The sequence below is a fragment of the Papilio xuthus genome, unplaced genomic scaffold (assembly GCF_000836235.2).
Source record: "Papilio xuthus unplaced genomic scaffold, Pxut_1.1 DF826159.1, whole genome shotgun sequence".
Lineage (NCBI taxonomy): Eukaryota > Metazoa > Arthropoda > Insecta > Lepidoptera > Papilionidae > Papilio > Papilio xuthus.
Genome location: NW_013532490.1, coordinates 2,666,089 through 2,738,177, shown reverse-complemented (window position 1 = coordinate 2,738,177; position 72,089 = coordinate 2,666,089). Strand labels below are relative to the sequence as shown.

Genomic DNA, 72,089 nt, shown 5'->3' with positions numbered 1-72,089 from the left:
TAGCATTAGTTTTAGCTTGTTTTAATGATAGAATTTGTTAGCAGGCGCACTCACACCACCAGAGGGCCTCACATGCGAGTCATGAAGGATGAACCGATACCAGAAGGATATCTGAGGTTCAGGTTCAATGAAGATTGTGCATATCAACACTGCGGATACAGGTGAGTTTGTCTCATAAAATATAAATAAACATGAAACATTCGATCTCTTGATTTATTTAGAGTGTTTTTTGCTATAATTAATTGGTAATTTATTTAATCTATTTTTACTTTCAGAGAACATCAAACCCATTTCCATTGTACTCGGAAAGACTGTGGCTATTCATTCTGCGATAAAACAAGATTCGTTCAACATACAGCCAGACATGAAAGGTACGTTAATAGCTTTATTTTTAATAAGTTAACTAACAAACAATCAAATAACAATTATTTATATTTTAAATTTAAAAGTGTTCAAAATATTCCAACAGCGCCATCTATTATTCTGGTGTTGAATACGCTGATTCAAGCTTCACCAAAAGCTCATTAAAGCCTGCTCTCTATATGAACATTTAGTTTCCCTTTTTGTCAATAGATGGCGTTAATTTGTAATCGCCGAAAACTTTGATCCAATTTAAAGTTGAAAACTAATTATAATAATCGTTTTATAATGTTATAAATAATTGTATTTATTTGCAGATTGGATACACTTATGGGCGGTGACTTCCAGCAATACAGAGCTAACGTTTACTGCCAGAGACCGGAGTGTCCACACGCCACCACATTCGGTAGGTTTTGTACAATGCGTGTACGATAACATGAGACTACTTTTTTACTAATGACGATACAAAAGTAGGCTATTCCAGCTCCATCTAGCGACTAACTGTCATCTGGTTGTTTCCAGGAACAGGGCAGAATAAGGCATCGCATTTCCATTGTTTGAAGTGCGATTTTGTGTGCACTGATACCAACAAGGTGGTAGCACATCGCCGGCAACATCAGAAACTCGACTCTATACAGGCGGCTGGTTTTGAGAAGTTCCCACCCAGCAAAGGTATCATGTCACCTTAAAATTCTCAAATTTATAACGTAATTTTACTAGCGACTGAACTAGGCTCTAGTAAACTCAGTTTACAATAGAAAAGTCCCTTGTCGACAAATTATAAACTGACTAATTAACTTCGTAAAAGTGTAAAATAATATCAGTTAGATTTTTTAAACCTAACGTTATAGGGTTCCGTATCTCAAAAGCAAAAAAAACGGAACCCTTATAGGATCACGCTTAAAGGTATCAAGCTAGAATTTATATCAAATACTCAATCTGCTGTCTCTTGCTGTTGTGCAAAAATAAAACATCAAACGCAATTAAATGATACACCCGTTTATTTCACAAATTTACGCAATTTTTTATTTCAGGTTGCGGTTACGAGCCTCAATGTATCCATAGTAAGAAACAGACCCATTATCATTGCCTGCAGTGCGGCTTCGCAGTACTGGGTCTATCTCAGATGACGTCACACAAGTACAAACACCAGGAGGCCAACCTAGGACCGTCCACTAGCGCCACCAACTGACCAACAAACTCATATAAATGCAGTGACAATTTAAAGAAACTATTATTTAATTGTGTGTGCTTCGAAGAATAGCGGCTTATAGACATAGTATACGAAATTTTAATCATTGATTCATAGGTTTTTGTTATAATTCGGATTATTTTAAAACAATTTCGAATATGAAAATGTCTTTGAAACGATTTCTTAGTGATTTATAAAATTCCGAATTTGACGAAAAAACCTAAAATTTAAATAAGTGTCCATCTTTATCGTGCCTTAGATGCAAATTAATTATTAATATTCACACGTAACGAGTCGTGTGCCAAATATCTTGTAGAAGAAACTATGACAATATAGAATTAACATTACAACCCGTTGACAATAACATGAGATGTAATCTAATGTACACGGCGTACAACATACAGAAAAATTACACAGATATATTAACTAAGGTAATACGAATGTAGTAATGTTGCTTGGTATGGTCTCATGTTATTGTGACCGGGTTATATCGTGTGTTCAAGTTGCTAAAATGCATTTTGCATATGTAATATTAAGATTTATGGTAGTGCATGTTAAAAGTGTGTATTTTCCTAAAATCCTGACCAATTTTTTAGGTGATAGTTAATATAAAAAAATATTTATATTTATTAATTCCCCCATGAGAAAAAGACATTTTTACGAATAGTATTATTAAATTTAGATTTCGTAAAATGAAGGCAATAATTGTGTTTTGAACGCCATTTTGTGCCTAGATTAACAATGGGACAATAAACATTTTTGTGATACTTCCTGATATAAATTTAAGTCATTTCATTAGGTGAATTCGTTATCAAACGAGAACTGACTATCAGAAATTATCGCAAAAATCATCATAGATTAAAAATTAAAAATATTTAACAAAAAAAAGAAAATGTCAATTTTATAAAACTTTGTAAATAAGAAATAGATTATATATTATCAAAAAAAATGCTTAATGTTAATTGTTACAAATATTGGAATTATAAAGATGTATGAAAGAAAACATTTAAATAATTATGTACAGAATAAAGAGTGCTAATTTGTGATTCATGAGGTAGCCATAAAATGCCATATAACTTCATACATATTTTTAGATATAATATAAATTTTTTCTCTAAATTCATACGATAAGATTGGTTGATATAATCAAATTTAAAATTGACAATATTCTTAATAAACTGATATAGAAACACGGCTAAACACTCACGTATATTCGTCCGGTGGCACCGACTAGTTTCATCCTGATGAAGGGCCTCCGATGGGCTCGAAACTAGTCGGTGCCGCCACCGGACGAATATACGTGAGTGTTTAGCCGTGTTTATATATCAGTTTAGTATAATGTCTCACGAAAGTTTGAATAATTTAAAATTCTTAATAAGTTTATTTTGTAAATCAACAAACCAAAAACATAAATCCATGAACCTTTGCATTCCCGTTTTTCGTTTCCCGGAAACATTAATCAGACCATTCCCGTGTGTAGATCTGGTCATTGACCTTTGACCAACAGTTTTGGTTCTACCTATTCCTAGCTTTTATCAGTATTTTTGTAGTTTAAGTCCTATCCTATTGTTCCTATAATGTGACATTTCATTTCTCTTACTGTAAGATTTACACTGCAAAAACACCTGAACAAAAAATTGCTATTTCTTTTTTTTAAACAATAAAAAGGACTGGCATTTTCTGTATTACTCGTAATAATTCAGTTAGACACTAGTTTAGTTTAATATGTGTTAACCCTTTGACTGCCAGTGATTATAATTTTATAACTAAATATAATATTATCAAAACTGCTTTCAATATTTTTTGTTATTTAATTGTCAAAATTGTGTTTCTGAAGCATATTTTAATAATCAATTTCTAGTATTGTTTAACATCAACTTGTAATAAATGGTTGAAATATGTTTAAACTAAAACATCATTGAAAGTTTGTCTAAGATTTTCTTGGTTAGGTCGTATGTTTTTTGTAGCGTCAGTGTTAAAAAATTTAAACTATCCTATTTTGTGTCTTTATAAACAATTTCCTTTATTAATGTAAAATTATATTATTAGGAAACTTTGTCCTGTTTATCTTTTTAAAATAGTCCGTGCCATAAAATGTTTAGTCATGGTTTTGAAGTTTAATATTTACGTAAACTAGGTCCTTTATTATCGCACTAATTTTATTCTCCGTGTACTAAGCAAAGTTCTTACAGAAATCCTTTACATTTCTCATTTGTAAGATTTTAAAGGTCTCTCAATCATTGGAATGTTTTCTGTCATTATTGGTTGTTACGAAAATATTTGTTTTGTTATGTAATTTTACGTTACATGTTTTTTTTTCTTGACTTCCCTTGTAATATTAATCAAGTATTTATCTTAGTGTATTTAGCGTAAATTTTAGTTATTTAAATATAATAATTTAAATCCTTAAATGCAGTATTTTGTCGGAGTAAATGCAGTGTGGAGTGTGTTATGATTACAAATATGAATTCGGACAAAATTAACCTTTGTTTATAATTTAATATTGTAATTATCAGAATATATACGAATTATAATTTAAGCAGTTTCATTATATGAGATTAAAAATGATTGGTATAAAATAGTTTAGTGTTGTTTACCTCATGATTTCTAGAGATTAAATGAGAATATATATATATAAAAAAAATTCTTTGATTCTACTTCAACAAACATACATAAATTTCAAAATACAAGCTATAAGACATGTAGTTTTATATCTATTTCATTTTCCTCTTTTGTTAGAAGTGTTGGAAACTCGAACTAAATGGAATAACAAACAAATAATAGATATCCTAGCACGAAAATTTGTGATTCGTTACCTTTTCGACAAAATTTGTCATGAGGTTTTTCGTACTTTACGCAGAATAGGGGCGCTGTACAAATCAAATATTAATTTGGTTCGATGAAGTAACGAACACTTTCTTGCAAATTTTCGTGCTAGGCCCTCTATCTTTCAAGCAAACTGTCCAACGGATATCAGTAAAGGTTTGTAATGCAAATGTATATCTAGATATATTACTACGAAGTAATTTTAAATACGCCTAAAAGAAGACGAATAACTTTAGTCAAAAGAATTCTTTTGTACATCTTATTAAGTAACTAAAACAAAATTAAAATTCTTACATAAACAATTTAATTTCGTTTTCAATCTTGAGTTCTCTTAAATAAATCCGTTAATGAAAAGTTCAGATTAATTTCGTGCCAAGGGAAGCTTGGAGCAGGCTGTCGGAGCAAGCTTTTGTTAAAATAAACGCCTTTTGTAGCTATGTCTTACAAATTACAATTTAAAAGCATAATCCGCTAACTTTACTTTAAGTATTGTTAGTTTCTGTACAGTTCTTCAAATTGTATGAAGAGTTAATGATTTTATTAGATAAAATATAATTCAAGAAAAATAGAGCAACCTGTATTTTACTTATTATTATTTTTTTATATCATAAGGTGGCAAACAGGCGAGCGGACACCTGAAATCGTTGAAATAGCGAAGTAACCGTTGCCCATACACATACGCAATTGCATATGCGTTGCCTACCTTTAATCGACGGAGGAGAGGATGTTCAGAAATAAAACATTTCCATGCATCCTCTCATCCGGAAAGTCCACTTCCACTTCCCATTCTTTCCTTATAAGAAAAAGCGTGGGAAGGGAAAGAGGACTAAATTAGGCCTCCGGGACGATACTTATAAGTTATACTGATCGTTAGTTTAGAAAAGAAAATAATTAAAATGGCTGATCTCAACACAAAGAAAAAAAAATGTTATCATAAAATTCAGAACCAAGAAAACTAATTTTACGCATATCATCTCTAGATTATATTATATTACCAAGATTATATATGTAAATACATATGAATATAATAGTTATCGAAAGCTATATAATATATATTTAGAATAGAGTACGGAGCATAGTATACATGTACATTTATATTTCACCGAAAACGTAACGTTCCGGCCTCTGGCGGTTTACCATTGCCTCTACGTGTCGGAAAATCGTCCGTAAATGATTGTAACGCCATAAACAAGAATGAGAATAAGGATAAATTTATTTCACAAAAACACGTTAGAATAATATACATTGAAGTATCTTGCAGACCCCGAACTAGGCTGAGTCTGTATCTCGGGGCCTAGGAGTGCACTAGCCATAAACAAAATAACAGTACGTACATATCATGTAAAAGTAAGCGTGATATTATGAGATACAATTTGGAAAATAAGAAAATACATGAAGACATTAAACTAAGTAATTTTGAACTGCAAATAATATCAAATGATAGCATGTGTGTGTATGATTATGCGTGTGAGTATGTGAGAAAGTGTGTGTGTGTGTGTGCTTGCGTGTGTGTGTACTTGCGTGTATGTGTGCTTGCGCGCGCGCGTGTGTGTGTGTGCTTGCGTGTGTGTGTTTTAAGTTAGGTGCGCAGGTGAATATTAACAAACACTATTATTTTTCTAAACAATAAAAATGTGATAGCTTCATTTTATATGTATGAAATATTCATATAGAATTAAAGGAGAATTGTACTAATAAACTAATTATACTTAACTACACGTAAGTTTAAAAAATCTTAGTAAAATCGTAATGACTACAGTATTTTTTTTATATCATAAGGTGGCAAACGAGCGAGCGGTCACCTGAAATCGCTGAAGTAGCGAAGTGTCTTCTGTCTCTGTGAAAGTCCACTTCCACTTCCCATCCTTTCCTTATACGAAAAAGGGTGGGAATGAAAGAGGACGAAATTAGGCCTCCGGGACGCACACTTATCAGACGAAACGCGGAATTGCTTCCACTTCACGCCTGTCTTCTGTGTGGTCGGGGTATTTCACCAGGCGAGTCGGGACAATTCATGCGAAGATGTTAAAGCGAGCTCTACCACTATAGTAAAAATATTAAAACTATTAAAAATTGTACCGTGCCCTAAGCTTTAAGCATCTTACAAATATAAATACAAAAGTTTGGATGGATGTTTTTTAGAAGATACCTTCAGACTGGATGCATGGATCCGAAAATGAGCCAGTGTATTGACTCAACACTAGCCTTACTAAAATGTCGTTTATGTCCCCTCACTATTCATTCTAACACTGGACTTTGTAACGAAAGCACGTCATTCGCGCCAAATGATTCTAACTTATAATGTCTAAAATTATTGACGTAGAACACTGTATGGATGAATGCACAAGCTACTATTTTTTTTTATTCCGAGCGTAGAGTGTCACAAGCGTCAGGTGGTATACAATATAAGAGTAAGTTCTTAGCACGTTCAATAGTAAAACAACTAGCTGTCGCCCGCGACACGTCCCGCGCTTAATAAAAACTCACTTAGTAGTCTATGTTTTCTTCCAAACTATGTCCTACATCTATGCCAAATTTCATCGATGCTCCTTTGCCGTTCTGGAGATACCGTCCATTCCTAAATCATTTGGATTTACTACTGCTTGCATTTATAATATTAGTGAGATTAAAAGTAAGGTTTTATCATAGTTTTTTTTAATAATAATAATAATATTGAATCGACTATTTAACGAGCAAATGGAAACTACAGCGGACTCCGCCTCCCGCGGGCATCGGATCGATGTAACGCATGCGCAGACCTGGCCGCAGTATTGAATGGACCCATTCATAGCGCCTTCAGAATGAACCGTCTACGTATACCCGCTCGCGTAGCTATACCCTACCCCGGCCGGGACCACTACACACCATATTGTCTTTGCACATTATAGTAAAATTACTTATATTAAAGCTAGCGAATTCAACTGCGTGGTTTTTAAAAAGTCAGTACTTAATTCCTTGCATAGTTGTTATAAAAAAAACAAATCTGTTAAAAGTATTTTCTGACTGTTTTTTTATTCCTGAGTTCATTTTTTCACAGCTTACTATCTTACTAATATTATAAATGCAAATATTTAGTTTGATGGATGGATGTTTGTTTGAAGATATCTCCGGAACAACTCAAGGAATCTCACTGAAATTTGGCATAGATGTAGAACATAGTCTAAAGGAAAAGGTAGGCTACTTAGCTAGCAATTTTTTTACCCGTACCGACTCAGTCAGCGACAGCTAGGTTACAATATTAGTAAAACTCAAAAGGATGATGTATGGATGTTAAGGATATGCAAATGAAGGTTAGGGCTTCAGGTAGTTTACAATAACTTATTTTATTAACTACAATTGCGTTTTTTCGGTAGCTCTTCACGTTGAATACACATTCAAACTAAAGCTACACTAAGCGTCCCTCTTAATGACCATTAAACTCCGGATGCGGCAGTCAGATGTTAACAAGATGTATTTAAATTTCTATTTTTCTTTCGAGTTCTCATTAGTTAATTTTTCTAGTAACAAAAGCGAAATAAAGTTGATTAAATTTAAACTATTTTTAGACTTCAACGCGAAGAGTGTTGGAAGGAAATTATATTTATATCTTTAATCTCTGTTCTTAGTAAATTTAGTTTGTTATATTCCAAGAAATTTCTATACATAAATAATAATTTAAAAATTTTTAGTCGAGAGAAAAAGAACCGAGTAAATTTATCTTAGTAACTACGAAATTAATCGAGCATAAACAATCTTAACATAATTAGGTACCATTCAAGCGAAAATGATATAATAATATTTGAGGTTATATCTTTGTGAGGTTTGTCCTATTTTTGTGCCCAATCGAGAATCATTGATCACACGGGAGTAGGGATACGATGGAGGAGGATAGATTTCGAGGGAGACCGTCCGATGACATTTAGGTCAGATACAAAGCCCTTTTGGTTATAGCTATACTTGTTATAAGGTGAATGGAAGGTATTTTAATATGATAAGGGTTACCCTTTTGTTAAAAATACCCTTGCTTACGATCATCCCATAAGTTACTCTGAAAAATATTATTTTATTCAGTACTTTACAATTTTGTTAATAATACCTTATTTAATTTTTTAAACACGATATCTTAGAATTGCTAACTATTCAATTGGTTATGTTCTTTGTGTTACAGTCAAATATATTTTGTATTAGTTTTTTTTTAATTTTTGATTTATTATAATAAAACTAGTATGAGATGTTGTGAATAAATTAAAATATACCTATTATGTATACTTTAACAGTGGTAGAGCTCGCTTTAACATCTTCGCACGAATCGGCCCGGCTCGCCCGGTGAAATACCACGACCACACAGAAGACAGGCGTCAAGTGGAAGCAATTCCGCGTTTCGTCTGATGAGTGTGCGTCCCGGAGGCCTAATTTAGTCCACTTTCCCTCTTCACCCTTTTCCTTATAAGGAAAGGATGGGAAGTGGAAGTGGACTTTCCGGATGAGAGGATGCATGGAAAGGGATATTTTCTTTCCGTGCATCCTCTCCTCCGTCGATTAATAAAATTTATGATATAAAAAAAAAATAATAAAATAACAATTAATTTTATTGATAGATGGATCAAAGCAATTTTAATTACAATACTAGCAAATTGTTTAAATAATAATTTGCTATTATTTTTTACAAGGATATGTTTTACTACATTATTTGAATGGGTTTTAAACATTATCAAACAAAATAGAACATTTTAAATACAAAATAAGTTAACAATCGATAGAAACGTAATAAAATTAAGTTCAATATTGGAGTTAAGCAAACAACACAGCAATTTATTCGGGGAATTGTCTGGACGTTGATGAATACAGTTTGCTTTTCATTTTGAATGTTAATTTGACGTCAACGCGAGACTGACATATTCCCGAATATATTAAACATAAATATTTTTAGCATGACAGTTTGATGTAAGATGTTAGTATGGGATAATTTAGTAAATAAATTCAGTCGGAATAATTTTACAGATAGAGGCTAAGTAATTTTATAGTAGAAAATCATTAAAGTTTTATAAATATATTAAGTAAAAACCCAAAAATATTATTTTGTTATTAAATTATTCAAACTTTCGGAAGACATTATAATAAACTGATATAAAATGGCTAAACAATCACGTATATTCGTCCGTCATCAGTGAGCGACGGTCCGCGTCCGCGAAATAATACCAGTCCCACTCACCCTGATGAAGGGCCCCCGATGAGCTCGAAACTAGTCGGTGCCGCCACCGCACGAATATACGTGAGTGTTTACTATGCGCTTTATACGCGTATTACTTGTTTGACAACCGGAACCGGAAAAACCAATAGACTACAACCAAAAAAAGCATAGACTACTTATTAAGCTTTATTTTTAATTCCTCGCGGACAGAGCCGCGGGCAACAGTTAGTACAATTATAAAAGTATTACAATACTTGTATTATATTATAATATATGAATACATCGTTTCTCGATAGATTACGTGGGTAGTTTTCGATTCCAAGCTCCATTACTTGAGCTAACCATTCGAGCTTGTAAGTAATAAATGTCGTATCCGTTGCAGACATATTGAGTGCCTACGTTCTGCCTCCACTTTGTTTTACTCGTACTGCGAATAAAATTAGTGTTCGTCCCTTCTGATAGAGTCATAAGCTTTTAACAAGCTTTTATTTAGTTTCACATATCCCGATGTTTGTCATCAGTTTTATCAAATTAAATTATACTTCTCGGTTATTAATTAAGCTTGATTTTGCATACGTAAATGGCACCTCAATACAATCTATTATGACATGGTGGAGAACATAGGAACATCGCAATGAAACGACACAATCTCATCGAGTTTAGCCATGAATCACCTAACGAATACTTTGTCTTTCTATGGTAACCACAAACTAAAGATGGAGCTGGAATGAAGCACAATCAAATAACAGGTCGTTTTTAAAAAGTTTTTTACTTTTAATTTTTTTAATTGCTTTCGATTACTTTATGCCGACAAAGTTTACTTTAAACGTTATTAATTTGTTTTTTTAAATAGGTTTTTTTATTTTCACATCATTGCATACAACTATTTCTCTTTTTATATAAACAAGTACTGTCTACTTAAATATAACTTAAACATAGAATAAAGAGGAACTAAGAAAATACATTTTTCATACAAAGTTATCAAAACAGAATATTGCGCAACTCAAACAGATATTAAGAAGCTTGTGATAGCTTCACGTCTACTTACGTTTGTGTCTTGTTTTTTATTTTAAAGAAAATTCTTTTTTATTTACGTCGAATAAATCCCAATAAGTATATTTTAAAAGATTGAATATGTCAGTTTTATTTTTTTATATCTAGTTGCTAAATTTAAGTTTTTTAACAAAACGCTTACACTGCGACCATACCCTTTGCTATGTCCTGTATATACTAGTATACTGGTAGCTTGCTGCAATTTATTACAGTTACTAGCAGTTGTGACTTCGTCCGCGTGGAGTTAAAAAATCTAGTATATAGCCTATGTTACCCGGAGTTAGTGTAGCTTACCAACAGTGGACGAAGTCTACGAGTCTATTCAATACAATTGAATAAACAAGCAAACAATAAAATCTTTCCTCTTCGTAATCTATATATATAAAAGAAAGTCGTGTTAGTTACACTATTTATAACTTAAGAACGGCTTTACCGATATGGCTGAAAATTGGTGAGGAGGTAGCTTAGAGCCAGGAGACGGACATAGGATACTATTTATAGTTTTTTTTTTTTTTTTCGAATTTATGCCTTGAAGAGCTGCTTTTTATTTAACTTACTTATATTATAAATGCTTAGATGGATGTTATGTGGATGGATGGATGGGTGGGCTACACTATAAATAGTTACAATTGAAGACTGACCGAAGAAACACAAAAAAAAAAATAGAAATACTAAAAAATTATCAGTTAATACTGTGCAGTTAAGAATGTGTGTTGCTGGCTTTATAGTTTAAAAGTATTTGGGGCTAATATTTTTTTGGCAACAAAATTCTAGGTTATACGAAATAGGATATATGGGATAGCTATCCTAAAACGACAATTCACTATCTCTAAGGAACGGAATAAGTTATCTGAGTAACGTTTAAGTTGTATGAAAGTGCGAGGCAAGTAACAAAGTTGTATTGCAGGAGCTTCGTAAAGCGTGGGAAGTTTCTAATCCTTTGCTACTTGTCGACAAATAATTCCCACTGAAAGAGCTTACTGAAGAAAAATATTTCTTGCTTAGTCTATTCATTGTTGTTTGCTATGAACTAAGAATTCTTGTATTTTTTATTTTAATATTAGCAGATTTTTTTAAGTTCTTGCACCCTTCAAACTATGCCGTATGCTTGTGGTAGAACATGGTTTACGACAGTACTCGAATGGCGGGATTCGAACCCCCGACCTCGTGACCGAAAGTACGCTTAACCATTAGGCTATTGATGCTTTTTTTGCTTGACGATAATTATATTTTTATCATCTTATAAATCAAATTCTCGTGTCATTATGTTACTGTACTCCTCCGAAGCAGTTTGACTGATTTTTATGATATTTTATATGCATATTCAGTAGATTTGAGAATTGGCTAAACTATCTATTTTTCATACCCCTAAGTAATAAGGGTTGTCCACCCCAAACATTTCGAAAGTCTCTCTTCTTCTTCAATCTTCAAGGCTAAATAGCTTGACTGATATATTTAATCTGTCATAAAATTTGAATAGAACATAAAAAATTAAACTTATAATTTTTAAGTACTACTTACTAAGAAAATCACAGTTAATGGAGGACAGAGATAACAGTTATCTGTTAATACGTATTTTTCTAGTTAATCAACTGGTGACTACATAAATAATATGATAACAATGTTTCGTGTTAAAAGATTCTACGGTAAAATTAAAAGATTCTCGTGAATAAAAGCTCACAACTCTAACGCTACAATGAAACAAAGCTTTCGTTTCGTTCCGTTCATTTTAATGCTGGCAATTCACAGTTGTCGCCGTTCATAAAATAAAACAAAGAACCAAGATAACATTGTGTTCACAATGGACTGGATCCCATTTAACCCGAGTTTCCCCCGCTTGCACCGCGACCATCCAGACCTCAGTTACGCGTGCATTTTTTATTCTATTTATTAGCCAGTCTTTTATAGATATGAAAGCTGAGTGGTAAATGTATAAAAGAGTTGTAGTAGTACTGTGAGGAACTAAAGGGAAAAAGGGAGGCGATAAAATGTATTCCCTAGTACTTTTTCTAAGTATGTTGTACTCACTTACTTTGTAACGTGTAAGTCAAAACACAATACTTAATTGCTATTAATAATTATTATCAGTCGCCTGCGACTCTATTCGTGTTGAATTAAAAAGAAAACTAAATAAATAGTACATGTGTTCTTCCAGACTATGCTCTAGATCGTCGCCAAAGTCCATCACGATCCATTGAGCCGTTCTCGAGATGCCTTCTTACAAACATCTATCCATTCATCTAAACTTTCGCATTTATAATATTTGTAAGACTAGAAGAAATATTTCGAAGATGTAATTTTAAACCAAATAACATATTCTATTACCTGCGTAAATTCAGATGTACTTTTTTCATTTTCCACTTTATATTTTAAAAATTATCATATAGGAGGTAAAAAACATCATCCTGTGTAAAGTAGAATCGCTACATTAATATAATAGTAATAGTAAACGCCTTCGAGAGTCGTTTATTTCAGTAAAGCTGAATAGATTTTGTATTCAAAGGTAAATTAATTTGAGAAATCTATTCGGGAATTAGTTTGGGGCTAACTCCGTCTACGTCCGCCATTGTGTTTCCACTGTGACCGAACATTTGAATTCGCACTCAATATAAACTAAAGCGACAAAGCTGTCGACACCGCACGACTAATGCTAGTTTCACACGAGGGCAGAACAGACTCTGTCGACAAAACAATTGGAATGAATACTTGACAAACAAGTGACGTTGCGAAAGTTTATCAGGGGCATAGTCAGAAAATGTTCAAAAAACTATTTGTAATGTAAGAAATTTGTCGTATTTTACGTTCAATAACGACACTGTACACATCTAATTCTAATTATGTCCAAGACGCTACGAAAACTTTCTTGCAAATTTTCATGCTAGGCCCCCAGTGAATACATTTTTGAGTATTCAATTAACAATATAATCGAGTAGTTGAGGCTGTTCAATTTTGATAGTTTGTTCAAAACAGTAGTATTGTTCTACTGATCTACGTGTGAAACTAGCATAATACCAGGAGCCACTAGAGACGCCCCCGTATTGATTTCAAGTCTCTATAAACACTATTTTCTCGTTTAGATTTCTCTTGTACTGTTTATAAAGAAGTAAAATACAAAGTAGTTTTACATTGTCTACAATATTTTATAACTCAAGTAAAATTGTGTACAGTTTTTATATTATGAAATATAAAAATCTATGTATGTATGATTGTCCTTGTATTCCTAAACCGTTGATCGGATTTTAATGATACTTTGGTAAACATTTCTGCTTTAAAAATAACAAGAAATTGCTTGCATTATATTTAAGTATTTTGTTACTTTTAACCCTTAATTCGATGGTGTCCAGTGTGACGAACAACTAATTTAAAAAAATCTACTGAACTAGTTTAGAGAAAATAAGTATGACTTTACTAAAAAAAAACAGTTTTTTTGCTACAAAAAATTTCTTCGAATTAAGGGATAATTTTTACACATGTATGTCATTGCAGGTTTGTTTGGTGTTTAATAGACTAGCAGTCGCCCGTGACTTCGTCCGAATTAAATTAATCTAGGAATAAACATAGCCTATGTCACCCATATTGCAGCTTCCCAACAGTGGAACAATCATATCGGTTCAATAGTTTCGAAACCTATCAATACAAAAAATAATCAAATCTTAATATAGAAAAGTATTTGTAAATAAATATTTTTTCTTTGACGATATCAAATGAGCACAAGTAAACAAAAGTAACTCATTTCAGGCTGAAAAACAATAGAAGTTCGTTCAGAAAGCTTCAAGAAATCAATTACATTTCTCGTTTCCTTTGTGAATTTTCCAATATTATTTTTGCGCAAATTATTCTCGACCATTGAATAGTTCTTACTTCCCTCATTTATTATTAATGAAAATTTGAATTCGAAATGTCGAAGTGGAATTAATGTCGAAGTGGAAATTATGTCGAAAATACATTTCTACGGAGATTTAATATAATATTTCGATAGCTAAAAGCGTAGATAACGTTTAAAAATAGAATCCTTTTGCTTGGATTGCATACTTAAGTGGGTTTAGAGTAGGATACTCGTTGAAATAACACGAATCAATACGTTTTTTGAAGAGAAAGGATTTTATTGTTTCTTTTGGTAAGGAAATAAGTATTGGATTTGACGAATTTTCTTGTTGAAATGTGGACATTTTTCATAGTTATTTATAAAGGCCTTAAATAATGTTATTTTAACATATGAAAGACTAGCTGTTACCCGTGACTTCGACCACGTGAAATTAAAATCTAAATTAGTAGCCTATGTGTTCTTCCAGGTTATGTTCTACATCTATGCCAAATTTCAGCGAGATTAATGCAGCTGTTCTGGTGATATCTTCAAACAAACATCCATCCATCCATCCATCTAAACATTCGCATTTATAATATTAGTAAGTAAGAAAAGATAACATATAGGTATAATGTTTGTCCAAATATTTCGTGTAATTAAATCTTGTTAACCATTTGATTGGAACTCAAATTATTAACAACGCGTTTAACGATGATTTGGGTATGATGGATGACCGCAATTCACCGAAATTGTATTAATTAGTAAATATTTTGTACACAGAGTATCGGATAGAGTAAGGTCAACGAATTCCTAGACCAAGAGATTGAAATAAAATTTTATTTCAATCTCTTTCTAAATAAACTTAGGTTACGTGTAACGTGTTATTAACCGCATGCAGCCCTTCAGATAAATCCTATTTAATTTGTAATTACAACCCTTATTGCTTAAAATCTTCATTTATACAAATATTCATATTATCAGACGTGTTTCGGAAAACCTCAACAGAGTTACTATTACGAACGCCTACTAGTTCTTTACCGCCGGAGAATACGTGAGCAGGGCTCTTAGAGCTTTATACTCGTACCTTGTTGCACACACAGGAATCCTATAAGGCCATCTCTTTCCACTCTACACCCACTCTCGGCCCACACCTACGTAGCCACAGCGAAGCTACAGGCCCTGTTTTTCAGCCCACATTTTCAGTCGCACCGCGGACGCAAATCAGACCGGACGTGTGCCGGGAGCGGATAATACAATTAGCCCTTATCCAACGATCGCCACGTCAGCGATGTCTTTTTGATAGAGCAAGCGAAGGGGCTCGAAAAATTGATATTAAAAAATCGATTTTATTTCAAAAAGATTGAAGAATCGATTCGATTATCGATATTTTAAATCAAGAATACTTGGGCGAGTGTATCGCAGGGGACTGTCCAACAGGTGAGTGCTTAATTTCACTTTACGAGTACTATTGTCTTTATTTGTTAAAGTAGTTTTTTAATTTTTTTAGCAGTTGCGTATTTTTTTATTAAGTTTATATACTTTAGTTTTAGTGCAATGTATGTAGCATATGTTTATAATGTTTGCATCTTTATGTAGACATTTTTAAATAGTTAAGTAAGATAATTATGAAATTTTATACACATTTATTATAATTTATAACTTGATCAATTAATTACAAGCTAAATTAATTAATTAATACCTAAAAATGTAAAAATTATATTACAAATATGTGGTTTTAATAACCATTTGAAATACGGAGTCAAATTGAAACATTTTATATTGGAAACTAATTTTATCAACGTATGGAATTCCCGCACTTGGCCAGCGTGGTTGACTATGGCCTAATCACCCTTAACTTAGGGTAAGCTCCGAGCCCCTCGGTGGGGACGTATTGTGAGCTGATGATGATGATGGAATTCAGGGGTTATATTATTTACAAATGATAAGGTAACACGGAAAAAATAATTAATCTCCCAGGGGATCGACTATACGCATCAAATTCACCCTTTTGAGGGTCAGCACTCATTTTTATAAGATTGAACTACAGCACTCGGAGACTTTTAACGATAACTTTAACATTCCCATAGTAAATTACTCACTAAACTTACACTAAGTGTCTTCTTAGTTACCAAACTTAATACTTTTCTTTTGAAGGTTTTTCTTTCACCAAAGAATTCAAAAAATAGGATTAAAAAATCAATATTTGTTTTTTTTGAAAATATTTTTGAAAAGTCGTTAGTACAGAACGAACGGTATCGGGTTTTCATTTCATTTAGTTAACGTGAAAATACTGTCAGTGTCGGGCTCATAAAAACCGTTGGATAAAAAAATATGTGACATTTTATTGTATTTGATAGTATCAAATCGCAGAAAGATCAGTTTTTTGTTTTCGTTTTTCGAATAAAACTTTTAATTCATTGTTAAAGTGTTGGATTTGTTTTTTTTTGGAATTTATAGCAGCGGAGGCGAAGCTGTGATATTGAGATTAACTCGGGCGTGATAATTAAATACATGGAATCTTGTCCTCAATCAAGTACAGTTTGACAGTGGTAGAGCCCGCATTAACATCTTCGCACGAATTGGCCTGGCTCGCCCGGTGAAATACCACGACCACACAGAAGAAAGGCGTGAAGTGGAAGCAATTCCGCGTTTCGTCTGATGAGTGTGCGTCCCGGAGGCATAATTTAGTCCTCTTTCCCTTCACACCCTTTTCCTTATAAGGAAAGGGAAGTGGAAGTGGACTTTCCGGACGAGAGGATACATGGGAAGGGAAGATCTTTTCTTTCTGTGCATCCTCTCCTCCGTCGATTAAAGGTAGGCAGGCAACGCATATGCAATTACGTATGTCTATAGGCAACGGTCACTTCGCTATTTCAGCGATTTCAGGTGGCCGCTCGCTCGTTTGCCCACCTTATGATATAAAAAAATACTCCTACTACATATAGAACCCTCTTTAAAGGACCGTGCGTTTAAGATACTAAGTAAAAAAAAATGCCCTAGCGTAAAAAAATCTATAATACAAAAGTCTGCATTACAATTATCTGAAAAAGAAGACACAAAGTTGGAATAAAAAATCTTATCTTGACATTATCGATCGCAATAAACTTAAAATATAGAATTTTCTTAATATAATTGACTCATCTCGTGTCAATCTAACGCGTTGTATTCCAACGGATTATGACAACGGATTTATTTACTTAATATTCTAACAGGATGCCCTGAAAGCGCAGCTCTACATGGATAGATCTAGATGGGGTAGGAGACCTTGATAAATAAATCCCAAAATCCCCACTTCACCTCCCTTAAGTGAAAAACTTTAAACTAATCGTTAAGTATCAATTAAATTAATTAGGAACAGCTTAACTGACGTATAATCGTCCGGTGACGGCACCGACGGGTTGAAGTATGACCCGCGACGGGGCCTAAAAGTCAGTGCCGTCACCGGATCATACGTGAGTTAACCCTTTCCTAATTAATGTTACTTATATTTAAAAAAGTTTAGATGGATGGATGGAGGCGGATGGACGGCTGTATGGATTTCGTTCAAATTTGGCATAGATATAGAACATAGTCTAGAAGAACTCATAGGTTACTTATTAAGTTTTTTTTAATTCGGCGCGAATGAAGTCGCAGGCCACAGCTATTTTATTATAATATCTCGCGAAAGTTTAAACAATTTAATCGTTATGTAATCGTATGTATTAATCGTCATGATATAAAAATAATTTATTATTATTATTTATTCCGTATAAAATATGAAACCCTCGTTTATTAAAAGTAAAGTTATTTATAGAACTCGATTCTACCGAAACCTAACAAAGAATATTAAGCGAAGGTCCATTTAAATATTTGTTACGTTTTTAATTAACGTCGAAGATTGTTGACTGAATTATGAAACCTTGTATTATTATCTTATTAAACTGACTTATGGCATTTTGTCGTATTTATTAATTTTGTAAACAACAATATTATGCAATATTTATAGAATAGTCGTCTCGAAACAAACACGTTGACTTTTTGTTAAATCATAAAAAAAGATTTAAAAATAATTGCCAGTCTAAATAATAAAAAATAAAGACGTCATATCGTAAACAATAAGTTTAATTTAAAAAGAAGAGCGTTTTGATTTTAACAGTCTCAAAACGTCATACCAAAATTTTATTACATTCTCTGCAGTGGTAGCAGTCGCTTCGCTTTTTTGGCGAATTCACGTGGCCGTTAACTCGCTTTTCAACCTTATCTTATATATAAAATTCTCGTGTAACAATGTTAGTTACCATACTCCTCCGAAACGGCTTGACCGATTCTCATGAAATTTTGTGTAGGTCTGAGAATCGGCCAACATCTATTTTTAATCCCGCGCGGACGGAGTCGCGTGCGACAGCTAGTCTTATATATAAAATTCTCATGTCACAATGCTAGCTACCATACTCCTTCGAAACGGCTTCACTGATTTTTAGGAAATTTTATGTACATATCCAGTAGGTCTGAGAATCGGCTACTATCTATCTTTAATTGCGCGGACGGAGTCGCGGCCGACAGTTAGTAATGTATAAAAAACCAACAAAGTTCTTTATCCCATTTAGATTATAATTTATATTATTAAGTTATTGCTTTACCTACTTACAGTTCCATCGTAAATAACTTTTTTTTTATTGAATAATATTTTCAGTTAATGTTCAAAGTTTCCGTTTTCCATATTTTAATGGCGCAGTTGGTAAATGAAACCGGTCGTTCGTATTAAATTAAAAGGGTTCGCGGTCGTGGACTCTCGGAACTAAATGTTTGCCGACAAATAATCAACTTTACATTTTATGATATAAGTATGGAAAGTTTTTATTTATTTTATCGTTCATTGTGGCTTAATATGAGTATTATCTCTTGCTGAACCCGGCATTATAAAGTCAAAATTGGAAACAATTTGAAAAGTCTTAATGATCAAAACATTTTTTTTTTATATCATAAGGTGGCAAACGAGCGAGCGGCCACTTGAAATCGCTGAAGTAGTGAAGTTAACGTTGCCCATAGACATACGTAACTGCATATGCGTTGCCTACCTTTAATCGACGGAGGATAGGATGCACAGAAAGAAAATATCTTCCCTTTCCATGCATACTCTCATCCGGAAAGTCCACTTCCACTTTCCATCCTTTCCTTATAAGAAAAAAGGTGGGATGGGAAAAAGGACTAAATTAGGCCTCCGGGCCGCACACTCATCAGACGAAACACGGAATTGCTTCCACTTCACGCCTGTCTTCTGTGTGGTCGTGGTATTACTGTTAAATTATAAACATCATAATAAATTAAATATCAATAAGTATTATTGAACTTGATATAATTTTTATTATATTATTAATAAACAATCCCTATTTTTTGTGTTAAGAATTAATTACTAATTTCATCAACGTCTGCAAATAATCCAAAATTAACACGAACATTTTTAATAAGACATCGGCAATCCATGATCTCCAGTTAAATATATAATCTAACAGTGGGCTTCTGAAACCAAAATCTACTTTCAAAACGTATAATTACTGTTTGGTCAAAGTTAATAACAGGAATGATACGTTTTATACAGAGAGGCTCAGAAACCAAACATAATGCATTTTTCAGTTACGTATGTGTTTTATTAACACAGTTTAAAAATACTCACTGAACTAATGTCTAACAATATAAGTATTAGTGATGGTCGTTTGCAGTTCCTCGTATAAATTGTAAATGTACTCACGCGCTCGGATTACGATGCCTTTAATGAAATTGAGTCGTAATGGGATTTCAAATAGGTCATATTACAAACTGCCTCTCTCCATACTTATGTAAATACTATGAATTTATAACTATACATATGTGACTTATAAATTAATTTAGTGACACTCTGTGTATGCTTTTCAAGATCTACATATAATAAAAGTATTAAATCATTTTAAAAGTTTCTACAATGGTTATCATTATAACTTTCTGATAACAATATTAGGAAAATCTCTTTCCGTGCATCCCCTCCTCCTTCCATTTACTCTCCGTCCGTCCACAAGGTAGGCAACACATCTGCAACGGATTCTATGGGCAACGGTCCCTTCGCTATTTCAGTGATTTCAGTTGACCGCTCGCTCGTTTGTCACATTATGATTAAAAAAAAAACCCGCAATACTGAGGATGAAATAGATGAAATAGCGCCATCTATTGACTGAGATTTAAAACAAAGATTTTATGATTTTAAATTTTATATTTAACATTATAAATATTGTTATATTTAACATTTTCTTATCATTAAATATACTGGATATCATAAAAAAAGATTTAGCAATGAAAAAAAAAAAGTTGTTGCTAGTGAGATTTGAACTCGTTCTTCTCAATAATTGCACTGTTTAATCTCACACGTCCACTAACTGTCCTTTGTACCGATGAAGGACTTATTATCCCTCGTCAAAATCAATCCAATCATTAGGCCTCAGACCGTCACTATTTAATTTACTTACATCCAAATTCTCATACGTAAAAACAAAGTTATATACGAGCGAAAAATATAGCTCCCTTTTTTATTCCTTCTTCGTAATAATTGAGAGTATTATATATTTTAGTATTTTTATTTAACAAAATAAACGACTATATAATTACTCTAACAACGCTAACGGTACATTAAGGCGGTAGAAGGTTTTAGCAGCCGGTTACCTAATGGAATATCCATTATCCCAAAGGCTTAATAAGCCTCATGGATCGATGATAGCAGAGGGTAATGTATTATATACTTTTATATACTTGTTTATATAATAAATATAGTGAATATAATAAATTATTTAAATTGACTTATTCGCATTTAACTTAAACGTTATTTTCTCAACAAAATAAATTGAATATGTATATACCTATATTCAATATAATCTTACTTCTTATTAATATTATAAATGCGAATGTTTGGACAGATGGATAAACGTTAGTTTGAAGGTATCACCGGAATGGCGGCATGGTTTTTTAACAGTGGTAGAGCCCGCTTTAACATCTTCGCACGAATCGGCTTGGCTCGCCCGGTGAAATATCACGACCACACAGAAGACAGGCGTCAAGTGGAAGCAATTCCACGTTTCGTCTGAGGAGTGTGCGTCCCGGGGGCCTAATTTAGTCCTCTTTCCCTTCCTACCCTTTTTTTTTGGAAAGGATGGGAAGTGGAAGTGGACTTTCCGGATGGGAGGATGCATGGAAATGTTTTCTTTTGTATGCATCCCCTCCGTCGATTAAAGGTAGGCAACGCATATGCAATTGCGTATGTCTATGGGCAACGGTCACTTCGCTATTTCAGCGATTTCAGGTGGCCGCTTGTTCGTTTGCCACCCTATAATATAAAAAAAATAGATTTCGCTGATATTTGGTATAGATGTAGAACATAGTCTGGAAGAACTAGGATACTAATTAAGTTGGTTTTAATTCCGGGCGACACCTAGTTAAATCATATGAATAAAAGTCTTAACTAAATATAATACCTTTAACGTGACAAAACTTTTTCAAAGCTATAAAGATACTACACTGAGCTCTTATAAGTAAAATATCAAGGTGATATGAAAAATGAGATGATTACAAGAAATACAAAATAAAAAGCAAAAATAATAAGTTTCTTACGTCTCTGGTTTATAGAGTTTATAGGTTTTTTTATTTATTTTATTCAAATACCTTTATTATCTTTCATCTATATTGAATGAAAAATGTAGTTATAAAAATAAATACACCTCAACTATACATTGTTGATCATAAAAAGCGTCAGGCGTCGACTTTTCTGAAATTGAATTTCGCCGAAGTTACGTAGGCATATTCGTCGGTAACATTTAACAATCAAATGCGAACTTATAGCAGCCATTTTCGTCGGCGATACGTCCCACGCGATTCCAGCTAACATTTCCATAACGCGTGGGTTGACACGAAAATATATTCAAATATAAGATCATATTTGTTTAACGTATTACATTTATGTGTTGTTTAATAAAAACGGAATTATTTACTCACTGATATTTTCAGTATAATGGTAACCCTTTCAGTTATTACTGATAATTTTAAGGACTTAAATACAGAATTTTATTACTGCACTAAAAAGGAAAACGGTAGTTTATATACGTTCAGTCGCAGATCCAGAAACAAGAGAAACACGAAAAGTGGAAGAAATTCCACACTAATGAGTGTGCCTACCTTTTGTTGTAAGCAAGATATAGAAGGGGATGTAAATTTGGCAGAAGAGAGATCAGATTATAAAGAGGCAATATCCTCTTTCTTTTCCCTTATCTGTCGTTTCAAGGTAGGCAACGCATCTTCATATAAAAATACTTTTGAGTTCCAGTCGCTATTTTGGCCAATAGGTCATCGTTTGCTCGTTTACAATCTTATACTACATACAAAAACGAAAGGAACTATGTCATGTCGTCACCTTACGTATTACAAAGCAGAAGAAGATAAAGTATTAGAAACATGATGTTTTTGTTGCTGGCTTCTACAACTGTTAAATGATGCCTCACAGAAAAAACATGAAAAAAGTATATCATCATTATAAATATTCGATACGCTACTCTCTCCCGAAGCTGGCAACTTTGTTAAGGCCAAATAAGTGCATTATTTCAGACTTTAACAACATTATATCGCGACGCTGAGAACAAATTGCCAATTAATATCCCTATCTACATCATAATGACTCTCCATACACATTATTTCTACGTGTGTTCAAATTATATGTCCATGAATACTTTGGCAAAAAACATTTGCTTATTGTTTTTGCTCGTAAGGGGGAATTTCGTTAGTATTTTTTTATAAAGTAGTGAATGAGGCAAACGAGAACATCGGGGTGTTAATCGACGTTCATGGACATCTGCAGTATCAGAGTAACCGCTGATGCGTTGCCGGCCTTTGAGATGGTGATATGCTTGCTTCGTGAAGGACCCTTAGTCGTAGCGGTTTGCAAATATTACCGAGGACAAACCACTCCGCAACGCGGCTGTGGGAGGCTCTAAGTTTCGCGAAAACCTTACGGTTGTCGATTACCAAGTATCGAGATGGTCGATGGATGGTGTGGCTGGAATCTGCCGGTCTGTAAAATGCATGTATGTGTATAAGTTTTATAGCAAGTCCGATTCACATGTTGGCATAACAGACACATCGATATTGAGGATTTTTTTATATTAAAATATTAGCAGATTTCTTTGTAAATTTACTTTTACCATTCTAACTAAGCTCTAGGCTTGTGTTAGGATATGGTTTACGACAATAGTCGAATGGCGGGATACAAATCCCGAATTCGAAGAAATTAGAATTGAATCAATAATCATTCTTAAGTATTCCTTAGGTTAAGTATTGAAAATTTACATATTATCCCTTTAAATAAACTTAGAATAATACGTTTCGTAACATTATCTCTTATTTTCATACTCAATTGGATTTGATATTATTAAATAATACAAATATATCTGTTACCCGTTCACAGTACACCCACGCCAAACGTACCGAATGAAAAATCAATACGAACCAAGAATGTTTGAGAAACAATGAGCCGTAATTCAATTTATTTATACTCTCTTCACAAATTTAATAACCGAAAACTCATAACTTAATATACCAAAATATAAAAAGCTATTATATTTTGTATGAGAATTTTTATTTATATTTTCATATTCTCTTTGTATATTAAAATTAAATAATAAAGTATATAAAAGTATTAATCTGGGATATGTGAGAGAATTATTCTTGCTTCTTAAAAATCTTACTAATATTATAAATGCGAAAGTTTAGATGGATGGATCGATGTGTTTGTTAGAAGGTATCTCCGAACGCTTCAACGGATCTTAATAAATTTTGGCATTGATCTAGAATATAGTCTAGAAGAACACATAGGCTATTTTTTAAATCTTTTTCTTTTTAATTCGCGCGGTCGGAGTTGCGTGCGACAGTTAGCAACAAAATGTAATATGTTGATAGACATTTTTGTACACTTTAACAACCACAAGAAAAAGCTTTTATTTCTCGAGTAAGTTAGGAACAGCTAAGTAGAGCTTTCAACAAGTACGCCACTGTCTGTAAACTGAAATTTTACTACGAATTTTACAGTTTCGACACACAAATGTTTTAAAGTCCAACGAAATATTATTTAATAATGAATTTTTTTTTTAATGTTGTTAGCTATCTAGCTAGTTGGGTTGGCTAGTTACCTAACTGGGTGGGTAATTGTTGGTAGGTAGGTAACGCTAACTAATTTTTGTAAGTCGCCTAATTTTCAGTAACTTCAATGAGTATCGAAGATTCTAGAACTTGAACTAGAACTGTATTAAATTATAATTATATACCTATTTAATTCTGAAGGGTAGATTGATGTACCCTTCCCTTGTTAAATGCTTATGCTAAAAGCTTTCAAGTGAAGGGTTCTGCCTAAAAGCCTCTATTAATGAAAATAATAACACTTCTCATATAAAGGGTATCCGGTCAAAGGTAGATCAAAGTATCAAAGCGGTCAAAGGACTATCTATTTTGTGCCTGAAACTAATTTATGAAAACAATGTTTTATGTATAATCTTATTCTACTTAATAAATACTAAAATGTATGAATTTTTGGTGTGTGTACTCATTAAATTAAAGGTATGTAATGCATCTGCAATTGTAGATGTCTATTGGCAGAGATTGCTTCGCTATTTCGGCGAATTCATCTGGCCAGATGCTAGTTTGCCAACTTATAAAAAAATAGTGACTACGAAAATATTTTTATATGACAAGAAAATTTTATTCAATCTCAAATCAACTCACACGATGTAATTAAACAGAAATTAAGCTAGCTAGTCTTCGTTGTAACCTATGCTACGAGATTCGTGCTAGGGTCTACGAAAATAGTTACGCTACATGACTGCTACGGAGATTGCTACAAGCTACGCTGATAAGTTAAAAAATGAATAAATGAATGAATTAATTATTTTATTGTTATTTTTGTTTTGCAAAGTTCCAACTTTAGATTTTTTTTATTCGGACTCCCAATCCATACTTTTGTCAATTTATAGAGTGGTACTTATTTTCATAATAAATTACTGACGTTCTAAAATAAACTTTGACAAAAGCTTTTTGCATATTAATGTCATCTTTTAGCCATTATTAAAATCCACGATGAATTTTACTAAGTAAAAAAAAAAAGTTTTCTGAAAACGTCACTCGTTATTGAAGTGTTGGAGGACATAAACCCCACCCTACCCCCTGAAGGCACTAGACACAAGGGTCTATTTTTAGAAAAGACTTCGTTACTTTGAGTACTCCCTTTTCAACAAATATCACAGTCGAATGAAGTTAAGCCAACGATATTTTATTGTAAGACTAGCTGTCGCCCGCGACACCGTCCGCGCGGAATTAAAAAAAATATTGGTAGCGTAATGTTATATAGCCTAAAGCCTTCCTCTATAAAGGGACTTCTTCTTTTTCTAGCTTTACAGCCCTTTGTGAGCCTTGACTTGGCCTATAAAGGGACTAGCCAACAAAAAAAATATTTTTGAAATCGGACCAGTAGTTTATGGCATTAACCCGTTTAAACAAACAAACTCTTCCGCTTTATAATATTAGTATAGATTGAATATTTGTTAGTTCCGAATAGTCCAAAAAACTATTTACTAAACAGATTATATTTCTTAGCATATTAACGTAACTTTGGTTATATTTTTAATGTCTAGTAATTTACCATTGTTGATGATGGAGCGTGTTGCTAATCTAAATAAAAGTCGTATTACACTATTTGTAACTCAAGAACGGTTAGACCTATTTTTAATGATTTTTAAGTGTTAAAATATGATATTCATTAAAAAAACAAATATCGCGCGGTCGGAGTTACGGCAAAGAGTTAGTCTTGAATAAAACTACTTGTTATATTTTATGTTACATTATGGGATTGTTAATCTGAATCGTAGTAATATTATAAATGCGAATGTTTGGATGGATGGATCTCTAGAACGGCTGAACGGATCTCAATACAATTTCGCACACATATAGAATATAGTCTGGAAGAATACATAGGCTCCTAATTCTTTTTTTAATTCCTCTCGGACAGAGCCACGGGCGACCACTAGTTATTAATAAATTCTAAATTATTAAACCAATATATAATACATAATAAATTTTTAAAATTAAAATAATTTAGTTACAAAATAATTTATATTTAACTGGAAACAATAAATCGTTCACGAAAGGTTTTATCGGAACGCGTGGGTAGTCATAAATCCATGCCTTTGTTAACAATATTAACAGCCTTTTACCACGTAGTGTTTCATCGCGCGACTGTCATTACGTAGCAGTCCGGCTGTGCTTGAAATCATTTTTTCTATTGAGGGAATAATTTTTAAAATCGGTTCGATGTTATACTTACATTTAGTTTCTATGAAGAGAAAGGTAGTCATGTGTCTTAGTCCCTTTTCAGATACTTTTTACATATCTCCTGAACTATATGTCATGTCGCAATATGGGACAAAGTATTATTTCTATTCCTTAAAACATATATATTCTTATTAATATTATAAATACAAACGTTTACGGCACGACTCAAACTGATTTCTAGAGGAACACATAAGGTACTTATAAAGTTTTTTTTAATTCCGCGCAGACGGATTCGCGGGCGACAGCTAGTCGGAAATGTCCAGGTATAATGTATGTTCAGGAAATATACAAGTCATATTGTGACATCCCATATAATAGGTAACTCTGTAGAACATAACTTTGTGATATGTCGAACAAGTGGTGACAATGATAGCTATATACAATGTAGAGTATACGATATTACATAATATACGTTATATAATCCAGATTTCTATGACGTGAAGTTATTTTAAATATTAATAATACAATATTTAATACATTATTTAATCAAACGAGATGAGTTTCCAGATGAGAGGATGCATGGAAAGGGAAAATATTTTCTTTCTGTGTATCTCCTCCGTCGATTAAAGGTAGGCAACGCATGTGTAATTGCGTATGTCTGTGGGCAACGGTCACTTCGCTATTTCAGCGATTTCAGGTGGCCGCTCGCTCGTTTGCCACCTTATGATATATTTAGAAAAAGAAAAACTATGCAGCCCAATTAATACAGTATCACTTTTAGTTTTAGAGAGAGAAAAGAAATGTGCGCAAAAGAGATAGAGAGCGAGAAACTTTAATACATTTTATAGATATTTGCTTGGAATGTTAAAAATCTTATTTAAGACTGATTTCTTCCTTTATTTTGGTTACTTTTAAATTAAAAAGTATTAGGGATAAGCCAAGGTATTTCTAAGGACAATTATGTGACGAATTCAGAACATTTGTATAAATTAAAGGCAGCCAAGACCTCAGCGGATTATTAAATTTTTGCTCAGTAATGTCTACAAATATTTCAACGCCCACACAAAGTTCTTGACTGAAATTGTTCTTTCATCAAAATTTATGTTAACCGTTGTAACCTTGTTTTTGATCTATAAAGTTTTTATTTGATGTGGTTTGTAATAAATATTTTAATATTATAAAATATTGAAACTGTATAGTCAAAGTATTAAATGGAACTTTCAAACTTCACGAAACCACGACAATATAAACTCAGTTTTGTCAATAAAAAAAACAGTAGAAACAGAATATCTATTTATACTAATATGATAAAACGAAAGAGTTTGTTTGTTTAAACGCGTTAATCTCAGGAACTACTGGTCCGATTTGAAAAATTATTTTTTTGTTGCATAGTCCATTTATAGAGGAAGATTTTAGGCTATATTACTTTACGCTGCGACTAATAGTTTTTTTTTTAATTAACGCGCGGACTCAGTCGCGGACGACAGTCAATAATAAATCCTTAAAATGGTAATGTTTTAGAAGAAAAGTCTCACTTTACTCAGTTGCCTGTTGCATAAATGGAATGCACAGAATGTGACGCAATACAATCTTCAAGTCTATCTCAAGCTGAACCTATACCTTCTTTACTTATGTTGTTAGCAAATACTAAAGAAACTATATGTGCTTACGTCAAAAATAAAAGTATTTTTACTTAGTAGTCAATTCAATTCTGTAATTGTATCAAAGAATTTAAGGCTCTATTACCATTTGGTTTTATGTGATTATATTAAAGCTATTATGACATTCTTTTAAATTATTTTTACTGTAACATTAATACTTAAAAGCAATTAATTATAATTAAAGACAGATCTTTAAATAAAAAATGGCAAGGATTGATTTTAATGATTCGTGTTTGAATCACGTAGTGTTGTTCCAAGTTGATTGCTTCCTCCGTCTACCGGCGCCTTAATTACTTGTTAATAGAATTGCTGAGGGAGTTGCGAACTCGGAACAAGGTGGATAAAGTTTACGTCTAAGCTTATTGCATAAGTGTTTTAGAACACTTTGAGTACACTTTCGAGGCCATTAACGCTTCTGAGCTGAGTTTTATACAATTATTTCTGACAGATTCTTAATTAAAAATGTAATTATACTAATAGTGAGTTAGTTTGAGTGTTGGATATCTACATTAAGGATCTACCTTAATGGCAGGACGTCTCAGAGTGGAGTAGTTTGTAATTTAAAAATATAAGATGTCCTACTGAGTATCTCCATAATATAAGCTCAGTGAAAAAACCGAATCGAATGACACCTACTATCAGTCAATCCGTTCAATCTCGGGAACATAACGGAAATTACATAACCCTTTTTGAACATCACTACTATATAAAAATCTTATATATAAAATGCTCGTGTCACAATGTTAGTTACCATACTTCTCGCGACTTGACTGATTATAAGAAAATTTTATATGCATATACAGTAGGTCTAGGAATCGGCTACTATCTATGTTTTAACCCGGCGCGAACGGAGTCGCGGGCGACAGCTAGTATAGCATAATAATCTAACTCTAACTAATATTATAAATGCGAACGTTTGGATGAATGTTTATTAGAAGGTATCTCCAGAATGGCTGCATGAATATCGCTGAAATTTCGCATAGATGCAGAAAATTGTCTGAAGAACACATAGGCTACTAATATTTTTTTTAATTCCGTACGAACGGAGTCACGGGCGACAGCTAGTATATGTAGTAATGATGTTAGGAAACGTATTTTCATTGAGTAGATCTGTTCCAAGCTCACATTGTCCCACTTAGTCGGTCAGCGTGTTATAATTTCGGTCAAGTTATAAATAGCGTTGGCGAAATGCCAGATATTTGGTTTAACAAACGACTACAATAATCTGATATGAAATTCAATCTACCCACCGATTTGAGATTGGTATAAACTACGAATTTAGTTCAAGTGTTTTTAAAAATAAATATTATAAATATACTAGAACTTTTCTAAAAATTATTCCTAGCTAGATCGATTTATCGGTCCCGAAACCCCTTATATACTAAATTTTATGAAAATCGTTGGAGCCGATTCCGAGATTCCAATTTTATATTTTATATAAGAATTGCTCATTTAAAGATATAAGATTAGTAAGAGTAAGAGAGACTTACGGCTGAGAAAGAAGAAGAAGAAGAAGAGTAAGATTTATTTTCCTTATAACTTAGATTTAATACAACAATTTATTTAGTTTTACTTAATTTTAAACTATTTAGTTATTTATCAAAGCAAATATAAAACGAGTTTATAAAATGAGTTACATACTCTATATTTCTACGTTAGGAGCAACATTTTTCCTTCATATTTCTTTTATAAGATATGAGATAAAGAATAATATATATTTTCCAGTGTACTGTTGCGTAAAGGAATCCATATATCATTTGTCTAGGTCTGGCGTTCATTTAAAATGCATGTATACTAGCTTTTGCCAGGAATTTTGTACGCGCGGAATTGGAAAAAGAACTTACTAACCAACGCGTTATTTCAAGCTCTATCTCTATGTAATTTAATTCAGATCCTTTGGGCCGTTTTGGAATTAACTAACAAATATCCATCCATAAATCTAAACTTTCGCTTTTATAATATAGCTTACTAATCTTACTATTTACTATTTTACTCGGTCGGTCGGTAGAGCGTCGGTGGCTCAGGGGTTTAAGCACTTGAATTGCAAGCTGCAGGTCCTGGGTTCGAATCCCGCCATGTACCAATATGTTTTTAGATTATAACATATGTACATTTATCCGAAGTTCATACGGTGAAGGAAAACATCGTGATGCAACCTGCACATATCTGAGAAGAAATTCAAAGATATGTGTGAAGTCAACCAACCCGCACTGGGCCAGCGTGGTAGACTATGGCCTAGTCACTCGTAATATATATAATAGAGTATATATAATAGGGTAGGCTCCGAGCCCCTCAGTGGGGAGTGAGCTGATGATATATACTATCTTACTAAAATTATAAATGCGAATGTTTAGATGGATGGATGGATGTTTGTTTAAAGGTATGTCTAAAACAGCTGAACGGATTTCAACAGTTAATTAATAGCCTATGTGTTCTTCCAGACTATGTTCTATATGTTTACCAAATTTCATAGAGATCTGTTCAGCTGTTTTGGAGATACTTTCAAACAAACATCCATCCATCCATCTAAACATTCGCATAATATTGTATTATAATAATATAGAAAGAAGTAAGGTTTAATTTACTTTGAAACTGTTCGCATTTTAATACTACGTTAGAATTGTTGTATTCACAGCAGGTAAAAGTAAACCTAAACGTTTCTAAGTTATTAAGCTTTCATCACGTAACTCGCGCGTGTGTAAATTGTTGCGAGGAGAGACGTTAAGAGGATTTCAAGTTACAACTTAACGAAAGCTTGTGTAATTTACTAAAACAAATTACTTTAAACGAATTCTGCCTTTAATAAATTAACTTGAGATATTTGTTTGTTAATTTTATTTATTTTATCGATATTACACAAAACATATGTAGATTTATAAAATTAATTTTAGATTCAGTACATCCTTAAACAATGACAAGCCCGCGACTCCGTCCGTGCACAATTATAAAACTTAATGAGTAGCCTATGTGTTCTCCAAGGCTATATTCTACGACTGTGCCAAATTTCATCAAAATCCGTTGACCCGTTACAGAGATACCTTATAACAAACATCTAAACTTTCTCATTTATATTATTAGTAAGAAGTAAGATTGCAAGTAATATCTGGTAGGATTTCGTATTTTTTTTAATTCATCTTTATAATAGTAAAAATCATTATAAACCCTGCCTATACCATTAATTATGAGCGCTTCTTAATAGAAATTTATGGTATACACACACCTATTTCTTCGTACCTAAAATTATTTAACTCCGAATTCCATTTAACATCCAACCACAAACATACTCGAATATCCAAAATATCTCGAGGCAAAGTTTAATCTGCAATTAATCTGATAGTACTGAGAATATGCGGGTTTATTGTTCTGGAATTAATTCATACATAAAGCTTATGATGGATTTATAGCTTAAGCGAGAAGCTGTTTGAATTTATCAATCAAGCAACAATAGCTTTAGGCCCGATATTCTCCGAGTGCTAGCTTAGCTTAGCTTCAAACTATTGTTGGTAATCAGCATTTATGTCCGCATTCAATTAAAGTCGGTGCCGATTACATAAATGTGCATCCATGTGTGCCGGCACTATACTGTACATAGAGAAACAGGGCGGAATAAGTTTAATTTAAATAGCTTATTAATTATGTAATTCGCAATACTTTTATAAAAAGATACTTAAATATATCTTCATCCAAATCTACACTTATTTCAGCCTATCTTGTAAACTTGTTTTAAAAGAGTGACTGGATCAAAATAACCATTTGACATGTAATAACTGCGTATATTTTACTAATATTATAAACAGAAAAGATTTGCATTGAATAGGTATCGAAACTATAGAACTGATTTGAAAATTTCTTTCACTGTTGATAAGCTACACTATCCTTAGGCGTTATAGCTTATATTTTTAGATAGGCTAGATTTTGTTTAATTTCGCGCGGATGAATTCGCGGGCGACAGTTAGTAATAAATAAACAGGATCACAAGAAATACTTTTACTAATACATCATCATCATCAGCTCACTATACGTCCCCACCGAGGGGCTCGGAGCCTACCCTAAGTTAAGGGTGATTAGGCCATAGGCAACCACGCTGACCAAGTGCTGGTTGGTTGACTTCACACATATCTTTGAATTTCTTCTCACATATGTGCAGTTTGCATTACGATGTTTTCGTTCACCGTAAGAACGTCGGATCAATGTACATATGTAAATCAGAAATCGAAAAACACATTGATACATGGCGGGGATTCGAACCCAGGACTTGCAGGTTGCAAGTCAAGTGCTTGACCCATGAGCCACTGACGCTCTTATATCGACTAATACATATAGGTACACTATTCAATACCTAGATCCGAAGTGGTTTCTTACAATGTAAACCTAAAAATAGCCAACCTTAATTTCACGCTTGCCGTGGCTGGACGTGAGTCTGCCCCGACTACATTTACAGCGGTTCAATGAACTTCGATTAAATATCAAACTAGATTTATTATTATTTCTCTTTCGTAGACTATTTAATCAAAACTTTACTTATTTTTAAGATTAAAAAAAATAATATTTGTCATGTTTATATCATCAGCTCACTATAGGTCCTCAGTGAAAGACTCGGAGCCTATCCCAAAGTTAAGGGTGACTAGGGCCTTAGTCAACCTCGTTAAACCAGAGCGAATTAGTATTGTTATGTGTTTAAGATTATAAATCTTACAATTAAATTATTCAAACTTTCTTGAGACATTATACTAAACTGATATATAAACACGGCTAAACACTCACGTATATACGTCCGGTGGCGGCACCGACTAGTTTCGACCCCATCGGGGGCCCTTCATCAGGATGAGTGGTACTGGTATTATTTCGCGGATGCGGCCCGTCGCTCACTGCGCGCCTGCGCTCTTAGGTCTACTAGTCGGTGCCGCCACCGGACGTATATACGTGAGTGTTTAGCCGTGTTTATATATCAAATCTTACAATGTTATTTCTTAATATAAACTTATTCCACGAATTTTTGAGTTATAATTGGATTTTCCAACAAATATTCTAAAATCGATATTTACGGATTATGTGCTTCGGATAAAGGTGAAAATACCTAGCTTAGATTCGCAACATATTTAAGACCATTAGTATATAACGACTGAATTATAATTAAGTCAAAAGGAAAGGAATTTAGTTGTCTAACATATGTTTCAACCCTTACCGTTGGGGCAGTAAACTTCTATAATCGTAAATGTTGGGAAGCCGCACTTAATGTCCTGTATTACACAGTTTCAGGATATAAAATTTACTGTAGAATATGTAATGAAGTTGTTATACTAACCGTAGGTTTCCGAGAACGAAATCTATATATAAAACATATAGTCATCCCTGTAATTTTTGACAAAGTAGAGGTAACAATATGTTTAATCGGGGATTTTCGTCTCAGAACGCCACGGCTAAGTAACGGTTAACAATGTAAATTATATTTTTTCGTCTTTCTGAAATTGGTGTTGTTTTTTCTTGGAATTTCGACACATCCTACGAAAAGAGTTACATCTTAAGATATCTGTAGAAATGTAACTTTTTTCGCCGGATGGATCGATTGCCAGACCATGCTATTGGTCGCTTCCGACTTCGTACGCCTTAACTTTAAAAAAGACGCTATGACGTACTTTATTTTTTCTCTTGTCTCTTAATTAATAAAGTAAAATTTATGTATAATTTTGACATCCTACAGTCTAAATAACTTCAAGATTTTTAAAATGTGATTAGCATTGTTCCAGTATAGTAAAGTGGGATTCGTATGGATTTTTATTCTAGTTTTTTTTTTGTTCATTTCTCTTCTAAAGATAAAGCGTATTGCTTGTAGTATATCAATAAAAATACGCGATGCGAATAAAATCAACAAAGTCAGATTCAGTTGTGGCCGAACGTTCGTAGCGTACCGGACGAAATTTGTTGACATGGGCCGCTAGCTTCAATCCTTCACGCCCTTTTCAGATCGATTCTATTCAGTTGTAAATATCCGCACAGAAAACATTTCAGACAATTTTATATAGACGAAATAGTGTCATCTAAGTTGCATTATTACGCAAATTGCAATAGTGTATAGAAAATCAAATGGATTTCTTTTAATTGGCAAATATAATAGGTAAGTTTTTTACCTAATAATCCTGCTGTATTTTCAATAATCTTTGAGAAAGAGTTCTTGTATCATTTCGAAGATTAGGAAAACGTAACTAATAAACTACTAAATTATTTATGAACGTCGCCATTACATCTTACTAATATTATAAATAGCACACCTTACTAATATGATAGCAAAGAGTTTCGACCAACATCTCAAGAAGCTCTCGCTAAACAGTTGGATTAAGGACCCTGCATACAAAAGGCTCTGATACAAAAGGCAGTTATCCTAGAAACCGCACGCATCGTGAAAAGGTTCCTGTCTCTGCAGCCCTGACCACTGATTGTTTGAGTCATGGGACTCCGCAGCTGTGGTGCTCTATTTTTACTATAACATATTTTGTTTTTTTTTTATTTTTTTTTTATGAAATGTAATATATTAAGAATAGGGTTAATAAATGAATAAGTATTATAAATACAAATGTTTATAAGGATGGATGTTTGTTTGAAAGTATCTCCAAAATGGATCAACGGATCTCAATGAAAATTGACATAGAAATGGAACATTGTCGGGAACAACACATAGTATATGTGCTGTTTCTTTTTATACCACCCGGACACAGTTGCGGGCGACAGCTAGTGTATTTATAAAACGGTCTGATTTCTAGTAAATTTTAATTATGTTTAATTTCATTTGTTGTCAGGATGTGGTCAGTGTGGCGTGCGTGGTGCGTGTTGGCGCTGCTAGGTGGGGTGCTATCGCAGAGGATCGACCAAGACGCGGTACTGTCGCCGCGTCCCCGCGCCCGAGATCGCGATATTACTAAGCCAGATGAACCGACTTGCGATCAACTGAAAGCTATGTGGAGGTATGTAACGATTCCGCTACCGACACATTTCTACATAAAAATTATCTCACCACTCATTGAAAATAAAAAAATTACAATATGCACAGGTGACCTAATTTTAGTCCTCTTTCCCGTCCCACCCTTTTTTATAAGGAAAGAATGGGAAGCGGAATTGGACTTTTCGGATGAAAGGATGCATGGGAAAGGAAAATATTTTCTTTCTGTGCATCCTCTTCTCCGTCGATTAAAGGTAGGCAACGCATATGAAATTACGTATGTCTATGGGCAACGGTCGCTTCGCTATTTCAACGATTTCAAGTGGCCGCGGGTGTCTCTTGTGTGACTGACAAGAGAATAAATATGTTTAAACTCTCTTAAAGAATTTAACGATGGTTTCTGAAACCAAAATCTCTGTATAAAACATATCGGCATCCCTTTCATTATTATTAACAAAACAGAGATAACAATATGTTTTAAATGGGGATTTTGATCTCGAAAAACCAAGTTCAGTCTAAACTTATAGACCGATTTAAATGTGTATAAAGTGTCGATAAAATATCATAGTTATTATGTTTCAAAATGAAATAAATTGGACATAAAAAGCTATAGTATCCAAGAACATTATCTCAGTTAAAAACAAAAAAAAACTGGAAGGTTTTTTCCTTTGTTACATGTCATTGCTTTCCTTCAATTATTTGTGAGCTTTCATTAAGTTATTAAGAAGACTGTCATTAAGTCTTATCGTTCGTGACAGGCTGACATAATAGCTATTGTGTTGAACCCAACATGAAAAAGGAATATTTTTTTTCATCTTTCATTTACGGCAAAAGACAAGAAGCTAATACAATGTTTATCGTACTGAAACAAAATCTCTATATAAAACATGTTATCTCTGGGCTCTGTAATAGCCTGAAGTAACAGTCTGAGGCTCTTGAAAGAGCCTCCTAGTTTAGTAAGATTTAAACGAGGTTGAGACTGAGACTGAGCGCCTTCTACGTCCGGTTACCTCAAGCTCGATGAAGCTGTAAATGCCTCTTGTCGTCTCTCTCTGTCTGTGAATAATTAGAGGGATGACGATATCTTTTATACAGGGGACGATATATTTTGGTCTCAGAAACCAAAGATTAGTGTGTTAAGATTTGAATCAGTTCAAAATAAGGAGATTTTTTAAAACTTTATTTTTTTGAATAAATATGAATTTCGTAGTAATATTTGAAAATTAAATGTATATAATTACATGACACATTCATAAAAATCAACATAAGCTATTCTTTAAACATGTACACTTATTGCCAGAAAAAGCGGTAACACGTGTATTTTGTACTCTAAAACAAACTCAATTTACATAATGTCCTCGTCATGCTCTTAACCGCTTTATTTCGTTAAACGATCGAACAATATGCATAAAATTATAATAATTATCAAACATTTAACCAACTACAATAGTATTTTAAAATGTACATTGTTTTCGTAGCTTTTTAATTAAAACTGGATAAATTAAGTACATTTTTTAGACATTATTAGTTAGAATCCTTTGGCGCGAATGGCGCGCTTTCGTTACCAAGTCAAGTGTCAGTTTGATTAGTCAGGGGACATAAACTTTGATATTTTAATAAGGCTAGCGTTGCGCCAGTACACCGGCACAGTGTCGGATTTTCTTCCAAACAATTTTGACTCGAAAATATTGTATATGATTATTTTTTTTAATAAAGAAAATCAAAACTTGTCTCGTAACTTAAATTCTAATATTTATATAAATAAATTGTACGATTAATATCACTTAAAAGACTACATACATGGTAAAACATAAACAGATTAGAAATTAATTAATCAAAAAACTAAACTAAGATTAAATAGACTACACTTCAAGCCGCATCAAATCCTGGAATAATTTCAATGCCACCTTTATATTTATAAACTTTTTTTCACGCAGGTTTTCAAAGAGACAGGCGCGAGCGCCGGAGATAATGAACGAGGTTAGCACCTACAGAGATCCGCTGATGTACAACGAGTGGCCAGTGTACACCGCCATGCCCAGAGCTGCGCCTAGGTGAGTCGAGTTCGAGTTGGAAACGAAACAATAGTTGGGGATCTCATATTCGAATGAGAATCACAGTTGCATATTGTATATTTTCTGGCATGACGTGAACAATAAGTGCTAACTCGATGAAGAGAAATTATAATAAGTTTTGTTAGACCCAAATTGACTGTAAAAATGATAATTTCGTTAGAAAATTCTGTAAATTTTACTAAATAATAAATGGGAATATTTAGAAGGATGGATGATGAAGGTGGTTCCAAAACGGCTGCTTACATCCCGATGAAATTTGGCATAGATGTAGAACATAGCCTGGAAGAACACATAGGCAACTAATTACGTTTGTTTTAATTCTGCGGACGGAGTCGCGGGCAACAGCTCGCAACATTCTAAATCATTAAAAACTATACATAATAAAATGTATTACAAAGCCATGAAATAATAACAAAAATACGAATCATTGAAAAAAAACTCCTTTTTTATAATGTCTTAATTTCCTTTTGACATTCGACTACCTATTCTATTCATTTGGTAAAATATTCATTTCTTACAAATCAACGTTCACTTTGTCTTATTTCGTTAAAAGATTTCATTCATTTGGTGTAGCGGCACATAGCTATAGGCGAAGTATTTCGTAGGCGTGAATACAACGCGCCTAACAATAGCCACATTGTTGCAATGCAAAGAGTATTAAAATCAGAGTCCTTCGTAAAGCATTTCCCGACTGTATATAAAATTAGAACGCTTTGTTATAGTATTTATATAGAACTTTATTCTTTTTCATAAAACTTGTAAAGATTCCTGATCTTTTCTTAGTTCTACAATCTAAGGTAAATCACGACAAATGCTATACATAAAACGCAATCTTATTAATATTATAAATGCGAGTGTTTCGATGGATGTTTGTTTGAAAGAATCTTCGGGACGGCTGAACAAATCTCGCTAAAATTTGGCATAGATATAGAACATAGAACACAGAAGAAGAAGAATAGAACATAGTCTGGAAGAACACATAGGCTGCTAATTAAGTTTTTGTTTAAATTCCGCGCTGACGGTATCGTGGGCGACAGCTAGGATATAACTAATTTGCTTCTATTGGAAATAGATTTATTGAATCAAAGTTCGAATAGTTAGGGTAATATTCTTGTATGCGTCTCTTCCTCCGTAGATTAAAGGTAGGCAACGTATTTGCTATTGCGGATGTCTATGGGCATCTAGCGTTTCGGCATTTCGGCAAATTCATGTGGCCTTTTGCTTCTTTGCCACTTTGCAAAATAGAAAACAGTTCTAGTCTAGTCTACAGTCTAGTTTCTAAATCTATGGTTAATAAGGCACATTGTGAGTAGTTTTTAATTCGCTGCATTTGTTATAGGTTCAGATACCAGTATCAGGCGATGCCGCGAGAGGCTTACGGCCGAGTTGTCACCAAAGCCCCACCGAATGTTGTGCGCACACCTGATTATGATGAGGTAAAATACAACTATTTTAGCATAAATTTCTCATAGTTTACAAACTATATTCTATAGTAATACCACATCTGAATTTATTAAAACTTTGATCGTAATAAAGTTCGTAAATTTATGAATGAAAATGAATTTTGTGAAAGGTAACTTTATATGTTTGTTCCAGATGTTCGGAATGTTGAACGTGCCCCATTCCTCGGGCAAGATCCTGCGCTACCCCGGCCCCTCTCGTCCCCGCGGACAGCCTTCATTCATGGTGCCTCCGCAACGAGACCGGTAATGACATCGATTGATTTAAAAAAAAGTTATTGCCGGATTAGCCAGTCCAAAAAAGACTACTATCGAATGATATCAGATCGTACTTTATTTTGTATCTCCTTTTCTGACAACAGCCTAAAGATTTCATATATTACATAGTAATATAAATGTAATTTAGAATAATATTAGTAAATATCTCTTAGATTTGAGGCGCTGAAGAAACTGATCAGACAGGAACACGTCCGGGAGCTGCAGAGGAAATATGAAACTGAACAAAAGCAAGAGATCAAGGACCTTACTTCTGGCCGTGGGTAAGTAACATGTAAACTGTCATATCTAGTATAATACCCAGCGTCATAATGTGACTTAACACGTTAGCTGCCAAAATGATTTTTCGAAAAACGAAAAAAAATGACCCGCTGTTTATGAGCTTTATGGGGCCTTGCGGATCACACTGTATACAACAATTCGATTAAAAACCGTTCGACAAGCCACAGCGAGGAGTCTAGTGGAAGTATGGCTTGTCTGATACATAGTCCGACACGGCCTGATTGAAACATCAGCTTGTCGGACATATAGTCCGACATGGCAGCTAACGTATTAACTCTTAAATCATAAAATACAGATAGGGTTAAATAGCATTTATTTTTTATATGAATCTTCTTCAAATAAAAAAGTATTTACATAAATAAATTTTTCTTAACTTATGTAGCGATTTTTGACAGATTATTAAAAATAAATTTTATTAAAAACGAACTGTTTTTAGGGTTCCGTACCTCGAAAGGAAAAAATGGATGCCTTATTGGATCACTTTGTTGTCCGTCTGTCTATCAAGACCCATTTTTTCTTGGATTGGACTTGATAATAAGACCGTATAATTCCTACATTTATGTATTTTAGTTAATTATATTTCTAATAAATTTAAATTAAAAGTTGTTGGCAACTTTCACAATAAGGACGATGAAGGACTTCTTTCAAATAATAAAAATTAATGTCACGAACACGATAAAATTATATTAAAAAAAATTATAAATGTAAGGGCGTGCTTGGGGACCAGACGGCCTACTTAATTTTTTACATAAAATCTATTTATAAACGACATTAAGGTCAAAGTATAATAGTACAATATTCCTTATAAATAAAATTATGTAAGGTTTCATGCTTTTAAAAATAGTTAATTTAATTAATTAATTACGAACATGTAAATAATAATTCTATTATTTAAGATTCATCTTTGAAAATGGCAACTTTCAACAAAATAATAGTTTAAAATTATAAAACATTTTTAAAATATACTTATTACCTTTTTTATATCATAAAATGGCAAACGAGTGAGCGGCCACCTGAAATCGTTGAAATAGTGAAGTGACCGTTGCCCATAGACATACGCAATTGCATATGCGTTGCCTACCTTTAATAGACGGAGGAAAGGATGCACAGAAAGAAAATATTTTCCCTTTCCATGCATCCTCTCATCCGGTAAGTCCACTTCCACTTCCTATCCTCTCCTTATTAGAGAAAAAGAATGGGAAGAAATTTGGCATGGATGTAGAACAAGAACACATAGGCTACTAAATAATATTTTTTTTATTCCGTGCGGACAGAGTCGTAGGCGACAGCTAGTATTTTATGCAGAGATTTTAGTCTCAGAAACCAACAATAAGAGAGGTATTTTCTACACCATTTCTTAGGTTATTTTTCCATCAATCGTTTACAATCGAGTGAATTTGAAGTAGCTTACCGGAATAACAAATTGAATAAGTATTCGGCGTATGATCGATCGATTGTACGCTAAATGTTCATTCTTGACAACTATTTATATGAAACGAAAAAATAACAAATTAGAGTACACATTAAGGAAGAGTCGACGACTTCTAGTATGTATTAGACTTGTAACCTAACTTATCGTGGGTTTCTGAAAACAAAACCACCGCTTAAAACAATATGTTTTTATAAAGAGATTTAAGTCTCAGAAACTCATGGTTAAAGAACAAATAATGAAGTACGGAGATTCGTAAAAGTTAACAAATCATATAAATATAGTTATCTCTGTTTATCCAAAGGAAATGAGTGCGATGACAATATATTTTTTACAATATTTTGATAGTGGAATCCCGTGGTTACATAAGACTTAAAGAATTACTGAGAAATTGGAAATCAAATCGACTAAATACGCATATTGGGTACAACAGAAGTAGCCGTGTGAAGTTTTTCCGTGCTTAGAATTCTTCTGTTGTTTTAACAATTAGGTGTTCATATTCTGTTTTGTTTTAGAAATGATGACTACGTTTATGGAAGCTACGGAGAGACCGAGCCCCGAGGCCTGCAGCCTCTGCAGGACTATACCCCGGACGAGAACGGCGGTCGCCATTCCAAGTATGTCACGTATTACTAAGAATTTTGTGTGTGGCTTAGGGATATTAGTACCTTCTTTCAAAGCATGATAAACCGCAAATTATAATGTTTCACATTCATACATCTTGGCACTAATGCTACTGTACTCATAATAGTCCCCTGCCTCACCACATATTCCCCCACCTCCAATATTTAATTTTTTATAACAACCATATTGAGTTCCTTATAAAATGGAAGGTGACGAGTAATTTCTGACGACGAAGAGTATTTTTTTTATTTCAAATTTATGATATGAGTTTGTTAGTGTGGTTCACTGTTAAACTTACTTTTTTATTCCAGGAAACCTCCAATGGGTAGTCGTCAGGTGTCGCAGTTCTCTCGCTACTCCGACGTAATGCTGCCCCCAGTGCGTCGCACCTTTTACCACCCCTATTTCGACTACCCCACTCCCGAGTTCATCCCCTACGTCTACTGAACTCTGCTCGCGCCCGTTAACCGAAACGACTACGCTCTAGACACTTCTAGAAAATTCCGAGGGACAACCTCATAAATGTACAATTCAGCAGGCTTTAATTCTTATCAGTATGAAATGGCCATATCGGAAGCATATCCTTATTAAGCTTTCGCTTCGTAAACGATCCTCTTTAATCCTTGCGAGCTTCTGAGCGTTGACAATATTTTTTATATTTACATAACCTAGCTGAGGTTTTCTCTAGTTATGCGATCTTTTTAATCCCTTTATAAACAATCGCATTGTATTTTTATAGATTTAAGATTTAGAATCAAAGTTGTTTGTAATCCAATGCATTAGGCTGCGGACGTGTAATCTTAGTGTGGATCTTCCGTAAAGGACAATAAAATTAAATATGACAATATTATCAATTTATCGTCAATTTCTATGACGTTAACGAATTCGACAATAATTATATTTGAATTTGAATAACCTTTTATTAACGTAGTATTTATAAATTGATGTCTAATAAACATATTTATCTTTTATCTATATATATATATACGTCTTTTAACTCGGTCGTGTAGGATTTTCTGAGAAAAAAAAATGAATTTTAACAAAATATCCGGAGCTTTTTGCTCTTTATTATATTTTAAGTATCCTAACGTTGAAGAGTAGAATAATAATCCAGAAAATACATAAATAGATCCATAAATGACAATAAATTTTTTAATATTTAATTTTGTTAATTTTACAAAAATATTATTTATAAATAGTATTTAAAAAGTTGATAATAATTTGTAATATTTTTACCACAAATTAATTTTAAGAAAATCATTTTAAGAAAATACGATCTCTTATTTTTATAATACATTTTATTAAATAGCATTTATTAAGTTACTTAAATTTATTTATTATTAAATGTATACAAATAATTAACTCTGATAATTTTCTGTTAACTTTACATCTAATAGTGGTTTTAATACATATATTAAATAGAAAATAATCGTTGTGATTAGTAGCTAAGTATGATTGTATGTAACAAAAGCCCACAGGACGGCTACTCAAATTATGGGTATTAATTGATCTTTGCGAAATAAATGCTTTAAATATGTTTAAAAATAATTCCATAAATGTATAGATATCTCAAAGTATGTTTATTCAAATATTATTGGACTTAGATATAAGAGTAGCGATCGAGATGGTGAGGCATTTGGTATTAACGGATTTCATGTAACATTGGATTCTTTTAATATATTGACAAATTATCAAATAAAATAATGTCTAAATACCAAAATGTCTAAATATACAAACGGCAAAATATCCAAATGGCAAAATATCCAAATGGCAAAATATCCAATTGGCAAAATATCCAATTGGCAAAATGTTACATTGTCAATGGTTATCCGGATGTCTCGAATGGCGCGGTCGCTAACGGCGATTGAAGGCTGTATTTACGGAGTTGTTAACTATTTATGTATTAGGTATATAACTGTATCTAAACGTCTATCTACTTATAAGTATCGACGTGTGCCGTCGGCATAACCTCACAGACTATAAAATTTGGCTTTAAAATTATATAACACATGTATAACGGCTTTAAGCAAGTCAATAACTCCATTTAAATTTCTATTTATTACGTATGTGGGCGTCAGTTATTACAGTATATAAATATGTATACATAATTTATTTATATATAATTTTCTATCAATATTCTCTAGTTTTACAAATTATTTTACTGTCAAGTAAGTCAAGGCAAATATCTAAACGATTGGGCGATGTAGACAACTGTTGTAATCTTTAAACTTATATTTAATAAATAGTTTATCTTTAACATATCTTGGAGTTATATCAAACGTATGAATTAACCATATCTTTGGAAATATCAATTTTGACGCCTATCTTAGTCACTAATCGAAATACTTCAAATAATCAAATAATATATAAACGACAATAAAAGACGTACGCGTCATTTTTAAATGAATAAATGCCATTTGGTAAATGACAATAATAATCGACAATATTTTAATGCGTGGCATTTTGAAACACGTAATTAACGTACGTGTTTGGAATTTGTGCGTGATTCGCACTTTTAATAATTATACAATTAACCTATCGGTAATAATAATTAATGTTTTAAAATGTGTATTTATTGGTGGTTTTAATTTAAAACAATAAATATAGCTACGTACTCCTGAGCATAATGGCTTTGTTATTTCATTCCAAATCCTTTAACCGTGGGTTTCTGACACTAAAATCTCTGTAACATATCGTCATCATCATTTTTAACAAAGAGATAATATGATTTAAACAGAGATTTTGAACACAGAAACCCACGGTAAGTCCTCTACATTTTAATACTTAATAAAGACTTATATGCTTTGAGTAGCATCACACATCATGCAGGGCCATCGTTGCGGTCTAACAATCTTTGCCAACAGCATAAATTTTAGTAACCTACATTTATGTCTTAAGGTAAGACAGTGGTTGCAAATTGTAGATCGATAGAGCCCGAGCTTTTGTAGAAAGGACAAGTAAGTAAATGAAACAAGAAGCCTTTTATATTATGTCGGCGTTTCACTATTGAACGAGTCTGGAAATATTCTAACAAAGCTACGAAGGAGATTATGAAGTCCAAAAGTATTAACTACACTACGTTGTCCGATGATGGAAGAGGTTTTAATGAGTTTGAGGAATAAAAATAAATTCTTACCCGAAATATAAAATGAAAACATTTGCTGAACTTATCGTATTAATTTTATTTAAGACTAGCTTTCGCCTGCGACTCCGTCCGCGCGTAATTAAAGTTAATAAGAAGCCTGTTCGCCTAATAACATCGAAATCCGTTCAGCTGTTCTGGCGATACCTATAAACAAACATCCATCCATCCATATACACATTCAGAGTTAAAATATTAGTAAGATTTCAAATATATTATTCCATTAGCTGTCGAATATTGTGTTCAAACTTAATTGTTATACTTCAAGTCTGAGTTGGAAACTGTTATTATAACGTCAAAGTTTGAAATAGCTTTTGCCGATTTGAAAGCTTTAATTCAATGAACTTTGAAAGTTAACTGATATTGCTAATTAATTAATTTACGTTTATCGTCAAATCAAATTAGTCTACAAAGTTTACAAGTATTAAATGTTACATTGTTAAAACTGTGTATAAATTCGAAGGACTATCCGGCTTGAAGGACCATTTATTTAGGCCAAATGCATTTGCTTTATTTAATAATTGATTAAGCGACATTAAAAAGTTCCAAAGGACAAATTATACGGTACACGTATGCATCAGTCGTTAGAGACATCAAGATGACGTTTTTGTGCCCCCGCACGCCGCCCCGCGTCGCTTATAGGCTTGCATCCGTCTTGTGCGCGAACAGACTACATCGGAAACAATCGCAAATCCAGGGACAGACTCAAACTCAAGGTGGAAGGATGTATTGTTGCATGATATGGATGACATAAGAAGTGGACGAGACTAATAATGAAAGCTCCCCGTACCAACGTATAAGAGCTGTCGTCAGTGTGAGACTGATTGTTAGTACTAATATCTGTTAAATTTCTTTAAAAGTATAACGATTATAAATAAAGTAATTTTACCTTTCTTCATAAAAATACCTTATCATCTTCTCCAGTGAATTCTAATTATCTCCGCAAAATGCGTTTCCAAGATAAACTTTAGTTCTTAACGAGAAAATTATGCATTACAATAACTGCCCACGATTTTATTAATAAGTCCAACTAAGACATTATCACTATTTAGTAACGTAAAATAAATTAATGATAAAAATAATCAATACATAAGTATAAATCAATTGTATTTTATTTGTAAAAACAGGAATATTATATATTTGCCCGTCTGCAGGCTTCTTACGAGCGTAATATCGTCAATAGCGAAGCGTCAATAGCCTAATGGTTAAGGGTACGGATTTCCGATCACGAGGTCGGGGGTTCGTATCCCGCCATTCGACTATTGTCGTAAACCATATCCTAGCACAAGCCTAGAGCTTAGTTGGAATGGTAAAAGAAATATTATAATAGTAAATTTACAAAAAAATCTGCTAATATTTTTTAATAAAAAAAAAACACAAAAAAAATCCGATTAACTTTTACCGATTCTAAAGATTTAAGATTCAATCGGATCACAACCTTTCCCGGTGTATTACAAATGTATCATCATCATCATCATCATCAACGATGCGTTGCCTACCTTTATATAATCGAAGGAGAATATTTTCCCTTCCCATGCATCCGGCAAATCCACCACCACTTCCCTTTATAAGTAAAAGGGCGGAGGATTAAAATTAGGCCTGTGGTATCACTCTCATCAGACGAAACGCGCAATGTCTTCCACTTGACGCCTGTCTTTTGTGTGGTCATGGTATTGCACGATATTAAATCGGACTCTATCACTGTTAAAATAAATGCAAAAATTTAGATGGATGGATATTTGTTAGATAGTATCTGCAGAACGACTAAACGTGTCGTGTCATGTTGTTCGTCGTGAGCGACTGTTAGTTTTATCATATATTTAATATCGCATCTTCTAAATACCGCTTCAGTTATCAAAGCAAGTAAATTCCATACATCCATAATTCACATGTATAGGGCTAAATAACACTGAATGCCTAGAAATCCTATTATAAAGCAGTTCCCTGTTGCGTGGGAAGAGATGTTCCCGGAATCCAGTTGATAAAGGCAGCTATTCATGTTCAGTATTCAAGTGCTGCCACAAACGCAAATATAATCCTTTAAAGGGAATAATCTACCTAACAAACATATAGGCCTCTACGCCAGAGTAAAATCCTTTTCTTCTTATATTTTTTAAGGACTATAAAGTGTAAAAACACTCTTACTAATATTATAAATGGGAATGTTTATATGGATGGATGTTTGTTTGAAATTTCCCAAAAACGACTGAACGGATCTCTACGAAATTTGGCATAGATGTAGAATATAGTCTGGAAGAACACATAGGCTATTTATTAAGTTTGTTTTTAATCCCGCGCGGACGGAGTCGCAGGCGACAGCTACTGTTATGAAATTTATTTCAATCTAAATGTCAATGTAATTCAACAATTTAAACCATATTATATTTTATATTATATTAGCTTTCTTTATTTTCTCTCTATATTTAAAAAGATTTCCTATATAGGGTGTCCCAAAAGAAATTAAAAAAAAATTTACACCTTCTGGGGCAATTTTGTAACAGATGACCTACAAATATTGCTATATTTAAAAAAAAAAACTATTATGTTATCGTGAATAACCCTTTATCGATATGAAATAAAAAAACAATACAACTTACAAAGATTTTAAAGAAAATTAAAATTACCCCAGAAGGTGTAAAATTTTTAAGTTTAAAAAAAATGCCATTTATTTTTTTTAATACCCAGAGGGGAATTTTTATTTTATTTTTCTGGTGACCTTTGTAACCACCCCTATCATCCTATGTACGTAACCTTTTGGGACACCCTGTATATGTACAACTTATTTTCTTTTAACGTAACATCTTTAAAGAAAAAAAAGTTCGTGGAACATTAACCTACATTACCAACTGTTGCCGTTCTAATTGCCTTAATAATTTATTATGCAAATGTAGCGATTCCGCAACACGAGACGTTTTAACAATAACTACTATCTATACTTTTTTGTAGGAAAAAACTACAATATCCTTCTAAGATATCTTTTAAATAATTTATGTGTCGTTAAAAACAAATATAGTAAAGTCTATACAAAAAATTTAAATAGGTATGCCCTTTATGTAATGTTAAAAACATGTCTTGGGCATAATATAGTTGCGTTAAGTACTTTTAACAGAAAAAGAAATTTCATATTTTCTGTGTCTGCCAGTCTTGATCCTCCGAATCCGTGACCTCTGAAACGACTTGAACGATTTCGTGGGACTTTTACTTGGAAAGTAGCCGTATACCGAGGGGTATTTTGTAAACGAAATAACTAGCAGTGACCAGTTTATTAAATTGTTTTATCATTCTCGAGTCTTTGTTACAGACCAATTTAAAAGAGTTAATTGTTTTTTAAATTTATTGTCTTCGTTTATTATAAACGTACACACAACAGATTAATTATGGAACAATAAAAGTAATACGCGACACAGTAAAACTGATAATTTATCCAGGGGTACAACATTGATTCAAAACAAACAAGAAGTATAAAACGCAGTTTTTTTTATTATTTGAGTTATGAAAAATGTATAAAAATGGACGTCTAAACAGAATGTTTAAACAGAAACAAAGAATTCCTCGTCAATGAAACGAAAATACATATTTAAAATAATTTTGATAACATTTGAACAAACCCTTTTGAAACAAAGGAATTCCGAATACGACGAACAATGATATCAATTTCGCATTCAAAATTTCATATTTGAAAATGTGGTATTTCAAAACCCTAACATTTAAATTACATTTTATGATTTAACTAGTTGCCACCCGTGGCGCTGTCCGCGCGGGGAAAAAAACTTAATAAGTAGCCTGTATGTTCTTCCAGACTATGTTCTACTTGTGTGCCAGATTTCATCAAAATCCGTTAAGAAGTTCTGGAGATATCTTCAAACATCCATCCATCCAAACATTCGCTTTTATAATATTAGTAAAAAGTAAGAGTAAGATTAGCTGTCGCCCGCCGGTCAATAGCCTGTGTGCAGTGTTTTTTTTAGACTATGTCCTACATATATACCAATTTTCAACGATATCCATGCAGCCGTTCTTCTAACAATCATTTATCCAAACTTTCGCATTTATGATCTTAGTAAGATTACAAACAAATTCTTACCCATTAAATTGATTCAACTTTCGTGAAACAATCATCATCATCAGCTCACTATATGTCCCCACCGAACGGCTCGGAGCCTACCCTAAGTAAAGGGTGATTAGGCCATAGTCAACCACGCTGGCCAAGTGCGGGTTGTTTGACTTCACACATATCTTTGAATTTCTTCTCAGATATGTGCAGGTTGCATCACAATGTTTTCCTTCACCGTAAGAACGTCGGATAAATGTACATATGTAAATCGGAAATCGATTAACACATTGGTACATGGTGGGATTCGAACCCAGGACCTGCAGATTGCAAGTCAAGTGCTTGACCACTGAGCCACCGACGCTCGTGAAATATAAGCATCGAAAAACGTTAAAAGACCTGATGAGATCGAAACTCAAAAAGTGTCAACATCTGATAAATATTGTAAAAATATGTAAAAAAAAATTCAGAAGAATTCAGAAAAGATCTAAAGGATTTGATAAATAAAACGCGTTGTCACGCTTTCATGAACTTAGCTTTCTAACAAAGGGAACCCAAAACAAAGGCTGCTCAAACTTTTTGCTTATAAGAAACGGAATGAAGAATTCTTTTTGTAGAAACTTTTCTATTGTTTAATTATTATCGAATACTAAGATTGTTATGTAATCGTATTATGCCGTAATGTCTTTATTACATAAAAACTTATTACGACTGATAAAAAATTGTGGAGTCATATGATTTTTTTTAAGAAAATGTTTTTGGTCTGGTGAAAGCGCGTTTCGTCTGATGAGTGTGCGTCCCGGAGGCCTAATTTAGTCCTCTTTCCCTTCCCACCTTTTTCTTATAAGGAAAGGATGGGAAGTGGAAGTGGACTTTCCGGATGAGAGGATGCATGTATATGTTTTCTTTCTGTGCATCGTTTCCTCCGTAGATTAAAGGTAGGCAACGCATATGCAATTGCGTGTGTCTATGGGCAACGGTCACTTCGCTATTTCAGCGATTTCAGGTGGCCGCTCGCTCATTTGTCACCTTATGATATAAAAAAAAGAGCCTTCACCCATGTAACCATGAAATATGATCCTAGATAGAGTTTGAAAAGGTCTCATTAGATTATTTTTTTCACCTGGAGTGCGGTAGTTAAAAGCTTACCTATTTCTTATAGCAGAAATATTACGACACATTTTTCTTGTGAATATAAGATTTTAAATCAAATTGTTAGGAAATAAAGCTAAATAATTCGCTTGTATGTTTGCATAATTTTATTTCTCAAATCTTGTCCATCGATTTAAAAATTGGACTTTATTGTTTACTCATTATACTTGCTGCCTACACCAATTATACTACTATAACAATTTACGAGGGTTATATAATAAATATTACAAATACATAACTATAAGAAAAAATTAAGACATTGAAGATCGAATTGCTTAAATTTTTTGATACATAATATTACAAAAAATAAATTCAAGAAAATTAAACCTTCGACCCTGCCAGGATTCGAACCTGGAATCTTCTGATCCGTAGTCAGACGCGTTATCCATTGCGCCACAGGGCCACACAGACATTGTTCAAAAATAAAATTTACTATTAACTAAACCTGAACGCATATTCAAAAATATCCAACATAAATTAGCAATATAGTTAAACGAACTGTCTCCACGACTCCGTCAGCGGTTAATAAAAAAGAAACTTAATGAGTAGCTTATCTGTTCTTCCTGACTATGTCCTACATCTATGCCAAATTTAAGCGAGATCAACTGTTTCGGAGATACCTTCAAACAATCCATGTGTACAAAATAAAAGCATCGTTCTCTTCACTTAATGTTTATTATAGAATTATGATGATAACTTAACAAAACGTATATACAACACACTACGATTTAACAAATATAATTAGGACAACACACTATTCTCTGTTCATTGTTACTCACTCGTTTTTACACACTGAAAAAATAACAAAACACACTCTATAAAATAGAGAAATAAAATATCACGGCGCCACTATGTGCCAGTAACCTTTTACCTTTTTAGTGGCGCCCTCTGACGTAATATAATCGAATTACGCTTAGACACCATGCATTAATCGAAACATTCGCATTCATAATATTAGTAAGATAAAAAAAACAACTGAACTGTCTGTATGTTTTTGATATACTGGGATATAACATATCGAAATGACACTTCTTCAAAACAACAAATAATATGAATTTGAATGTCACATTTTCTTTAATCATAAAATTAATCAGTCGAGAGTTTTCTGAAATTAACTTTGAAGTCATAACGTTATGTTAGAAAGTTCGAATTCAACTTTATATTACGAAGATAAAGTTTACCGAGTGAAAAGTTTAAGACAAAGGTCCTGAATGCATAAGCGATAGGAAAATTACCATTGATAAATCAAGATAAAATAATAAAGGCTACCATACACGAACTGCTTCTTTAACGTCCTATAAAATATGACAAAATATACCAAAAATCTTTTAAATAATTATCATTACGAGTACTTACGTTGAATTATATTGCTAAATTAGTCTTCTATTTTTAGTAAAAATTATGATATTCCGTAAGCTAAACTGGACTACTAAACTTTAATAATTTGAAACTGTATATCTTTAAAATTTTTATTGTAAAGTAGCACCAGTGATCGAGAAATTGAGGAGCAAAGCCTGGTTTGGACATGTTATGCGGAGGGATGATAATATAAAAAAAATTGAGATTGAATGTGAATGGTTACAAAGGTAGAGGAAAACCAATGAAAGTAAACATACTTTACCGGATTGTGTGAGAGAGAATTTGCGTAGAAAGGGGGTGGATTCAGATATGACGGCTGATAGAGATGTATGGAGTACATACTACACCGACCCTCGGTAGGGATAAGGACAGGTTGATGATGACATTTAAAAATCAATGATCAATAATTTTAATTACAAAATCATGTTTTTAAAATCATTATGCGAAGTTTCGTTAAAGTAAAAGTACCCTATCCACTAGTTATCATTCAACCTTTTAGTACTCCGTGTAATCCATTATGCTATTAGGAAAACGCCGAGTGCTATTCATTATGGAAATTAATCTAATCGCTACTAAAATATCTTTATTATTTAAATTTCTTGAAGAATTTAAATTAAATCGAATTAAAAAGGATTTATTTAACTTAATTACTAGCTGTTGCCCGCGACTCCGTTCACGCGTTATTAAAAAATAAATAGCAGATTGTTTGACCTACTGAATATGCATATAAGATTTCATTATAATCGGTCAAGCCGTTTCAGAGGAGTATGGTAAAACTAGCGTTACTCGCGACTTAGTCCGCGTGGAAAAATGTCTTTGGTACTTTAATTAGGCTAATTATTTCATATTAATTGTTTCAGTACTTGTGAAAGTGCCAGCAAGGTTCATACAGATATACAGAATTACTTTTGCATATATAATAAGTATAAGAATAGAGATGAAAGATATAAGTAAAGAGTTGATACAGTTTAGTACTAAAAGCTACTAATATTATCGGCTATACCGACTGAATATTGTCGGACCTTTCGATGTTGTTATAACCGATTTTATTTGTAGTTTTCAAACAAATTCATACGCAATTGTTTTTGACATACACACAGTGACGTTATGATAAATGACCAATTATTCGCTTTGACCGTAACATAGCGCGTGCAAAGAATAAAATGTCATAATAAATCACATCCAAGACGTTTCATATGTCACGGTTTATGCTTTCAGATAAATTGTTCTGCCCCCTCATATCTCATATAACATATAAAGGGATATATCTAACTAAATTGTATATTTATAGAGGATACTAGCTGTCGCCCGCGACTCCGTCCGCGTGGATATATAATATTAAAAACTTAATTAATGTAGCCTATGTGTTCGCATTTATAATATAATATTAGTAAGTTAAATAAAAAGGAATAAATAGTATCCTATGTCCGTCTCCATGCTCTAAGCTACCTTCTCACCAATTTTCAGCCATATCAGTAATGCCGTTCTTGAGTTTTAAAGTAACTAACACGACTTTCTTTTATATATAAATAATCGTATAAAATTACCTTCGCAATTTTAACAATGAAAAATATCGTTAAATCTTTTCAATAATATTATTGAGTGCAGAATTAAACATTATGCCAAAAAGGTGGTATATTGGCCACTAAGAACCTTTGCCTTTTTAGTTATGAAAAATATAGGTAAAAGAAGGGAATCACGCGGGAAATCTAAGAGGGTACAATGATATGTAGTAGATATTAGAGTTAGATTGTTATTAGTTGGTTAAGTTAATTGTTAATAGTAAATAGTAAATACATATACAGTGTCATTATAAATATTTTAAGCTGTATATGACATTATAAACTTTCGTTGTAAATTAAACAATTACAAGATAAAAAAATAGAACAAGGATTGCTATTGCCACTGACACGTCCCCTACAAAAGTCAAGAGTAATAAATTAGTAAAACCCATTATGTAATTACGTTTCACATTTCAGGGTTTAAACCCTAGGTTATATCTAAAAGACCTAGTAACTCTAATTACTATACTACCAGGCTTTAATAATTAAATACATGGAGTCTAAACTAATTAAAGTGCGCTTGCTGGGTTAGGAACGTAGCGCCCAATTTGCATAATGAATTTAGTCTGTGGTCGCAGTAGTCCAGGTCACAGAGTAAATATGTATGGGCTGTAATGAGTTTCAACTGCTTACTTTGACATGTAATTTACTGTTCCAGCAAATATAACCTATAAAAATTTTATACGCAATTTTCATAAAATAAAATTCAAATGTTAAAAAATAATATGTCATATTAAAAATTAACATAATATTACATAAATAAATCGCTTTGAAATCATTAAAAAACAACGGATTGCTGAAATATAAATGGATTAAAAATAATCACGCATAGTGTCAAAACAGCAACGCTGCGAAAACACGACATAACAGGAATAAAAAATACAAAATGCCGGAAAAAAACTATCTAAGAGTCTATTGTAACAGTCTCTAACTATAAAAAATAAAACGACTCACCGCATAACTCCTCCATTTCAAGGCAAAGTGTGCTGTAAAATAACATTTGTTAAATTATTTTTACTAAATAATATAGAATGGCATTCTTAATAAAAGATAACTCACCATCTTTCAATTCAATTTAAGGTACCACGTGAAATAATTAACACATCTTTCAACAACACATTTGTTTATTTTGTTATTAAAAAAACAACGAGAACCTGACATGTATAAAATACTTAACTACATATAATTTCACTCACATAAATGGCTTTAACTCTTTCCAAATTTAAACAAAAGTACGATTTAAACAAAACAAAATAAGTCAATTAACTGACTCACCAGTTATCAAATGACTTTCTTTTTTTTTTAGAAAATAAGACATACCTTACATGACTTATAAAGTTTTCACAATTCGTTTGTTATTTTTAAAATACAGCTTGCAAATAATAAAGTGATAAATTATATAATCTATTTTTATCTTAATTCAGGTATTCTAGTTTAATATAACTGTTACATAAAATTAAAAACAATGCTTATGTACCGTGCGTACTATCACGTGATGACGTCAAATCTAGTTATGTATTCCTAATTACGCATGCGGATATATAACAATTTTAAGGTTTCACAATTTTTTGACAATAAAATCCTAAATTTAAGTCCAATTAAGTAAATAATTAAAACGCTATTAATTTTTAACACTTTTTTGAGGTTAAACTTTTGTCAACATCTGTTCGAACATATACGATAAATTAATTAATAAATAATTAATGTAAGTTAAATATTATATAAAAATTAAATTATAATAAAAAACCGTATTAACAAAATTATGAAATTAAATTTTTGAGATTATATAATATTTGAAGTTCGCATAAAATGTTATGTACTTTTTATATAACATTTTTTATTTTCTTAACTTTTAATTATTAAATAACCAAGAAATATGTTTATTTAATAAACGATTGCAAAATATTATATATGTTTAACTACGTATTTTATCTCCTTTATATCGTTTGTAATATATTTTCTTGTAATATGTCTTAGACCAGAATATTTTTAATAATTGATTATCTGTCGTATATGTACATTAATCATCTGTGTCCCATATCCGGTAATATCATTGTTAGAATTTTGAAAGAAAGTTAACGATAAAGAAAGTATTTGCTTGGAACTTTTTATAAACGTAAATTATCCTGTATCTATTTATATTATTATTGTTATATAAAAGGTCAGTGTTTTATTACATTTAGTATATAATAATTTGTTTTGTGATATATAATCTGGTGAACGATACATTTTTATATAATAAGTGTTATATATTTGTTATTATGTGAAGTTATAATTAAGTTTCTGTGAGTTGTTTTTTTATAATATAACGTTGAATACGAAAATTGGAGCAGTATATTGGTAAGTGAAGTTAATTAATTAAATAAGTTTTTAATGTTCTTATTTGAATAAGCCTTGGATAATATAAAGACGTCATGTTGAGAGAGATTGTTAATGGCAGCATTTTATAACGTTTTATTTTTCGTTTTTAATTTAAACGTTAACCGTATTATAATATACAAAAATTGTGGCAAATAAATTTCAATGAACGATAATCGATTTTTTTACGACTTAGGGTCCTTCAAGAAGCGTTTCTTTAAAGGCTGGTAACGCATCTGCAGATGTGCGTGGCTGCCGTTGATTGAATCGGTATTATCGCCACTAGTTTACCTCTTATAGAAAAGGCACATGACGAGTCCCTTAGTATAGATTTCTCGTACTAAACATCACTAAGGAGACGACTTAACGACCTGAGTAAGGCTGTAAGTACCCGACATCTGTGCTGTGTACTGGAATGTAAAAGATTTATATGTCAGCAGCTTGCGGTCTCATAATGAAATATATGAAGCGTAAAAACAAATGTAGGAAAAGTCGACGAAAGAATTGCGCTGTTCAATCCAGAAATTTTCCAGAACAAAACTATTTTTTTTATTGTTTCAAATACTTATAGTTTACTTTCTAATTATGCCTGACTTAACAGGCTCGTTTGTACGTTTGATACAAACGTACAAACTATTAAGTTTAGTGTCTTTCAAAATGAAAAGTCCTTAATTTAATCGTCATTTTAGTAGGAGGATAGTCAAATTTTAGTAATAATTCGTTTAAGTATTGTAATAAAGCGTATCTTCGTTGTTAGTCTACAAAATAAACTAATATATTTTATTACAAGAAACTCTCGAAAAGAATAAATTGATTGATTCCAAAGAAGTAGCGTATTGTTCAAACTCTGTATCTTATTCACGCTCCGTTTACATAATAAGTTTTCTTTTACAAGCGTAGTTTCAAAGAAAAAGTAAACACTATTTTTGAAATACATCCATTTCGTCTCTACGAGTATGGATATGAAAGTAAAATGTACAAAAAGTACTTAAGTCAAACAAGCCGGTGAGAGGGGCGCTGCTATGTCGTTTATCTGTCTGAAAATATATTAAACCTACATGGACATAAAAGAAAAAAACAAGACATGACAGCTTCAGTACAAAAATGATCTTGTAACACTTTTTAATATTCGCTTATGACCGCCGGGTTACATATTTTGTCGGTCTTAATGACATGGATACGGATTGCCACAATGGCGTCTGGAACTACATCCACAGCTCCGTCCGCGACAACAATCGTGACAAAATCTCCGAACATGTTCATGACCACATTGGCAACTATATTCGCGACTATATTAACGACCACATTATTTTTCTTATATTGACTAAGCTTACGCTTAACCACCTGGAGAAAGTGATGATGTGTACGAAAGATGGTACACGCTAGTTTAGTGAATGCCTATTCACTCTACTCTTGAAGACTCCCACGTCATATTTAGAAGACTATATTTGCCACCATATTGTCGACCATATACACGATCATTGGTGACCATAGCCGCAGCCATATTGGTAAATCTATATATATATATATATATAAAAGAAAGTCGTGTTAGTTACACTATTAATAACTCAAGAATGGCTTTACCGATATTGCTGAAAATTGGTGACTTAAAGCCAGGAGACGGACATATGATGCTATTTATACATTTTTTTATTTTATTTTTCTCGAATTTATGCCTTGAAAAGCTGCTTTTTATTTAACTGACTAATATTATAAATGCGAATGTTTAGATGGATATTATGTGGATGGATGGATGGGTGTTTGAAGATATCTCTAGAACGGCTGAACGGATCTCGATTAAATTTGGCATACATATAGAACATAGTCTGAAAGAACACATAGGCTACACTAATTAAGTTTTTTTTTATATCCACGCGGACGGAGTCGCGGGCGACAGCTAGTTACTCATAATTATGTCATCAGTAGCCGCTAGTATACAAGCTTTAAATAGAATATAAGTACACAGTACCCACATATGTTGGCGAGAACTCGACGATTTGCATAATGCCTTGTTTACTTAATGCTACGAGTACGGGACTAAACAACTTAATATTACGCGAAGTATATTTAGTTATTAAACGTACAGCTTTAAGAATATGTCTATCATACCTTAATGTATACATTTAGATTCTCTAACCCCTTTCGTATACAATGCAACGTGAATCTTCGATACTTATATTGAATCCTTGCTTCGCCAGTATCACGTTGCTTCGTACACCTAATGTTGAATCGTCGTCTATTCAGTCAGTACGGACATAGCGGTTACTTATTAACATTATTTCCTTCGCCATCTTGAAAATCTCGGCGACTTTTAACAGTTATCTTGACATGTTGCGAGCGACTGACGAGCGTCAATGGTACATAAAATTGACGATGCACCCAAGACGTATGACGTAAGTCCCTTACCGACTATATTCGCTAGGATCCGACATTTTACATTCCCTTGTATATATTTTTAGCAACTATAATCAAAATTTATTAAAAAAAGAAAGAATCACAATTAAGTTTATTTTTTTTTGCAAAATAAAGTTTTAGTAATTTTACTAAATTTCGAACAAACAATCAACCGTTAATTTACACAATACTTCGATACTACGCACTTTTACACGACCTATCGCCTTGAAAGCCAACGAGCAAATGAACGTTACACGAACGTTAATGAAGGCAACTCCATATTACAATATTCACATTTATAATAAATAAGAAATAAGAACTAAGATTCTCAGTTAGACATATGAAGAAGCAAGGCTTTCTTTAGCGCAATATCCATGCATCGTAAATAAATTTTACCAATAGCAGCGTAGCGTAGAAGTATCCCGTAGCATTTTTTGTGTAGGAATAATTAATTATCTTCAAGCAGTGTTATATAAAGGACTGTTTTTATTTTTTTGTTTTACTGTAGTTGCTTCGATTAATCTGTATAACAGCTGGACCTTAAGCAGTGGCGAACCATAGCTAGTTTACAAGGCAACAGAAGTTTCTAAAAAGTTATAAACAGTTTACGACATAGATTGGTTGCAACCGGATATTGAGTTAGGTGAGTGTCGACTCTAGCTTAGAAGTCTATTGAACTGTATACAGCTCACGGGCAAGAAGGAAACAGATTGAACTTCTGAACGGGAAATGAACTCAAAGGAGTGCAATTTGAAACATTGTAATGTAACACTGGAATTTTACATCTTATCTTTTTATAAATGCGAATGTTTAGATGGATGGATGTTTGTTAAAAGGTATCTTCAGAATGGCTGAACGGATCTCGATGAAATTTGGCACAGATCTGGAATAAAGAGCACATAGACTACTTGTTATTATTTTTTTTTAATCTGCGGGAAAGTAGTCAAGGTCGACTGCTAATAACGGAATGAATGTCAAGGAAATAAAATTGAAATCTGTTTTCGTATTTTGGGTACGCCAAGTTTAAGGCGACCCCTAATATTCGGGTTGCCTTTTCGAATATTAATTTCGAAACATTTGTCAACCCTAGATATTGACTTCAAATATAATTCCAATCGTTTGTTATTGGATTATTGTATAGGGTAGGATGGGGGCGAAATGTCAAACATAGAGGGAATGTAATAAAGGTGAATCCTTCGATTTATGAGTATATTTACCTATTTAATATTTTGCTATGATCGAATTTCATATCAGCTTATAAGGGACATTTCTATTAATCTATATTATTAGGTAAGCGTCGGTGGCTCAGGGGTCAAGCACTTGACTTGCAATCTGCAGGTCCTGGGTTCGAATCCCGCCATGTAACAATGTGTTTTTCGATTTCCTATTTACAAAGGTACATTTATCCGACGTTCTTACGGTGAAGGAAAACATTGTGATGCAACCTGCACATATCTGAGAAGAAATTCAAAGATATGTGTGAAGTCAAACAACCCGCACTGGGCCAGCGTGGTTGACTATGGCCTAATCACCCTTAACTTAGGGTAGGCTCTGAGCCCCTCGATGGGGACGTATAGTGAGCTGATGATGATGATTAGGTAAGCTACAGCAGAGCATTAGTGTAAATTTCCACTGCGGTTAAATCGTGTAGAACAAAACATTTGTTCGTCTTTAAAGTAAACCACATGTTTCTTTGACAAAACTCTTATAGTACTTACGAACTGTAAACAATAAAAACATCTCGTTTTCTTTTAAGAAAATTACTGAAATAAGTTATAAATAACTTTTCAAATTTAGTAATTATTTGATGAAATGTGCCTATAAAAGTTAAATTTAATAATTTCGAGAGATTTAAATTAAACGTTAAAAGGAAATGTAAATTAGAATTAAATGTCAATTTACTTACTGAGTTTACTGAATGAAACATTTATAATAAAGACGAGCTTAAGAAATGAATTGTCGCGCGAATATTTCTCCGTTAAACTTTAATACGAAAGATTTCGGACTTTAAGATTCTATACTGTTAAAGGTTTCAATTGTATAGTTTCTTTTAGGAGAGAGGAAGAATATATAAAGAGCACAATTTGTCAAGGCTCAATGTTGGCGAACTTCTGATTGCTTTGGCCCAACCATTGTCGGATCTAGCAGACGGCTTCCGAAATATGGTTCTAAAGGCTTTGTAGATATAAATTAAGTGTAAATATTTATTTTGTTATTTCTTATTATTTTTATTATCATTATTTTTTTATATCGCTTGCTTGTACATTTATAGTGTAATTAGCTCTTAAGTTGATTGTTATGGGACTGACATGTTCAAAAGAACAAAAGTCCCTAAAAAATAAAGAGAAAAAAAAATAATTTCTTTTATGGTGGAATGCTTCTATCTTCTTACTAATGTTATTTTTAATTTAGATGGATGATCGGATGGTTAAATAGATGTTTGTTTGAAGATGATGAAAACGACTTAACGGATCTCGATGAAATTTGGCATACGTTTAGAACATAGTTTGGAGGAATATAGTCTGCTATTTTTTTAACGTAAATAAATATTTTTTACAAGCAGTCAACATTAGTTTTAAAATTCTCTTTTAAGCTAAAATATCAAATTAGTATTCAACATATCCCTTGCATTTAAAACTTTAAATGTGCCCAAGTTAGTGACGTGAACCGAATAACAATGAGGGGCTGAAACTGAATTTCACTTATGGGTATTTATTTTAAGGGGATAAAAATTCTTTTATTCTGTTAACATGAACGTGCAGCAACATTTTATAACAGATTATTATATTATATTATAAATATATATAAACGGAAATATGATGTAAGTATGAAGGTCCGATGTCGACACCGACTAATTTTAAGCCCAGCGGGGGTCGCCTTCATCAGGATAAGTGGGACCGGTATTATTTCGCGGACGCGGTTTTAGCCGTTCATTACTAGTAAATGATAATGTCTCGAGAGCATCGGTGGCTTAGGGGTCAAGCACTTGGCTCGCAATCTGCAGGTCCTCTGTTCGAATCCCGTCATGTACCAATGTGTTTTTCGATTTCCGATTTCCATATGTACGTTTATCCGACGTTCTTACGATGAAGGAAAACATCGTGATGCAACCTGCACTGGTTGACTATGGCCTAGTCACCCCTAACTTAGGTTAGGCTACGAGCCACTCGGTGGGGACGTATAGTGAGATGATGATGATGATGATGTCTTACGAAGTTTGAATAATTGAATAGATTCTTATATCATTTTCACCAATAGATGCCACGATTAATATAGATAATTTTAAGTTAGTTATGTTAGAAATAATCATTAAAAATTCTTTTTTAATTATATTATATAATATAAAAAAGTATTTCTGTGTAACTTTCATTTTTTTTAATATAAATATTAGCAGATTTTTGTTAATTTACAAATATTTCTTCTACCATTCCAAGTTAGCTCTATACATTGGTTGTATACGATATTTTTGAGCATAGAAATAAATTTCACCCAACTCATTATACCAGCACCAACCGGGACTAAACGCTACATATAAAAATGACGAGTACTTGATTCTAAAATGCCATATTAAATTTTAATTGTAGAATAATTAAACGGCACGGAACGGTAATGAAATTTCCGATGACATATTAACATCACTTAGTTTAATGGAATGCGTTATAGCGTCCAACCTAATTAATTAAATACTAGCTGTCGCCCGCGACACCTTATGAAATGTAAAAACTTAATTAGTTCCCGGCAATTATTCAAATTTTTCTCACCTTTGAAACCCTCCCTAGATCTCGACGAACATTTCAAGACCAACATAAAATCTGTTCAGCAGTTCTCGAGTTTCAGCGAGACTAACGAACAGCAATTTATTTATATATACCTATATTATAAGATTTCAAAGCAAATTAATAAATGAATTTGCCATTTGACATTAGCTTTAGTTCGAACTGCTACCGTGTAGGTAGGAGACTACAAGGTAGGAACTTGGTACTTTAAAACATTTGTTAACGTGGGTTGATCACCCACGGAATACTTAAAAGGAACTTAAAGGCGATTAGTACAGTACTGATCTATTGAGGAAGACTCTACTTGGTCTCGTGGGTGCATTGGTGGTCTTTTGAAATCAAGCTAGCTTTTGTACTCGAGTTGAGCAATTTTGTAATTTTACGTTGGCATATTGATTGAATAGCTCTTGGCAAAAAAAGCCTTTGATTTCGTTTAGGATATTTTCCTTTGTGCGGACAAATAATATAAAAATATTGTCAACATTCTCTTTTTACATTTAAATACAAAAGAAATAAAAAAGTCTGTATTTCACATTCGTAAGTTCAAATCGTATACTTCACTATTAGCCTGTGTGTTCTTCCAGACTATGTTCTATATGTATGCCAAATTTCGTCAAGATTCGTTCACCCGTTATACCTTCAAACAAACATCCATCCAAACTGATATATAAACACGGCTAAACACTCACGTATATTCGTCCGGTGGCGGCACCGACTAGTTTCGAGCCGACTAGTTATACCAGGACCACTCATCCTGATGAAGGGCCCCCGATGGGCTCGAAACTAGTCGGTGCCGTCACCGGACGAATATACGTGAGTGTTAAGCCGTGTTTATATATCAATTTAGTATAATGTCTCACGAAAGTTTGAATAGTTTAAACATCCATCCAAACATTCGCATTTAAATATTAGTAAGATAGTAAGATAAGGCAAAAAGTAAATTATAAATTAAATTAAGGCTAGCACCTTTAGCCCTTAAACATTTCAATGTTATCACCGAAACATATTTCAAAGAATGAAATCCTAAGTTATTAATATTATAATTATAACTATTAGAAATACGGGATAAACGTCCGCCTACTCGCTGAATGTTAAATAAATTCAGGGAGACGGGAACACGCGTTCTATTTTCGTCGCAAACGTTCCCAGAATTATGCAAATGAACAAAATGTTACCTCGATTCTAAAGTACCAACCAATTTTCAAGGATTGGTTTCTTGTTAAGTGCTTTTAATATTTTAACTACCCACTTCGTATGAAAAATTACACAAGACATGGGCTACTAGTTATGTTTATTTTTAATTCCATGTGGACGGAGTCGCGGGCGACAGCTAGTATAACTATGAAGTTCTGTCTGCCTCTATCTGTTGTGGTCCAACCATTGTCGGACCTAGCAGACGGAGTCCGCGAAATATATTTTTTTTAAATTAATTTATTGAAAAAATTGTTAAACAGATTAATAATTTGACATCAAATATGGCAATTGAAAGTAATATAATATGCAATAATAAATTAATAGTGTCGGGCAGCATTCGTGTCGCTAATCAAGATTTGTCAAGAGCTGTTACGAATTGCCTTTGCGTAATTTCAGGAAACAACTTTTCAAAGGCGAAAGAAGTTTGTTAGCAAAGAATGTTGGTCGAAATACCTTTTTGTTACCGAAATTCGATCAAAGTTATGAAAGTTTTGCTAAAAGTTACGCACGTTGTTTGACTGCATAATCCTCTTTGTAAATAACGTCATATGTATGTACATATGTGCTTATATACTCATAATATTATATTTATTTAACTTCTACATTAGTTTTTATTAAGAGAATAACATATCCGAACTCTTTGGTGGACAAAGATTAAGCATTCTATCAAAGAGGTCCCATTTGGTCACTCAGTACCTTTGCCTTTTAATGTAGAAAAAGATAGACGAAGAAAAGAATAGCGCGGGAACTCGACACGATAACAAGAAGATGTACGAGTAGTATAGTCTTTTTTAAAGCTTTATAAATTTAATAAAGGCTGATTCGATTGAAAAAAAATAGTTGCACTTTGAAAACATCTAGGTTTCGAAACGTATGCACGACTTAACTTACGGATTGTCATATATACGACTAAAATACCTTCAAATAACGAACGCAATTAAATCAAGCCTTAACTATGTGTTATTTCTAGTAATATGTTAGAAATGGAATAGTTCTAACAAGTTTAAAGTTTCATAAGTATTATACAGGTTTCCGTAGTGTAGCGGTTATCACGTGTGCTTCACACGCACAAGTTCCCCAGTTCGATCCCGGGAATAAATAAATCTTTTTATAATACGAACCTGAAAAAGCGTGAAAATATATGATGAATGTCTTACTTATAAATGCAAAGGTTTAGATGGATGGATGTTTGTTATAAGGTGTCTGCAGAATGGCTCAACAGATCTTGATGAAATTTGGCATAAATGTATTATAGAACGTACTCTGGAAGAACACATAGATTACTTATTAAGTTTTTTTTTATTTAATATAAATTGGTGATTACAGTGTAGCTGCGTTCCTCACATTCATTCTGATAAGCAAATGAGGCACAGTAAATTGCTAATGGGTGACTTAGGGAAGGTACCCATACTACGTGACACGTTTAGGGGGGGAGCGGAGTCTTTAAAATACTACGGTCAGTCACAGGAGCGGGGGGGCTCAGATTTTAGTCACGTGGTCGTTACTTGTTTTTTTTTCATAAAACATAATTCACTAGTAATTTAAGTATGCATGCAGTCTTACGCTATAAAGAAGAGTATGAGTCAAATTATTTATTTTTCAATTTTTACCTGTGAAATGATTAAAAACCATATGTATGAATTACTACGTTAAAACTAAAGGGAGGGGAGGGGGCTAACTAAGTCTTGGCATGTATAATACTACGAGTGGTCACCGAGGGGAGGGAGGGGTCGAAAAAACTAAAAAAATAGGTCACGTAGTATAGTTATGTTCCCTTAGGTCAGATTCTTACTAAATTAGATATCTCTACCTACCCCTTAGGTAACGTTTCTAACCTTTAGCTGCAGCAGTTTTCTTCACGGACTATTTCTTATAACTATTACTTTAATAGAGCAATTCTTCGTATCGCTTTTCTAACTCATTAAATGCGTATTCTCTATTTCCTTGGAATGGATTACATTTTATTCTCAAGATACTTTAAAAAGCAAGGTTTTTGCGTCTTAATATTTTTATCCTTAAAAAGTTTGTTGGGAGTAATCATCATCATCAGCTCACTATATGTCCCCACCGAGGGGCTCGGAGCCTACCCTAAGTTAAGGGTGATTAGGCCATAGTCAACCAAGTCGCCGGCGACAGTTAGTTACATAAATTAATCTATACTTCATCCAAATATATTAAGAAATGTCAACACAAGATCCTGGCAAATTATTCAGCTACACATTTACACGAATTCCCTTTACATAAGCCTTAAACGTTTAGCTTTATCACGCAATAAAGCTACGTGCTTAAGACGAAATAATTCTTCGAGGATTGCCAGTTTTGTGCTAAGAATATAAAATCTATTGTATTTCAAAACTAAGCTGATTTACATGATTAATTTTTCCGTTATTAAAATACGTAATCGTAAATCAATAAGGAAAGAATATATTAATATTATTAGCAAAAAGAATTAAAAACTGATATTAAATTCGGGACCGAAGTTTGAACGAAATTCTCTCAAAGTTTCTTAAGCTTTGAACGACTTGAAAACTGCTTAATTAAAATAATATTTTCTGTTAAATATTTCTATTACGCTATTAATTTAAAATCTCGGATTACTTAATACATTTTTATAAGTTAACATTGAAAGTAGATCTTGGTATTTACTTCATTTGTAAATTGTCTTAAAATAATGTACGAGAATATGTAAACTTCATCTCGTTTTTACATCATCATCATATGTGACGGAATGGATAACGCGTCTGACTACGCATCAGAAGATTCCAGGTTCGAATCCTGGAAGGGTCGACGAAAGATAATATATAACTTTTGAATTGGATTAGCATAAATATTAATTTAGGAACGTAGGTAGATAAGTACAAATAAAAAATTCTAGTATCGTGAAAATATTATTTTTATGTCCTTTACTTAAGTATTTTTTTTCATTTCTTAAAATGGCTTCCCTATTGTTTTAGTCCAGTACTACCTGTCGGCCATAAATACGCCCGCGCGGAATTAAAAAAAAACCTTTGATCGCAGCGTAATGTTACATAGCCTAAAGCCTTCCTCTATAAATGGACTATCCAACAAAAAAATATTTTTTCAAATCGAACCAGTAGTTCCTGAGATTAGCGCATTCAAACAAACTCTTAAACTTTATAATATTAGTAAAGATTTTGCCTATACACACAATATTAAACACTGTCCCTGAACTTTCTTTAGTTTTGCAAATAATGTATGTAGCAAGATTATATTGCGAAAAAGTTTAGAAACTAGTCATAATAAAAACTTTGGATAAGTTGAGAAAAAAAACATTAATTAGTTTCGATGAAATTTAGAAGTTTTGTAACTTTAAAAACTTTCAAATATTACGAAACTACTGCGATTGGAATTCCACGTAATTAAACACGTGAACAGAAAACTATCCTGTACTAAAGGTTGTAACAATTTTAATATTACGTAATCGGTTTCAAGTAACTGTAGGTCCCCTATTACAACCTTCTTGCGGAAGCTTGTTGTAGTGTCCCGACGTGTTACTGATTCCAGAACTATAAAGTATCATTTTGATGTTTATCCCATTCAATCGATGTTAATATACGTAATGTTTAGGTTTTCATTGTGGACACATCTGTATCAAAACATATCGTCATCCTACAAATTCTCTTGTAAAAATTAAGGGCTAAACAAGTCACTGCTCAAAAGAAAATTGAACAGTACTTCGTTTCGCTACATTAAAGATTTGATTATTTGCATTAAATAAGCTTGATTTCAAAGACATTTCACTGTTGGTGAGCTGCACTACCACCGGGTGACATAGGCTATTTTTATCACTAGATTTATGTAAAAAAAACCTAGGCGTATACGAGTCAAATTTTTAGTTAACGTAAAGTGCAATTTAGGGTAAATTTCTTATTAGAATTTGGATAGGGATGCTAGAACAAAACGTTCATATTAGTAGGACAAAAATAACACAAAGATTTCTAAATATTGGTATATTTTAAAAAATATTGTATTACATGACCTGCATTATCTTTTTACAAAAATAAAATTAGAAATACAACCAATGCTTTCAATAATACAGCCGCTAAATACCGTTGGATTCCACTGATGTGACACGTATTCAAACATACAGTTGTCTCTGTTTTATCACAGAGAAAGAAAGGGATGGCTATATTAATAACGCCACATCAGTGGTAATCCACAGTTACGTAGAAAAACGTTTTGATACAATCACACCGTCCACATTTGCGCGGAGTACACTTAAAATTATATTTACAAAGCAAAAAAGCGCTTTAAGGTACACGTACATTGGCACGTGTCGGACGCACCGCACGCACGGCAGGCAACGGATTTTAGTTTGCTGTGTATAACAGCGCTGCATTCATCCGCGTCGACCGCATTAAAGACAAAGCCGTTTAATCCGATCTTCCGGTGCGTCCGATGCGGACGAATGTACGCGTACCTAACCAAATTAATCACTGAACAGCGTTTCATTGAGAAGTATGGCTATCCTGCTCACACTTATATATAACATATACATCTGTTTCATACAAACTGGTTTTTAATTGTTCCTTTATATAAATAATATGTAATCAGATATAAACCTATAGATTTTTCTATTTAAATTGTACTTTTACTTATATTTTAAAACGAATGAAATCGGTTATTTTAAAATGGCTAATAATATTTGGTTTTATTCAATACCCCGTTAGTAATAGAGCCGTGTAAATTTACATCAAAATTAAATCCAAAATTTTCATTGTAACATTGAAAGCCGGATATAAATTAAGAAAAATAATATATTCTTAACTTACTGAAATACAAGCTGTCGTCCGCGACTCCGTGCGCGCGGAATTAAAAAAAATATAATTAGTAGCCTATGTGTTTTTACAGACTATGTTCTATATGTGTATATTAGAAGTTTGAAAGTAGCGCCAGTGATCGAGAAATTAAGGAGTAAAATATTAGCGTGGTTTGGACATGTTATGCGGAGGGATGATGATATAAGCAAAAAAGTAATGAGTTTGAATGTGAATGGCTACAAGGGTAGAGGAAGACCAAAAAAAAGTATGGAATGACTGTGTGAAAGAGGATATGTGTAGAAGGGGGTAGACTCGGATGTATGGAGGAGTAGTACATACTGTGCCGACCCTTGATAGGGATAAGGGCAGGTTGATGATGATGATGATGTTCTATATGTATGCCATATATAATGGAGGATATACTTCTCAATAAAACAGACTGTAATTTCCTTATGATATAAATTTCTCTCTGATTCAGACTACAAAATATGCTAATATTAAATAAGCAGATGTTATAATATTGCAACATTTGACTACATAAAAGCAATTTTAATATTGTACGACAAAATGTTACCCAAATAGGGTTACGTCAAAACAGCGAGGAACGAAACGACCGAATGAATGACATGACATGAACGAAACTTATAAAAGCACTAAACTTTGGCAACTTAAAATAAATTCAACAAATCAAAGTTTAGCGTAACTTAATATAAACTAATTATTAATTTATATACTTAATATTAAATCAGTACGAATCAAGCCTAAAATTTTACAGGACAGGATTTTTTTTATATAAAAATGCACGTTAGTAAATTTCACAATACCATAAAGTCACGTTAAATATACATTATAAACTTCCATATTAACAAAATTACGCGAAGAATTAAATAACGAACTATTTCTATCTCATGTTATTCATATATCTGACTCTCTCTTTACTATAAGTGGCGTTCAAATTATCACAAATTGGATCAAAAAACAGATGCTTACTAAATTTTATAAGAATTCGTTCAGTAGTTTTGGAGTTTATCGTGAACATACAACACGACTGGAAATTTTCTATATATATATGTAGAAGAACTAACTGTCGCCGGCGATTTCGTCCGCACGGAATTAAAAAAAAGAACTTAATAAGTAGGCTATGTGTTCTTCTATGCTATGTTCTACATCTGTGTTAAATCTCAGCGAGATCTGTTAAGCCGTTCCGGAGATACCTTCAAACTAACATCCATCCATCCATCCATCCATCTATACATAAATTGCTAAATACGGAAGTCTAATATGTATTTATTTCGAACGTGACAAAAAATCTTTTCGTTCATCGCTGCCTATTCAATAACTTAGCCTAACTTACAAACTAATTTCATTTATATAAAAAAAAAACTTCGCAACATCCCTAAAGCCTTATTTCGATAAGCTATCCCACACACATCAGTCCGTAGTCGAGTCTTGCACACACCAAAATACTTCAATGGTTTTCTAATAGTATAATATGTTTTATTTAATTAAAAAAAAAGTGTAAATCGCATATATACAGACAAAAATCCAAAGTTCTATTACATAACATACTAGAACTATAGATCTTCTACAGATTATAAAAGAAAATAGTCCAGAAAACTAATAATTTCTTTACTAAAAGAGAAATAAACGAAAGATCAAGATGTGTTTTCATAAATATCACTTTACTATGCGATTTACGTTTAAATAAAAAAAACTGCCTGACTTTTAAATAAAAAAAATGATATTATGCAATACCTAGTCATTTTTAAATAAAAAAAATGACTAGGTATTGCATAATATCATCCATTTGGATGATATTCAACAAGGTGGTCATTTCTTTAACTATTTAAATAACAATTGCCTACATTTCATACATTGGATAGTCGAATAAAAAAAGCCTCATCAAATTGCGGTGAATGCAAGACCTTCTAACATACGCAATCTTTTAGACGTCAAAACCGTGAGTTCCCATTACTAAAACATGTACAAAAACATATTGCCATCTCTTACATGATAATGTAGAACAAAAGAGATGGCAAAAAGTTTCAACACTTATGTTTCGACAGTGGAAACAGACAGTAGACACACAACACGTCCACATTCAATCGTATCAATGCTCATAGAAAATCTAAATGTACATAGCCTAGCCTAGGTAAAAAGTCAGATTACAAGACATATACTCCGTCTTGTTATATTAAACAAAATACCTAAATAATAGTAAATACATCGAAAAACTTTTAAAAAGGGCTGTGCATACGTATTCGCAAACAAATACATTTTTAATGAATATTTACATTTTTTTTTAAAATTTAAATATTATACGTCAATTTTGATCCAAAATACGATATGCACGTACCTTTTTGTGCTAATTTTGGGGGTATTTTTTTTGGCCTTAAATTGTATTAAAAAAAATTAGGTTGGGGTTTTTAAAACCGCAATACAGATACGATCCTAATAACTTAATATGCACATACGATTGCATCAGCCATTTAAAAAAAAACAATAAATAAGTAAAATACATTTTTCATTTGTAAATACTACAACGATATTTTCATTCCATACAAACACACACATACATCTTTGGACACGATTTTAATTTGGTACATTAATACCAAAATAGTAAATTAAAAAATATATATGGTAATTATACAAAACATAACAGACAACCTAATATACAACTGGTTTAAACTAAAAGAACTCGCCATGAAAAAAAACATGACACTAGATTAAAAAATTGTACATTGTGCACCTTAAAAAATAAAGACACAGATCTATATTTATGGTACTTGGTTATACAAAAAAAAACTATAAAATGGTGACGTCATGACATAGATATGTACATCAAAATGCCGTTATTTAAACTACAATCTGAGAAAATTAACCATTGGTTTCTTAGACTAAAATCTCTGTATAAAACATGTCCGTTTCATTTTGTCAAAACAGAGATAAAAATGTTTCAAACGAAACTTTCGGTCTCAGAAACCCACAGTAAGTCTTGTAATACATGAAAGCGGTCAAGCGATGCTGGATTAGCTATATATTTCATAATCCTATATATCTACGGCCGGTTCGAACTTACAAAAAAAAAATAGTCATATTTAGGCATTATCAAATTAATCTAGATATAACGCGATATACAACCAAATTTATTGAGCTAATAATTTCAAAAAAAAAATGCCTATTCTGACAGATGTCACTTTGACATTGACAGACGTCAATCTGAAATGTCATTTCAAATAATTTTTATTTTAATGAGCAAGTTCGCATCTTAAACAAAATATTCGAGTCTGGTTTACAATGTAATTTATATTTCCTGATAAATGTTAAAGGTTTAAAAAATATTTTTTTTTTAGTCTCGAAAATATCTTAATTGATTAATATGGAAATGTCAATCGATTTTTTTTAATTCACATGCGAAAGAAAAAAAACTATTCTGATTTACATATAAATAAATTGTAAGGATAGAAGAGAATAATCGTTAATTTCAAAATAATACATAAACATTAATACGTATTGTTTTTGAGCACAGATAAAAAATGGTATATAACTTTTTAATCATCGCTATACTGAAGGAACTCAAGCGACTCTCGACCTTATGCCTTTAAACTTAAATATGATATTTGCTTGTCTAATGAGCTTAGCTATCTTCTAATAGATTATGCAGCTCCGCGTAATTCAATATGGCACGGTGTAGAAATTCGTATTGTAACTGTAACAAAAAAAATAACATTAAAATTATTAGACGTAGTTATCTGAGGTTACTTATTATCATTTTTTATCCATTTGCCTACAAATAAAGCGCCAATAGCCTAATGGTTAAGGGTACGGATAGCCAATCAGATTGTCGAACAGTTCGAATCCCGCCAGTCGACTATTATCGTAAACCATATACTGGCACTTAGAACTTACAAGAAATGGTACAAGAAATATTATAAAATTAATAAAAATCTGCTAATATAAAAATAACCGATCTAAGTCAGTCAGTTTTAGAATCGTTCCAAAGTAATTATTCAAACTTAAATATTAATTATTGCAGTCTTGCAACCTTATTCAAATTGTCCCATCTCGCTCTAGATATGTTACAGAGTTACTAGAGTTATTTAAGTTCTAATAATGTCTATGGTACGTACAAATGTGTCTATGGTGCGTGCCCGCTGCGAGCGCACTTTGCGCGCGACGCAGTTCACGTCGACGCGTCGCTCCACGCGCAGCTGCCAGATCAGGATGCACAGCGCCACGAACAGTGATGACCTCTCCGTGCCCAGACTAATACAGAACAATGTTAAAGTTACACCAGTAACAGTGGTTTTCTGAGACCTAAAACCTTGTTTAAAACATATTGTTAAATCTATTTTGTCAGTTATAACAGGCACGAAAATATGTTTTATACAGAAAGTTTGGTCTCAGAAACTGACAATAAGTCCCGCCCATAATGCTTTCCAATCTATATTCAACAATATATATGCTCCAATGCTCATTTTATCCACAAGGAAATTAAAATGGGGATGGGTTATAATCTTTTCTACTGCCTGTATCGTTTCTTAAATAAGTGTAAAAGTGTACAGTTGTCACTTGAGTCTGACTACCTGACATTCATATGACATTTTGTCAGTTTATCTTATGTGGTTGTCAGTCCCTTGCCAGAGCCTCCTTTGCCACAGTCAGCTAGTACAAGTAGATTATAATTAGGGTTGTCAGACTTCGAGTACACCGAACTTGAGCACTTGTATTATATAGTTAGGGTTGTGACTCACTGGCAATGCACTAGCAGCGGCCGCCGCGTGGTGTCTGTGGGCGGGGCGAGGGGTGCGGCGAGCTCGGCAAGTTCAGCCAGGCCGCGCGTCACCTCGGGCACGTGCCCCGCCGC

At 32.8% G+C, this 72,089-nt stretch overlaps 3 protein-coding genes and 1 non-coding gene across 7 annotated transcripts in view; 2 read left to right on the top strand and 2 right to left on the bottom strand.

The window, feature by feature from the left end:
- cas (castor zinc finger transcription factor) overlaps window positions 1-2,439 on the top strand; it is an 80,971-nt gene extending 78,532 nt beyond the window's left edge. For 3 of the 4 annotated variants that reach the window (XM_013319371.1, XM_013319372.1, XM_013319369.1), the window contains 5 exons: window positions 42-161; window positions 276-371; window positions 678-766; window positions 883-1,032; window positions 1,395-2,439. In XM_013319371.1, coding sequence (XP_013174825.1) covers window positions 42-161; window positions 276-371; window positions 678-766; window positions 883-1,032; window positions 1,395-1,552 — 613 coding nt within the window. In that variant the 3' untranslated portion in view covers window positions 1,553-2,439. The remainder of the gene's footprint in view (window positions 1-41; window positions 162-275; window positions 372-677; window positions 767-882; window positions 1,033-1,394) is intronic. The other variant, XM_013319373.1, reaches the window with a different exon arrangement.
- A 13,182-nt stretch (window positions 2,440-15,621) lies between these two features.
- LOC106123107 (uncharacterized) lies at window positions 15,622-42,337 on the top strand. Its single transcript, XM_013319241.1, has 8 exons — window positions 15,622-15,843; window positions 35,168-35,332; window positions 37,245-37,361; window positions 38,722-38,818; window positions 38,979-39,088; window positions 39,274-39,381; window positions 41,345-41,446; window positions 41,765-42,337. The coding sequence occupies exons 2-8, from the start codon at window positions 35,169-35,171 to the stop codon at window positions 41,898-41,900; spliced, it is 834 nt and encodes a 277-aa protein (XP_013174695.1). The 5' UTR covers window positions 15,622-15,843; window position 35,168; the 3' UTR covers window positions 41,901-42,337.
- A 7,791-nt stretch (window positions 42,338-50,128) lies between these two features.
- On the bottom strand, window positions 50,129-50,201 carry TRNAR-ACG (transfer RNA arginine (anticodon ACG)). Its single transcript has one exon. It is a non-coding gene; the product is annotated as a tRNA-Arg (tRNA).
- A 20,504-nt stretch (window positions 50,202-70,705) lies between these two features.
- Window positions 70,706-72,089, bottom strand: part of Ptp69D (Protein tyrosine phosphatase 69D) — a 30,258-nt gene continuing 28,874 nt past the window's right edge. The window contains exons 24-26 of the mRNA XM_013319210.1: window positions 71,977-72,089; window positions 71,353-71,488; window positions 70,706-70,931 (exon numbers count right to left, since the gene is read on the bottom strand). The exon at window positions 71,977-72,089 is cut by the window's right edge and continues 51 nt beyond it. Coding sequence (XP_013174664.1) covers window positions 70,860-70,931; window positions 71,353-71,488; window positions 71,977-72,089 — 321 coding nt within the window. The 3' untranslated portion in view covers window positions 70,706-70,859. The remainder of the gene's footprint in view (window positions 70,932-71,352; window positions 71,489-71,976) is intronic.

What these genes read in the sequence shown, in the direction of transcription:
- LOC106123107 (XM_013319241.1), top strand. Translation starts at nt 35,169, where the DNA reads ATGTGGTCAGTGTGGCGTGCGTGGTGCGTGTTGGCGCTGCTAGGTGGG. An exon ending in GCACACCTGATTATGATGAG is followed by an intron (nt 38,819 to 38,978) that starts GTAAAATACAAC and finishes TGTTTGTTCCAG; the next exon opens with ATGTTCGGAATGTTGAACGT. An exon ending in GTGCCTCCGCAACGAGACCG is followed by an intron (nt 39,089 to 39,273) that starts GTAATGACATCG and finishes AATATCTCTTAG; the next exon opens with ATTTGAGGCGCTGAAGAAAC.